Source organism: Peromyscus maniculatus, chromosome 10 (assembly GCF_049852395.1).
Source record: "Peromyscus maniculatus bairdii isolate BWxNUB_F1_BW_parent chromosome 10, HU_Pman_BW_mat_3.1, whole genome shotgun sequence".
Classification (NCBI taxonomy): domain Eukaryota; kingdom Metazoa; phylum Chordata; class Mammalia; order Rodentia; family Cricetidae; genus Peromyscus; species Peromyscus maniculatus.
The window spans coordinates 71,216,446-71,287,974 of record NC_134861.1 but is presented as its reverse complement, the minus strand read 5'-3'; the positions used below and the strand labels follow the sequence as shown (position 1 = coordinate 71,287,974).

The following is a 71,529-nucleotide window of genomic DNA, read 5'->3' as shown; positions in this document are numbered from 1 at the left end:
GTGACTGCCCTTGACTGCCAAAGGTCAGGAAACACGTGGACCCTGAAGAGGGCAAAGAAAATACAGAGTTTAAACAGCGCTTCCTGATTCTCTTCAGCCAAGTGGAAGGCAAAAGACTGTGGCAACAAACTTTCTCTGAGCTGGTGTATCAGGAGGATGGCCTGCACTCAGTCACCTCCAGATCTCAAACACATATCTCATGGCCACCAGCTGCCCTGATCAGAGCTCCTCAGGTATAAGAAGGAAGGCCACATCCATGTCTACAGCACCTCCATCTTGCCTGAAGTTGTTAAATGTCGCTGGAAGGGAGCATTGCCTGTCTCTTGGCCCTGCACATATCTTCTTATGGTTTTGTTGTTATTGTTTTATGGGGTCTCACTGTGGATACTTGGCTGGCTTGGAACTTGATATGTAGACAAGGCTGGCCTTGAGCTCACAGAGATCCATCCTCCTGAGTGCTGAGATTAAAGGTACATGCCACCATGCCCAGCAGTTTCTTTTTAAACACTGCCATGAGTTGTAAGACTGCTTCAGTTTATAAATTGAAGATTCTGAGGCTGTGAATGATATTTTAGCATCAAAAGTCAAAATATTCATCCATCTCTTGCTTGAGAGAAACTTGATCTCCTGTGAGGCAATGGCTAAATAAGTACTCATATTTACTATTGAAAATAATTGGTACACAATGACCGTTCTACATTTATTTTTTATGGGCCTTTTGATAATAGCCTCATTTTGAGTCTCTGGGACTACCAGTAAAACAGAGACTCCAAAACCCCCAAATGTAAAAACTGCACATATAGATACATCCAAACTGTACTATGTTTTTAGGTTATCAATGTAATATGTTCTTCAAATTTTCCACCAGCATGGAAAATAACACAATGAGAAATGAAAGTCAGCTGCCAATCTCACAGACTCGAGCATCATTAACACTTTCTCATGTTGCCCCTTGGAAATGGCTTGTGCCTGAGCTACATAACATTGGTGCTGATGTCCTTTCTGCCTTAACTGGGATCACCCGAGACCTTATTGCTCACTGGTTTACCTTTTCCTGTATTTAACTCCTGCCTATTGGCAGGAGTAAGGCTGTGTTCAGTTAAAATTTTCAGTTACCTGGCCTTGCAATGTCTGCCGTAGGCACCTTTGCAGAAGCCTATTTGTGCATTCCCGTTTTTACATCATTATATTTTAGTGCCCATTTTTCAACTCCAGCCAAAGTTTCAGAAAGGGGAACTGAAGGCTGAGAAAAGGGGACTTTTCTCTAACCTTAACTGCAGGTGGTAAACTTGAAACTCGGTTATGGAAAGAGGAAGAAACAGAAGAGATACACTCTTAGGAATTGTGGGCAAGGACTATTTTCTTCCTGGCTCTGGTAGAGCTGCAAGTTAGCCTTTATCTTAATGAGCAATTAAGAGGAAAGTTCATTTGCCACAAGATCAGTTTTTCTTCTTCAAATCTCACCAATGTTGAGGGGTTCCTGTTTCCACAACTTTTGGGTTTTGTTCTTTTTGAAGTGAGTCTATGGTACTTTCTGCTTTTCCTGTAAATCGGGGATGCAGCTTTGCATATTTACTTTCTAAGCACTTTCTCTGGTTTCCTAATGTTACGCACCTCTCCAGGGCAGGTTTGATACCTGGGAAACTTTGGGTATGAAATGAGTGATTAGTTACTTTAAGAATTAATTTTTCTAGATTCTAATGCTGCACCCCATTTTCTCATTAGCGCCAACAGACGAATAAGGACAGCTTCTTTCCTATGATAGACCGATGCTTGGCATCCCAGATGAATTTTCCAAGCTGTGTTTCCAGAGTCTGGGTGGACCAGAATATTACGTGTTGGTAGGCAGTGGCCGTGAACTTTTGTTTTGTTTCCTTTCATAGGTCAGGTGGCCTTAGCTGGCACATAAGTACAAACAGATGTTGAGAAGGGCAATAAGGTATGCTGTGCCAGTGTCTCAGTCCTGGGAAAAGGAAACACTTCACAAAGAATAGGTGCCACCTGTAGGGAGTTACAGTTTGCCAAGTAAAACCAGTTTGACCAAAAATAGTTAAAAATAATTCCCTGGGGTATGTGGTGATATTTGTTTACCTATGACTTTGAATGAGTGCGTGTGTGTGTGTGTGTGTGTGTGTGTGTGTGTGTGTGTGTGTGTATGTGTGTGTGTGTGTGTACATATGTATGTGCCTGGCTGAGTGTGTGCACCTTGCTTGCCTACGTTCCGTAAACATGAAGCTTTGCGACCCACTCATGAATCTAGTTGCTGAAACAATAATTTTTATTTATTATTTGACTTAGTACAAAGACCACAATTGTTAAGCAAACTCTTAAAAGGCATAGAAGAATTTAAAATATCCTTCTGTCTTCAATTCTCCCAGTGAGATTCACTAAGCTATCTAGAAATGACTGAGTTCTCTGAAGAACTCCAGGATCTTACATAACTCATAACTATAAAACATGACTGACTCAAATCTTCCTCCAATCAGAACTTGGCTACATCTGGAAGATGAGTTATAACAAGTCCATTAGATGGAACTGAATGCAGACTCCATGTCTCCCTGAACACGCTTGGTGTGCCTTAGGTTTCTCGTGCTTAAAATGGGTATGGTAAGGGCACATAGCTCACAGACTTGCTGAGAACAGTCCGTGTTCTAAGACAGTGATGGATGGGCCTATGGGGGTCCCTACTTCACCATCCCCCAACTCTTCACTTCTTCCTTGTTGATTTTCACAAAGTGCACAAAAATCAATGATCTAACTTATTAATGAAACGCCATTGAATTCTGTGAAATCCTCTAATGTGAGGGCTCATTATTTCCTTTAACCCTGGAATTAAAGCCGGATGCTATGAGAAAAGCGCTATATGAAGACCCTACAACTTGGGTTTAGGTACAGGCTTGGTCCTTTCTATCAGTTTGGAAAAGTCACCTCATTTTCTGAGGGGTCTCTCTTTCTTCAACTGTTGTATGGGGGGATGTAGATGAATGAGATGGATCACAGGTACCTTCTGGTCGAAACTCGAGATGATTTGGGTCATGTTACAGACCATCAAACAAACAAACAAACACCCTGCAATGTTTTATTATTTCAAGGTGAACTCAGCTGCCAATTTATTTCTAAGGAGTTAAAATTAATCCTTTTGCAAGTGAAAGAGCTTAGATTGGAACTGAAAATAAGTTTTAAAAATTTCCAAAACAGGCTTAAAATAGGACATTAGGTTATAAAATCCACAATGGCCAGGACAATGCCCTAGTACATATCCTCACATCCTTAGAGGCTGCCAGAGGTCCTGGCATACAGTAAGTGCCAAAACCAGAGTTTATTCTAATAAATAACTCAGAATTTGGAGTCAGTGTAGTTTATGGGGTAAATCCCACTTGATTTGGATCGAACTCGGGGTTTTAATTTTGAGGAAGCTTGACATTCTGAAATTGGGAGCATTATATGACAAGAGAAGTTCTCTTAAGGTTGCAGGAGCAACGTCATAACCACTCCCCACGTACCACCACGTTCTCCACAGTGAAATACAGGTTCCCAGGCTCCACCAGGAACCTACTGAAGATGAAGTCTGCCTTCATTTGTACTCGTTTACAGATGAACTTCAGATTCACAGCAGAAGTGAGTGTGAGAGAAAAGACGTTCCTATAGTCGTGAGCACCCCACATGGCCTCCTCACTGTCGTCACCTCCCACCACACTGGTACATTCATCATGGTCAAACGATGCTACATAAAAACATCATCGCTTCTGAGGGTCTACTCGGACTCTTTCTTGGTAGTGCACATTGCAAGGGTTTTGACACATGTGCAAAAACATGGCTCCCCCAGGGTGGAGTCATGCATACTAGTTTCACTCACCTAAACAAGTCATGTTTTTCAAAACCCTCCAGTGATTCTCATGCACGTTCAAGTCTCACAACCGTTGCACCACATTGCAGGTACTATCAAACCTACCCTGAAGAAAAAGTCAAGATATTAAGATCATCTTAAAACCTACCTCTGAATTGAAGCTATAATCAACTTACCTTTAGTTCTCCTTTTCCTACTTCTCTGATGTTGGGGATCCTTGGCCTTGACCATCCATCCTAGGTGAGTATGCTACTAGCGAGGTCCATCTCTGGCCCTTGGTTTTTGAGACAGGGTATCTCAGGCTGACTTGAGCTTGTAAGATAGGCTTGCTTCACCTTGAACTTTCAATTCTCTGGTCTTTGCCTGTGAATGCTGGGGTTAGGAGTCCTAACTCCCCATTAACACACATTTGCATGCTAATGAGCAGTATGGTTTTCAAAAGGGCTTTTGAACTCTTTTTCTTTTAGATCAATGGAGATATTATTGCACATGGGGACTCATAGAATTTGTAAAGTCTTGGTTTATCAAAGTCCAGCACAATATATGCTTCTTTAACGTATCTAGAAGGCAATTTATATTTACCTGGAAAGAAAATCTGCCACCAAAGCCCATTTATGGAAGAGCCCACCTTCAGACACGGTCAACATTTCCAATTAAACTTTTATAAAATCACCTTATAGTCATTTCCTATACTAATTTATGATTTTTTTTTAAAAAAAAGCTAAGCTCACAATAAAAAACAAAAACAAAAAAAAAAAAAACAGACTTTTAAACTCTGAGTGTCTGAGCATCTGCTTCTGTCCTTGATGAAAATTTGGGACTTCTTCCTCATCCAGCATGCTAACTGTAAAGCATGAGAGATGCTATAGAAAAGAGACTGGTTTGTTTTTAAATGAAAAATTTTAAAGTTGAAAATTTCAAATATTAAGAACAGAGAAAACAATGATAATCCTCACATAGTATTACTTATCCTGAATAATTATCAACTTAGGTCTATGTTATGTCACATACATTTCCATAATTTTTTTTCTCCTTCAAAAATGTTTTTGAAGCAAACGTAAGGGAATGGTATAATTTCACTGTAAACATATGATTCAGAAGACAGAGAAGTCGGGTACTCTCCAACTGATTGTATGAGGCTACCATTACCATGATAACAGAAACAGAAAATTATAGAAAGAAACATTCTCCTTGTGAAAATGCATTTTAAATTCTCAATAAGGGCTGGGATGCAGCTCCGTGGGTAAAGCCCTTACTGTAAAAGCAGGAAGACTTGAGCGCTGACCCCCAGAAGCTGGTGAAGCTGGGTATTACGACATGCATCTGTAACCCCAGTGCTCCCAGAGTGGTGATGTGGGATACTGAGACAATCGAACCCCAGAGGACTATGGACCACAGCCTGGCATACACAGTGATGAGCAGCAAGAAATCCTGTCCCATATGAAGTGAAAGATGAGGACTGATACCTGAGGAAGTTTTTTTTTTTTCTGACCTCCATGTGTTCTATGACATACATGTTTCATGCACACGTGCAAATATTCAGACAGTTGTCCTGGTTGTTTTTGGTCAGTTTGACACAAGCAAGGTTATCTGGGAATAAGAACCTCAATTGATGACATGCCTCCATCCGATTGCCTCAGGGCACTTTTGTGATTAATGACTGATGTGGGAGTGCCCAGCCCACCACGTGCAGTGCCACCCCGGGGCACGTGGTCCTGGGCAGTATGGGAAAAACAGGCTGAATAAGCTGTGGAGAGCAAGCCAGAAAGAAGGATTCCTCCATGGCCTCTGCTTCAGTTCCTGCCTACTGCTTCCTAACCAGAGTTCCTGGCCTGGCTTCCTCTGATGATGGATTGTAACCTATAAGCCAAATAAACCCTTTCCTCCTCAAGCTACTTACGGTCCTGGTGTTTATCACAGTCACAGAAAGAAAGCAAACTACGACATCCTATATACACAGAAACACAGATTTTTAAAAAAAAATACGCTTAGTAAAATGTTGGCAAATCAAATATATCCCTATGTAGAAAACAGAGCATATCACATCTAAGTGTGACTTAGAACAGGAATGTGAGGTTAGGTCATTAAAATATTAACAAATGTAATATGATATAACAGTAAAAAGACAAGTGTTTATGGTTATTTTAATATGTGCTGAATTCTAAATTTGGAAAAATTTAGAATTTACAGCTTCTGATACATTAGGACTAGGAGTGAACTTCCTCGGTCTAACAAAAAGCATCTATGAAAAACCTCTAACTGCATACTTTATGAAGAGAGGTTGTGTGCCTCTTTTCAAGGGTATATATTCCTATCACTGGTATTCAACATTATGTTAGAGAAGTAGCTTATGCACGTGTTGGAACACAGTCCAAGAGTGGAGTCATGTGCAGGGAGTTCGGAGTGCTTGTGAGAAAACTCTAAGAAAACAAGTGTCCTTTGTCCTCAGTTTCTTCAGAACACAGAATTATTCTTGGATTACGCTTCTGTGCCCCTCCCAGGTGTAGTGGACAGGAGTAGATTACTCATCACAACTGGCTGTTCTTGTTTGTTTATATGCCTCTATGGAAAAGCATGTTCTCATCACCTATGGCTTGTCCTTGTGAATGCACACTTTACTCATGTGACTCTTCTTAACTCTCAGAGTATAAATTGTTGGATGCTCTGAATAAAGTTGGCTATTGCATGAGACTTTAGCCCGCCTTATTTTTTGGCTCCATTCTCCCAGGTCCCACTACCTCTTGAGTGGTAAACATGCAACAAATCAAGAGCTAAAAGACACGTAGATTGGAACGGCATAAAACTTTTCCTTATTTCTGACAACATGATTATCTATATAGAAAGATCTCAAGAAATCCACAAAAATACCCAAGTAGAATCGGTATATGAGTTTATCAAAAGTACAGATGACAAGGACATAAAGCTTCATTATATGTCTTGAAGTATGAATCTTAAAGAGTCTTATTAATAAAAACAAACCTGGAGCCGGGTATTGGGGTGAACGCTGGAAGATCAGAGAAGCAGAACAAGCCACATCTATCTCACCTTGCCAATTCCTCAGCTGATTTTGTTTCCTCAGACTGGATGCCTTAGTCTTCATCCAGAATGAATCTCAGCTGAACTGTTGCTCAAAAGCCTAAAAGCTTAACCAGGCCCAAATCTTCTAGTTCCTGGTTTTCACACCTTATATACCTTTCTGCTTTCTGACATTACTTCCTGGGATTAAAGGCTCACTTCCTGGGATTAAAGACGTGAGTCACCATGCCTGTCTGTTTCCAGTGTGGCTTTAAACTCAGAGATCCGCATGGATCTCTGCCTCCCAAGTGATAGGATTAAAGCTGTGTGCACCACTATTTTCTGGCCTCTATATCTAGTGGCTGTTCTGTCCTCTGACCCCAGATAAGTTAATTAGGGTACACAATATTTTGGGGTAACAAAAACCACCACAATGTCTGAATCATAATAAAGAACAATTGGAAAGTGAAGCTTACCAAATTAGAACTTTTTCTTGTTTTGGTTTTTCAAGACAGGGTTTCTCTGTAGCCTTGGAGCCTGTCCTAGAACTCACTCTGCAGACTAGACTAGCTTCGAACTCACTGAGATCCACCTGTCTCTGCCTCTCGAGTCCTGGGGTGAAAGGTATATGCTACCACCGCCCTGCCAAAATAGAACTCTTTATAATGGCATCAAACACCTCAGAATAAATCTCTCAGAGCAGGGTCAACATTTGGATGTGGAAAACAATGAGATGCTAATGAGAAAATGTGCAGTCGGCTGCAAGATGGCCCCTCCCCTGCTGTTAGTACTCTCCTAATCTGAAGGAGGCTGGCCTGAGAAGAAACAGGGGGATATCGTGGACAAGACATAGTATAACTTGACATTCGAGGCCACAAGTGACATTGTAGCTTCTCCCTTGGTATGTTGGGTCACTTGCTCTAGGGAAGCCAACTCTCATGTCATGAGGCCATGAGTAACTCAGCGGACACTCCCAGCATCCAGTGAGGTTCCAGGAGTCCTGCTGTCCTCCATGTGAGTGAGTCACACTAGAAATGCATTCAGCTGGACTTGTGCAGTCACATGACTGCGTCACTTGCTGACAACAGCCTAATCCATAAGTGAACCCCCAAACCAGAGCCACCCAAGGAAGCTGCTCTACACTACTGTTTCACAGAAATGCCAAGAAATGCCAAATACTTGCTGTTGAAGCCACTGCACTTGGGAGCAATTTGTTAATCCGTAATAGAGAGCTAACAGGGGCCTTGGAGTCTACAAGTGAGACATTTTCATAGCAAGTAGTTTTGCTTGTTGGTGTGGCCTTCCAATGGGGTGTTCAGCAGAAGCTAAGACTTTGAGAAGTGAGTTAAGGAAGTCATAAAGAATATTGAAGAGATTGTTAGTGAAAGAGTTACAACATCGGCTAGGCTGCCAATGAGGGTTTAAGTTCTGGAAAACATTGGACAATGGAGGCAGAGGGTGCAGCAGGAACACCTGAGTTTTCCTCAGAGGATCATTCAATTAAATGACAGAACTAAGAAACTCCAAGCCATTGTACTGCATCAGCTTCAGTAGAAGTCCGAGACAGAGAAATATTTATCTCAAGGAGATTGGCAGACATGGATGTTGACTAACCGTGTGAAATCTCAAGAGGAATTATAGAATGACAGGGTTTTAAATAGAAATATGTAGGCAGGAATATCACCAACTCTGACAGATACCCAGTTAGTGTTCAGATTTCCCAATCGTTCCCTGCGTTTTATTTCCACTTAAGGCTTGGCCTTGTGAATGCAGGAAAATGTGGACTGAAATTCTGGTTCTTCTGCCTTTTAGCATGGCTCCCTGTCAAAGATGCTTGGAGTTTCTGGGCCCCACAGTGCTCTTCTGAGGAGAAAGTGAGAAATATGTAAGAAATGATTTTTTTACAGAAAGAGCATCATGTTCTAGCTTTAGAAATTCATTAGTTTGGGCCAGGTGAGCTGACGCATGCCTTTAATCCTAGCACTTGGGAACAGCAACGGAAGGATCTTTGGCAAGCCTGGTCTTTATAAAGCATCCTAAGCCAGTCAAGATAACATTGAAAGACACCATCTTAGAGAGAGAGAGAGAGAGAGAGAGAGAGAGAGAGAGAGAGAGAGAGAGAGAGAGAGAGAGAGAGAGAGAGAAAGAGAAAAGAAAGAGAAAGAGAGAGAGAACAAAAGGGGGTGGAGAGTTGATTTAGACAATTTGGGACTTCTTTGTGGTCATGGTTGTGCTTTGTCGACACCATTTAATCTATGGTAGGGCAGGGAACGTGTAACAGAACTACGTCTGTATCCTTTGATGCTGTGTCTCGCCTAGTCTTTTAACACTGCAACATGACATCAATCATCCATCAAGTTCTTTTTGAGAACAAGGTAAATTTCTAGTTGCAGTGAAAATTGAAAAAGAAAACAAACAAAAGAAAACCTCATAATGTTGATTTTTTAAAAATTGGTTACATGTGGACACGTGATCTAAGAGTGGTGGGTTGGCAAAACACACCTGCAGAGGACAGGCAAGCTTGTCACCTCATACTCCCTCACCCCCTTGTACAAATGACAGGCTCATAAAGTCACCTCCAGAGAGAACCGGACGGCCTCTCCTGCTTTTTTTACAGTTCAAAATTTATCAGCACAAGTTTAATACATTATATTCTAAGTTATCAATAAATATACTTTAAAATATAAAATAGTATAGATAATTAAACAAAATCTTTTCCACTTTCTCATCTGCTATCCTGATTTTTAGGGGGTAATTATGTTTCATGTTTGACTGTTAAGATTTTCTTTCTATTCTTATATGTATTGAACATATTAAGTGATTCTTAAAGAAACTTTCAGTCATCTATATTTTTCTCACTGAAGAATACCCACTGTTAGATTGGGGTGGGTAAATATTTAGTGTGTACGCTATATGCAAACAGACATACACACTTTTAATCTTTTCAAATGCAAGCTCATGAAGAATTTTACAGATGGTTATAGTTTGGAGTCCTTATTTTAGATCCTGAAGAATCTTAACTACCTGTGAGTGCTCCCTCCACACATTGCCCCCGCTTTATTTTTTGACTTTTGAGGTTAAGAGCCAGGAAGGGTGAAACATGAACATATTACACTGTGTTCAGTGGTGTCTGTGGATCAGAGAAACCAATTTCCATGATTTATCTTTCTTGAGACTCAGTTTTAGTGTCTTCCTCCCACGCAGTCTCTCAAGCAGTTCTTTCTGTCATAACAGAATTTAATAAGAAACATAGCAGGAAAAAAAAATCAAAAAAGCCGGAGAGCCACTTTCCTAACTACGGAGTCTTATCTTCCGTGTGAAGGGAAGCTGTAATTTTCTATCAAGAATGTATTCGTGTTTCCAGACTGTTGATTTCCAACTCGTACTTCCTTAGCATTTTTTTTTTTTAGTGGTAACTGGGAACGTTCTGTACTGTCAAATGCTGAGGAGGAATGTGAAGAATTTGAAGATGCTTTCAGACCCGATTGGAAGAGATTTTCTCAGGAGATCTACCCCGAATCACGGCAGACATATTCAAATTCACTCAGGACTCACAACACATAAATTTTGAGGGGGGTGAACACTATTGAAAAGAATCAATCATTTTGTCTGATTTGAAGAACAAATGACTTTGTTCTTAAGAGTTACACTTGAAAAACGTCTCACGTATTTTTGATGCTTGCTAGAATGTTCTCCGAGCTTTGAGCACCAATGAATAAAACAATCCTGCAAAGCTTGGGTTCCCACACCCACGTTTTAGAAGGATTACTTTTGTTCTTGGGAACAAGAATTTTATGTGATTTCATAGAATCATATTAGAAAACAAAGAAATAAACTAACCTCTTCAGTCAGCTCTCTTCCTGGAGATTTTAATTTGAATGTAGAAAGGTATCCAGAAGAGGTGTTTGTAAAAAGCTCTCAGGCCTAAGAAATCATGACACGTAGCCAGGATAGGGAAGTCTTGGATTAACATTCATAAATAAATCATCTAATAAATCATAAATAACTGGATACACTTAAAATGAAACAAAACAACAGATATCTAATGCATTAATCAGTAACAGTGTATCTAGTGCCTGAGTACTACTTTTAAAGCCTAAATTTCTGGTATTTGCGTAGCTAAATCATCATTATCTTGCTGTTAAAAAGTAAGTGAGGGCTGGGTGTGGTGACTCAAGCCTTTAATCCCAGCACTCAGGAGGCAGAGCCAGGCAGATCTCAGCCTGGTCTACAGAGTGAGTTCCAGGACATCCAGAACTACATCGTGAGACCTTGTCTCAAAACAAGAACAGAAAGTAAGTGAGGGGATGGTAGGCAGAGCTCTGTAGGTAAAGTTGCTTCCTCGGCAAGCCTGGTGAGCTGAGTTCAATCCCCAAAGGCCGTATAGAAGAAAACTGAGCTGGAGAAGACTGAAGGAGAAACCGAAGGTGGGAAGATCCAAAGAGCTCTGCTTTGGACATCCTGAGTTTCAGCAGCCGGAGAGATATACCCAAGGATGTCCAGAAAGGGTCGGAGACTACAACCTGGAGCTGTGGGAAGACTCATAGAGTTGGCCAGCTCCGTTTGCCAAGTTGTCTCCATAATGAAGATAAACACATAGGAATGCGATCCCTGAGAAGGTCGTGGAAGAGCCGAAGGTGGGTGGGCAAGATGGATCTGGTGACTCCTGTTCTTACAGTGGAGGTATAGCGTCAAAGCCAGCAAGGGCCACTGGCTGGGTGGACGCATGTTATAGGGCCTCAACTAAGATGCAATTCCAAGGCAGATAGACCACCAGATGAATGCTGAGGACACGTTGGGCAGTGTGGAGACCGTGACTGTATTTGAGGAGAGAGGCTGAAGGAAGACTTCTTCTCCATCAAGAACCTCTCTAAGGCAGTAGGATGCTTCAGGAAGCAAGTCAGTTTACTTAGGAGGAGGAAATGTAGCGGTGAAGGTAGCTTATGTGCCAGAGTCCAGTTTTCCCGTCCACCACTTCTGATGCAGCCCTTTCCTACTAGGCTTGTGCACGCTTCATCTGGAGCTTCTGTTTATATTATGTAGTCAGACGTGTGAAATGACTCCCTGGGGCCTCTCATCTGCCTAGGCCCAGCCTGACCTACTTTTGGCTGATTATCAAATACATCCCAAGTTGTGTTTTCCCCTTGGAGACTTTCTCTCTGTGAGGCATTCCTCGATGAGTCGTTGGGCTTATCGTGGGCATGAAGCCAGTGATACGTTAGAAATGAGTGTATAAGTGAATGAATAGAAAGAGAACTTTCATGTGTGCCTCAAGGGACTGTCCGCCAACATTCTGGAAACTCTGGAGACTACATTTATATACAAGGAACATAAAACTTTCTGCTGCCATTGAGGAGCGGCTGCTGCTGGAGCAGCAGCCTTACTGGAAAACATTGTCTTTATTTTGCAAAAACATGAACACCATTGCAAACTAATAGAATGTCTTAGTTGCTTTACGCGTCCCTTCATGACCTTTGCATGACATTTTTACACATCCCTGCATGAACTTATGGGAGGAAAGGTTTTATTATGGCTTACAGTGCCCAGGAGATTCTGTCCTTCATAGCAAGGAAGGTACAGCGGCAGGAGCATGCTGCTGGCTGTATGCTTTGCGTCAGGAAGCAAAGAATAGGAAGTCAGGCAGAGCCATGGAGCTCTAAGGCTCACAGCTAGTGATCCACTTTCTTTAGTGAGGATCCACCTCCTAAAGGCTCTACAGTGTTACTGAAGAGTGTCACCAGCCGAGGACCAAGTGTTCAAACACATGAGTCTAAGGAGGGACATTTCACAATAAAATCACAACATGCACTTGACTTATGAGTGTGTATAACCTTCTTATAAGAGATGTGGGCAAGATGCATCTGGCAAGTCCTGTCCTTGCAGTGGACAGGAGATGGAGGATGCTGAGTACAGTCTGGGCAGAGATTTATACCTGGTTACTGCTTTAGAATACAAAATGTATCTCTGTGTACGTTTAGTCCTTTGAAGACCTGAGAAGCTTTAGGAAGGAAGATGGGTAATACTGGGAAATGGTTGCAATCTGCAAATGGCAGAGACAGGAGATTCAAATCGTATTTCTTATATAGTCCATACAAATATTATAATGCTGGTTTTCCTCGCTTAAAATAAAAAGACCTTTCAATCTCTGCTCATTACTAATTACAAAGACTCTGTAGATTGGTTGACATTGAATAGCTTCACATCCATCAGCGGGTTGCTGTCGTTAAAGACAATTGTGATGGGCACCAGAGACATGTGATTTTGAGTGGGAGGAGACAGAGGAGAAACAAAGGGCATCATAAAAAAATGGACATAAAAGTGGACATAAAAAAATACAGTCTTGCCGGGCAGTGGTGGCGCACGCCTTTAATCCCAGCACTCGGGAGGCAGAGGCAGGCGGATCTCTGTGAGTTCGAGGCCAGCCTGGTCTACCAAATGAGTTCCAGGAAAGGCGCAAAGCTACACAAAGAAACCCTGTCTCGAAAAACCAAAAAAAAAAAAAAAAATACAGTCTCAGTGTCACTAATACATCAAGGGGCTTGGGGCATTAGGGATACGGGATGAACCTGACCTAATTTCTGCTACCAAGAAAGAAAATTTGCCTAAACCTACAGCTGCATCATCATATATCACACAAGTGCTGGGTGTGTAGAAAAGGGAAAGTCATTCACTGGTTCTGTGACTAATAAAACAGTCTATATCAAATTGTCTAAGATAAAGTGTAAATTCAGCACATGATTGGTTATACCTGTTATATATAACTATCTTCTAAATGTGAATGTAAAGGTGAATATATGAAGTATGTTTTGTTTTACATGGCTAGAGCATATAACTTTAAACCCACAATATCTTCATTTTTTCTTTTATACATTTACTTATTTTTCAAAAATATTTTCAAGATTTATTTTATTTTGTGTGTATGAGTGTCTTTCCTACATGCATGTCTGGTGCCCACAGAGATCAGAAATAGACCTTAGGTCTCCTGGAACTGAGTCATGAACCACATAATGGATGCTGGGAACTGAATCTGGGTCCTCTCAAGAGCAACAAGTGCTCTTAGCTGCTGAGACATCTTACCAGCCACCTCTGCCATTTTCTTATTTTATTTGTGTGTCCATACATACATGCCCCAGCACATAGGTAGAGGTCAGGAACAATTTGTAGGACTAAGTTCTCTCCTTTTACCACGTGGGTCCTTGGGATCAAACTAAGGTTGTCCGGCTTAATGGCAAGTCTCTTTATTTGTTGAGCCACTTTGCTGGCCCAAATTCCATAGTATCTCTGTCTAATTTGACATTCATAATGTTTCCTAACATACAAAAGTAAATTTCATTAATAGTCATCATGATGCCCTTTACCGTTTTTACTGTATATTAATAGTCATCCCTTTAAATTTAATTACTTCCTTGGCTGATTGATTTTCTGGGAGAGTTCTGGGAAGATAGCTGGAGAGATGGCTGGAGCGCCAGGAGCAATGGCTGCTCTTCCAGAGAGCCTAGGGAGTTCCTGGCACTCACAGGGTGACTCACAGTCATCTGTAACTCCAGTTCCAGGGAATCTGATGACCTTTTCTGACCTCTGTGAGCACCAAGAGCACACTTGGCCCACAGACATACATGCAAGCAAGTGATTGATCCTTACATAGAAGTAAAGTCAATGAAGGGTAAAAGGAGGAGGAGGAGGAAGAGGAAGGAAAGGGAGGAAAGAAAGAGATAAAGAGAGAGAGAGAGAGAGAGAGAGAGAGAGAGAGAGAGAGAGAGAGAGAAAGGAAGGAAGGAAGGAAGGAAGGAAGGAAGGAAGGAAGGAAGGAAGAAAGGAAGGAAGAAAAAAGGAAGGAAAGAAAAAAAGTAAGAAAAAACATTACTTGGGCCTCACATTTCAACTGGGTATTAAAAGATGTCCAGGAGGACAAAAGATTTTTTCATTTTTTTTTTTAAAAATAGAAAAGAAATGCACAAAACAAAATTTGTTAGTGATCACTCTTCCATTAGTGGAGAAGACTGGTGATCTGAAATTTAAGTAAAAGAGGCAGAGCTAACATGAGTCTGTTTCCTTGGGTGGAGGCAGCCTGATGACTCTTTTCTTCCTTGGTCCAGCATTTCAGCATCCCTCCCCTAAATCATTCTCAGCTCACCATCTTTCTAGGAAAATAGATCATTTAAGGGGAATGTAACCGGGCGTTGGTAGTGCACACCTTTAATGCCAGCACTCGGGAGGCAGAGGCAGGCGGATCTCTGTGATTTCGAGGCCAGCCTGGTCTACAAAGCGAGTTCCAGGAAAGGCACAAAGCTACACAGAGAAACCCTGTCTCGAAAAACCATTTAGAAAAGGAGGGGGGATGTAGTGGTTTGGACATGGATGTCCCCCATAGGCTCAGCTATTCAAATGGCTTAGTCTGCAGTGGGTGGAGGGAGGTTAGGAGGTGCAGCCTTGCTGGAGGAAGTGTGTTACCAGAGGCAGGGCTCTGAGATTATAAAACCTCACCTACTATGTGATCGTAAGTTTTCTGTGGTCCTGTCCAGCTCTGTGGTCCACACAAATCTCTCTCACATATGGTCCTGCAGCCAGAAGTTTTCGCCGGTCCTGCCCAGCCCTGTGGTCAGGACGAATCTCTCCTGGCTGCGCTTGGACCCAAATAAACACACAGAGGCTTATATTATTTTCAAACTATATGGCCTATGGCAGGCTTCTTGCTAGCTAGCTCTTATAGCTTAACCCATTTCTAGTGATCTATGTTTTGCACATGTTCCATGGCTTTTTCGGTCTGCTGGCATCTTGTTCCTTGGGCAGCAGGCTGCCATCCATCCCACCTCTTCTTTCTTCTTCCTGTCTCTCTCCTTGGATTTGCCACCTGCCTCTAAGCTGCCTTGCCATAGGCCAAAATGGCTCATTTATCAACCAATGGGAACAACATATATTCACAACATACAGAAAGATCCCCCAGCATTTCTTCCCCATTCTCTCTCGGCTTCCTGCTTGTGTTTGACAGGATGAGCTCTCAGATTCCTGATCCTGCTGCCATGCCTGCCCACCATGATAGACTCTTAATCCTCTGGAACAGTAAGCTCAAATAAAGTCTTTTCTATAGGTTTCCTTGGTCATGGTGCATTATCACAGCAACAGAAAAGCTTACAGGGAAGCCAGAGGTGCTGATTCAATTCACGGAGCTTTATCCTTGGGTGAGATCAGTCATCTGTAAGAAACTGTACGCTTAAAGGTCTTGGATGTTTAACATCTATTTTAAAAATCATATTCAGCAACTTAGAATGGTGAAGTATTGCAAAGCTACTTAAACCTTCTAAATTCCTTTCCTCATTCTGCAAGATTACTTAGTACATTTTCTGTCTGGTTTTTTGAGCAGTAAACATGATAAATGAAGGAAAATGCCTGCCATACAAAGAGTGTTCCTAAATGTATTTGTTTGGTTCTTACTTTTAAACGCATAGTGTCTTGACTTTCATTGTTGCTAACAGTGAGAAAATATGCTTGATGGAGCTGGAGAGATGGCTCAGTTGTTAAGAACACGTCTTCTTACAGAAGCCCTGGGTTCAGTTTCCAGCACCCACATGGTGGCTAACAACCGTAACTCTAGTTCTAGGGGATCTGACACCCTCTTCTGACCTCTGAAAACACCAGGCACACATGTGGTGTACAGACATACACGAAGGCAAAATACTCACACACATAAAAATAAATAAATCTAAAACAATTATTTGAAAAAAGAAAAAAGACACCAGATGTTAGAAAACTGGTGTGACACTTTTTTTTTCTTTTGCGCAGCTTTAAGAAGGGAGGGGGACATACTCTTACATCAAGAATAATTTCTTCTCTTTCCCCACCAAGACTGTCAATAGTGTTTGCTATCCTCACGGGTTGTCTTAAGAATGAGCCAAGAATGAAGTTCAGTTTTCAGAACTATGTCTGCCCAAATGCTGGCTGCTTTTATGTTTTCTGGCATCCTTCTCTGGTGCTATGTAGATATTCAGTTGTTTAAGTTCCTGTATCTTTTATATGCTTTATTAAAGAAACATTTATTTTATTATTTGTATATATGTGTGTGGGTCTGTGAGCATGTATGTGTTTTCCCATGGAAACCATGGAAACAGAATCCCTGGAGCTGTAATTACACATGGGCTGTGAGATGCCTGGGACAGGTGCTGGGAACCAAACGCAGGTCTCAAGAAGAGCAGCAAGCATCCTTAATGCTGAGCCATCTCTCCACCTCTACTTTGAAATTTTTAATTTATCTTTTTTTCTTTTTGAGGAAGTTCCAAGTTACTGTAGGAAAGTGTCTGGTGGTAAACACATGGGTGCATATGTCCCTAGGACCAAGTTTTTTCCTTTACAGGTAGCAAGTGATGAAGAGCCATTTTATCTGTTTCACAAAAAGGATAGAATGTCCTTAAAAATTTATTACACTGTAAGATATTATGAGTAGGATTGAACTCTGATGAAACTTGCAAGGCAAATCTGAATTCCAGGTAACTGAGCCTTCTTTTCCTTGAACATAAAATATATGCTTTAACTTAAAATGTAAGCCCCACTTGTAGTAAAATAAACTTGGGAATAGAAAGAAACCTGATAATGAGAAGAAAACATTGCTCAAGAGCTTGACAAGAACACCAGTTGCAGGTATGGATGGGTTATAAACTGAGCCAACATCTGACAAGGTAGTCATATGCTCTGTTAAGTCCTAGCACACAAAAACATGGGAAAGCAATTACATGAAGTAAACATAAGGAGGTGTCATGCAAATGTGTAATTGACTAATGGCAACGTTTGAAACCACAGCAGCCACAAGAACAGAATAGCTTGTCACATTTTAGTTGTGAAAGGGATTTTTTTTTTTTTGGAAAAATATGTAAGAAGCAAATTTCTTCTCTCCCACCTGTCTTTGTAGAAAGCACTTCCTAAATGTTGGAATTTATATAGTGTGATCATTCTGAGTACTGCTTATGACATTTCCTACTGTGTATCTATGTCTGTATCCAAATAGGGAGTGTTATTGAACAATTGTGTGTGTGTGTGTGTGTGTGTGTGTGTGTGTGTGTGTGTGTGTGTGTGCATGCCCACACATAATGCGTGGAGATCCAGTATTAATGGGGGTGGTTCATCCTGCTGGAGGTGAACTTTGAGTATCATTTCTCAAGAGTTCCTGCTTTGAGACACTGTCCCTCACTGGTCTGAGGGTCTCTAGCTGATTCATTTAGGTTTCGGGGAGGGGGGCTCATGGCTCCTTGTATCTCTGCCTCTCGGCACTGGGATAACAAGTCTACAACCACACCTGACTTTTTAAACTTGAGTCTGGAAGCTCAGACTCAGGGTTTTTATCCTTGCATAGTAACTTCACAAACTGAACCATTTTGCGATCCTCCCCTCTGTGGTTTTTTTTTCCCCTTTTCTTTCTTTCTTTCCTTTTAAAACAGGACTTGTCCTTTTTTGCTTCCTTCTAACAAATGCAAAACATTTCTCAGTGTGTGTGTGAAGGAATACGGTAGACTGATTTCACTCAGATACTGTCAAATCTGGGCCCCTAGCCATCAAAGCTGCATGATCCCTTCTAAGATTCTAAAGGGGCTATTACCATGGACCTGCAGGGTCTGGTTTGTATTAGAGGAGACACTCTCTTCTTACGCAAAACATGCAAGAGGAAGTGTCCAGAATTGTAGATAAGGCTTCTAGAGAAGTCTTGCTTGGGGGACCAGGATGGAGAAAACCCACCTTGTCTGAGCCAGGATCCATCTTTGCTGCCTTTACTGAAATCGGACACAGCCAGAAGTTTTCTCAAGTTCGGGTTAGTTTCTTTGCTTTACTCTCCAGGAAGAGAAGTGTCCTTAAGTGTTCTACCTTGTTCTCAAATAAATACCTCTTGGATAAAAGTTCACCTATGCAGTAGGACACCACTAAGAAGAACGAACCAGGACCTTCAGAATGTTCTCCATGGGTACACTGTAAAGTAAAAAAAGTGAAGGCTCCCAACAGACTTCATTTGGAGCTTCCATTTGTGAGAAGAGAATGGAATACACACCGACCTAAATGTGCATAGGATTGCATGCCTCCACCCAAAGAAGATGCTCCGCACGGAGCATCTCCGTGTTTTTCTAGCATAATTTCACCGTATAGATTCACTATTTTTACTGTGAACTTGGGTGGGGGGACCCTCCTGGGCTTGACACCTGCTTCTAGCATGATCCTTCTGGTAATGCACATTTGTGAGGAGAAAGCAGTACGGTTTCTCCCCTCTTTAAGTAAGAAAAGCATCATGTTACATTAATTGTGCATTAACGTACATTAATGTAGTTTGTACTAGATACAGGAATAATAATCTTATCTCTTTATCCTGCTGAAGGACTGCCTTTAACCTGTCATTATAAAAGCTTTTGGTTAGAGTCGGGAGTAAAAGATGAGGGAATGGAAAGAAAATTAGGAGCGAAAGTGGTCATGAAGGAACCGCAGTTTCTCTATGATCGCTGCTTGAAGTCTACATAGATGGAGAAAGTGGGAATTCTGTTCACCCAGGGACTGCTTCCTCTTCGCTCCGGCAGTGACACTCCGGTAGAGAAATGGCCCTTTCTCTTCCGCTAAAGGGCATCTTGGTTGAAAGGCCAGCTCTAAAAAAGACCTGGCCAAAGTCATTCTAGGGGACCGTGGTCACGGAAACCGGGTGGACCAAAGTACTCTAGGAGTCGCAGAAGGACCGCTCAGTGTTCATCACCCTGCGGCTGCCAGGGAGCCCTGGTCACCGCCAGCTCCCTGGATCTCGAGCTGTAGGGTTTTTGGACAGAGCCAGGCAGGAGTCCCCAACCGAAATGTCTTCTAGAGCTAGGCAGGTAACTTCAGATTTGAAGTTGCCGGGTGGAGGAGAAAATAGTAGGGACATCGGCAACCTGAATAAGCGCCTGTCTAATTAAGCCGTTCAGACCCGAGTTTTAAAACTATGGCTCAGCTGGCCAAAGCACCATAAAACAAATCTCCCAAGTTCTGGCCAACTCACTGCAAGTTGGTGCCCCAAATACATCTAGGTCCAATGTCTGATCTGCCGCAGATTCTTGGTCCCTAGGGACGCTCCGCTGCAGCAGCTAATTGAGTTCCGCACTTGGAGGCGCCTAATGAGGGCGCAGTGGGCTTTGTCCTTCTGGGGACAGCAAGTGTCTCAGAGCCCGTTACTGGCTACATTTTACTTCCACCAGAAACCGAAGAGCGTCCAGATTTTCTCTCGGGTGCGACTTGCCGCCAGGCACAGTTCCGGGCTAGTGGGGGAGTGGGCGTGGGAAACCGGGAAATCCAAACCTGGTATCCAGTGAGGGGCGTGGCCGGACGCGGGGAGTCCCCGCCCCTCCCAGCAATGACCCCGCCCCCGTGCTCTAGTGTTTAGCCAGCGCTCGCGCTCCGCACTGAGTCCTCTGGACCCCAAGAGAGTAGTAGTAGGCTGTGTTTCCTTAGATCGCGCCGGACGCTACCTGGCACCACAGAAAGCTCAGATTGCGTCCCGCAGCCGGGATAACCTGGCTTGCCGGTGTCCGCAGATTCCGCTGCAGTTGCTGCCGGAGCCAGGGCGCCCTTGCCGGGCGCTCTCCCCGGTCCTGCGCTGCGGGGCGCGCATCGCCTCTGCGACTTCTTTGCGGGCCAGGGACCGAGAAAGAGTCTGTGCCTGAGAACTGAGCGCTGTGCCCAGCGCGAGGTGCAGGATGGAGAGCAAGGCGCTGCTAGCTGTCGCTCTGTGGCTCTGCGTGGAGACCCGGGCGGCCTCTGTGGGTAAGGAAGGAGCCCACTCTCTGAAAGTAAGGCGACGAAGTAGGGTGCGGGCGGAGAGAGGGGATGCGAGAGAAGAGGACCTAACTCGGAGAGAACTAGGGACCTGCCCTTTGGTGTTCTTTCATTATCAACGGGGAAACCGGCTCAAAGACCAGCCCTAAGGGACTCAGCCAGTCGGTGGTCTCCAGCGCTCTAGCCCCGAACTCTAATCTCTCCCAGGCTTAGGTTGGAGCTTGTTGTGCTTCGGGCGCTGGGGAGGCGGGAGTGGGAAGGCGCTCGGAGCCGGGGCAGGAGATGCCCCCACAGGCAAGAACAGGCAGTGAAAACGCCTGGAAGCAAGCGCCAGCCGGGCGCCCTGCGTGGCATCCTGCACTCCGTGGAGCAGGGAACCCGCCCCCTGCTCCGCTCCGCTTTAGCTTCAGCACTTGAGCACACCGACTATGTGAAGTGAGGTCTCTTCATAGGGCGACACTTTCCTCCTCCAACTTTCTTTGATGCAGAATGCTACTTTCCTCGAAGGAAGAATAGGCTGTTCTCTCTTCTTTGACAGCTTCTCCGGTGTCTTAAAGTAACTATCCACTTAATACTCCAAAGCGTTTGGTCCTGGGGTAAACTCATAGTCAAAAGCTGAGTTTCGGAAATTTCTTGGGTTTGGCATTTAGTTATAGGGCCCCTTTTCGTGTCACTTAAAAAATGCTCTCTGCTTCAAGGTTAGTAGCACACACGCTCTTGGGCTCTTGGTGCAACAAATTCCCTTCCCCTCCCTCCCCTCTCTTTCCCTTCGCTTCCCTCCTCTTCTCTTCCCTCCCCTTCTCTCCTATGTCCACTCTTCCTCCTCTATTTCTCATTTCCTTTTTGTAGCCGCAGTTTGCAGATTTCCCAGTCTCCACCCATTGGAGAATGAAGGGTCAGGGGAAAAAAAAAGGCAATTCTGTAAAAACATTCCTTGCATCAGAGGAGAATTGCATGCCTTAAAAACACTGGCACTCACATACAGTATACCAAGATCATCTGTCCACAGTTATTGAATTTTCTTCATAATGACTTGGTTCATCAGGCCAGCTCCGTCATGGGTGCTCATTTGTCCCTGACAACCCGGGCACTCTTCCCCCTTTCTGGGAAGAGAAAAACGGCCTGGAACATGTGCTTGCCCTGTGTCCCACAAAGAAGGGAGTTGCTTTGAAGCCTGGGGTGTTCCTCATACAGCAGTTTAACAGTAGCCTGCCTCCCCGAATAAAATGGAGGTTGCCCTTTTGGAGTGTGTGACTTGCTTAATTGGATTGGACTGTAATTGGTGCCGTCGAAGTCTAGAGACAGAGCTGCTGTTGTTTTTCCTTCTCGTCGTCGAGCGGGAAGGATAACAGTGCACAAATTAATTAATGTTGGTTCTGGGATTTGAACATAAAAGGGCTTTTATTGTGTAGTAGCATATGTACCTCTTACAGTCAGAATGAGCTGTCTAAGGGAGAGGACCCAAACTTGCCAATGAAAATGAATGAGGTTTAATGGGTGGGGGGGGGGGAGTGCTAGTCATTGATGTAACTCTCCAGTTATTATTGATAACCTTGCTGACTAGATTTGATTGTGGATAGATCCCTAGGATAGCGCGGTGTTGTATTTGGCTTCTTATGAATGGGATGGCTTGTCTTTTAAAGATGAGCACAGCTAATGTGCCTGCAGTCTACGATAACCTCTGGCTGTATTTCATTATAGAGACAGTCAAGAGGCTCTCCGTGACTGTGGCATGTAGATCAGTGGTAGAGCACCCAGGCTTCACTTCCCAGCACTGAAGAATAAAAGTCATTTACTGCCGAGGTGGAGTGGACACAGCTTATTGAATGGCTAGTTATGTACTTCCACATTTTCCCTCACACATCTGCCCAACCAATGGCTTCTTTTTCATTTGGCTCATTAAATGAGTCGTTTCCAGTATAGTTCTCAGGCTAGTGTTTCTCTTTATTATAAATCTATTTATCAAACAAATTATTTATATTTTCCGCTTCTCAAACAAAGCAGCGTTCCATCATTGGGAGACTTATTTAAGGGCATTTTAACTGCTTGACTATGTTAAGGGCAATGACTTCTTTCATATGGAAAAGTGTTATACGGATTGATTGAACATGACTACCCAGTTCTGCAAGCTGTCTCAGGGTGCCCCACAGAGCACCCGTGATATAGTCACTTTAAATGCATATTTGCAGATCTAGGACTCGCCAAACACTGTATAAAGTTCAGAACCACTGCCCAAACACAAGTCATTCACAGTGTCAACTAGCTGCTGAGATTTATTAATGTCATTTAATTTTCAATGTTTTCAAATATCTCATCAGTCAATCAATCTATAGTTATATCAGCAACATATGTGCATCTGATTAGCTTGGGTGTACTTGGGGTGGTGTGGCTGTAGACTGTTCTGCACATCTGCATGGGTGTGTGAGAACCTGTGCTGTTGGTTAATTGCCTGTCTCCAGTTGTTCACACAGGGGCCTCAGAGTCATGGCACTGGATATTTGCCCTAGTTATTTGCTTATACTCTCTTTATCAACACGGCCTCGTATTTGCTCATGTTCACTTATTTGCCCAACAATGTCGTTGCCAGCTGAGGCCTTAAGAGTCATCTGTTGTTAGTCAGTGTGAATTAGAAAGCCTGGATGGCTGCCTGGTATTAACTAGTTATTTTTTTTCTTTAGACAGTCTCACTATGTGGCCCAGGCTAGCCTCAAACTTCTGGTCCTCTTGTTCTATCCATCTGAATGCTGGGTTTCCAGGTGGGCACCACCACGCTAGGCGAGCCAGTTACTTTTCAAGCTGAGAGCTGGAAGATTTTGATGTCCCTTAGCCTGGCGGGCAACTTTTGTTTTTCTCATGCTTTTAACGCACCTGGTGACACTTTACATTTAGGTGACTGAAAGAAAACTAGTTATCTTGCTGTGAAATGACCTGTAGAGACATGACTCTCTCATGATGTTTTTTTTTTTTCTACATTTTAATCCTTTAGGTAACATGCATCTTGTGTCTGGAGCTTTGTGTTGAGATGAACTCAGAGTTTTGATGAATGAGTTGAGACCCCCCCCATTGCAGTTCATTAGAGTTACACTATTTTTAGTTTGGTTCAGAGAAAAAAGTATATTAATAAGTATGTATGCATGAACTTGAGAAATGTTCCTCTTTCTCGATTCCTTTTTGTCCATTTAAATGTGCTGTCTTTAGGAGCCACGACCTCAGCGTTTGCAGTTCAGTTACCAAAGGAAATCTGCTCCACAGCATGATAAGACAATGGGACAAGGTCACAGTGGCTCCTGTCCCTTCCAGGGGTATGGTGATGAGCTGTATAGAGATCTCTCTGGGGAGCTTTGACTAATCAGCGATGTAGCTAGATGTGTGCATCCTATGCTTTACAAGAAATGTCAGCGGGTCCTTTCCCAAGGGCCTGAGATCATCAGATGGCCGTTCACCGGGTTTCAATGTCCCATATCCTTTTGTAAGACCTTGAAGTTGGCAATGCAGGAAAACAGGAACTCCACCCTAGTGCCGTGAATTGCAGGACTGTTGTGTGGGTTTGTGACCATCTGCCCATTCTTCCTGTTATGACAGAGCTTGTGAACTTTTTACTGGGAATGGGGCAAAGTGAATTCCACTTTTATACAATGAATTGCTGAAGAGGCCTTTTAAAACTTGGAGTGTGCATTGTTTATGGAAGGTGTTTCCTATTGGGTCCAACTCTTATCTAATTTGTTTCTAGGTTTGCCGGGTGATTCCCCCCACCCACCCAAGCTCAGCACACAAAAAGACATACTTACAATTCTGGCAAATACAACCCTTCAGATTACTTGCAGGTAAGGATTCATTTTAGATTCAGATTTCCTGTGTGGAAGGACTCATTGTTTACTGAGGTCACAACAATTTCCATTACTACAGAATTATAATAGTATTGTTGTAATTGTTTAATATGTCATGAGGCTTCTAAGAACTCACGTAATAATGAAACAATGAGAAAGGTCGTTTCAAACTTTTGTACTGTTTTGCTGGGCCTTTTCAACACGTACAAGCATTTTACACTAATACAACACACACACACACACACACACACACACACACACATGCATACACACAAGCATGCACACACATGCCTGCATGCCGAAAACTGGCATGTGATAGACATTCCTGACTATTGATAAATCAGTAAAGTTAAGGACATATCCTTATGAAATGGAGTTGAAGTCTGAACCCTGTACATGTCAGTCAGAATGGCTTTTGGACATCTTTTTAGCCCTTTATAAGAACTGTATTCTACAAATGGAATTCTGTCTGTAGTAGCAATTTAGTCGCTAGTCAATAATATTCCTGACCATATGTCCTGTTCAAAACATGAGCTTCAGACTCTGGCTTGATGTTCAGGGCCACTTTTCCATTTGCCAGCAAGAAGCCATATTGTTGATGCTGGATGAGCAGGCCAACAAAGTTCTTTGACAAGAAGTGGCCTTTGAATTTTGCTTTTCAACCAAGAGGCAAGAAAGGAAACCTAGAGGAGGTGTAGGTGGATGTGGTGATCATTCATGAAAGACCCGGAGGTCTCTGCAGACCAGTGTGGTTTGGGAAATGATGGTGATAGATCCAGGCAATGGTACCATCTAAGACGTGTGCTTGGCACCACAAAAAGTCCTGGCAGCTTGTGGCCATTGCCTCATTTTTGAAGACTACCAAGTGGTCCACAGATAACTCAAGTCTGTTTTAGATTGGTGCATGTGGCCTAGGCCTCCCTCTTATCTGAGGTCTGTGAAAGTCACCAATCCCCAGTCTTTTGGGGGAAAACAGTAACAGAAAGCCATAGCAGGAGCTGTTTATCTTCGACAAGTCATGGCGTTCCCAGAGACTTTCCTCTACCTTTTCTGAGACACAAAGCTCACTTAAGATCTGCAAAGGTTCCTCCCTCCCTTTGGACATGGCAGAAACATTTCCTGTGTTCTAAGCAAGCCCTGGAGTAAACAGGTAGTCAACTCTGCAATGTCCTGAGATTTTCAAGCTCTTTGAATGAAGGCTCGGTGGGTCACATTGTTTTATTCATATGAACTATCTTCCATTTCCCTTGTGGAGAAATGAAGCAATAAATGTGTTTCCTATTTAACATGACCCTTATGCGGTACCATGAGTCTCTTCTCTCTGAGACCTCTCTTCTTACTGCCCCCCCATACCTACATGATGACTCTGGCTTCCTTGCTGTTCCCCCCGACACTCCAGATGTGCATTGGTCCCTACCCTTCACATTTACTGTTCTTGCTTGAAATGCTGTTTCTCCTGATGTGCATAGGGCCATCTTGGCCAGGTTCCTCCCTTCTCTTGGCTTTCATATTTTTTTTTCACACAATACTAAATCACCACTTTTTATACAATGACTTGGACTTTCTCGTTGTCTATCTCCCCCGATTAAAGTGAGGTTTCATAAAGGTGCTGATTTATATCTTCTTGGTGCACACTGGGCAAGTGCTCTAGAACTGAGAATTATATTCTTGGTCCCTTAAAGTGTTGGTTTTTATCCTTAATAATGTTCAGCAATCACATATGCTTAAAAAATATTGACTGAAAGAGTGAGTGTGTGAACTAACAGAAGACACACGACCCTGTGGGTGATTTTTGAAATAGAGCATGCGATCTTCGGTTGCATGTCCATGCAGACTGTCTTGAGTCTATCTACTTTAAAGTGTCTGTCGAGCCTTTTATATGCATGTGAGAACCAAACCTTCCATTCTCTTAGTCATGGCCTCATGCCATGGAGTGTCACATGAATACCTTCCTGGAATACTTTTTTCAGGGGACAGAGGGACCTGGATTGGCTTTGGCCCAACAACCAGCGTGGTTCCGAGGACAGGGTGTTGGTGACTGAGTGCAGCAGCGACATCATCTTCTGCAAGACACTCACAATTCCAAAAGTGGTCGCAAATGATACCGGAGCCTACAAGTGCGTCTACCGGGACATCGACATGGCCTCCTCCGTTTATGTCTATGTCCAAGGTAAGCAGTGGGCTGCAATGTACTTCCCACGTCCACTTACTGAGTCTAGAACACAACAGACACCAGAAAAGTTGGACCCCACAGAAGGCTTGTTGGAAAGGCTGTTTGCAGAAAGGAATATAAAAACTTCGCTCCCAGGCTTCCTTTGAGAAAGGACTCACTGACGGTCTGGGCTTTGGTCTGAGCTGCATTTCTCTTCTCCAGTTAGGTCAGTCCTGGTCCCTTTTCTATGATGCTCTAAGATTTTCTGTGACCCGCCATGAGATATAACGGACTCATAAAATGCCTTTGCTGTTTGAGACTCTGGGGTCTTAGAAATGGAGGGAGATTGGAGGTGAATTATAGAGAGGTTTCTGTGGTGAGATAAGTTATCTAAGGACGGAGGAGGTTTTTGCAGGAATGCCTAGCCAAGGACTCTGGAGGATGTCTCTTTTCCCCTCCCCCATAAGATCTTGCCTTTCCAGACTCACACTTTATTACAAAAAAAAATTCACATACCCACGGGCAAAGCCCAGCCCCACCTCTAGAGAATGCCTCGAGGGATGACTGCATTTCTAGTCTTTGCTTGTGTGCTCTGACAGGGCTGGAAGTTTGGAATCAACTCCAGGGAGATGCAGCCTAGAGACAGATGAAAAATCATTTCGTAGTTAGGGTGTGTATTTTATTTTGAAAGGATGGGTAGCTGTGTGGGTTTCCTTTGTATACTTCACCTTGAAGGGCTAATGATTTAGGACTGATCTACAAAGACCTTTCATTTTATGTCACAGGATTAACTTAGCGTTTGTCTCACTTCAAAGGGTTAGTTTAACTCCATAAGCAAATGTGTAACTTAGCATCTTTATAAGAAAAGCTACAGCACAATGTGTATTCAATGTTTAGAGCATGAATTATGATCTTTTATATTTTAAAAATTGCACACCACCTTTTCTTGTGAAAAACCTGTCTTCACTTATGAGATGCACTTCTCAGAAATATAAAGGTGGCATTATGTATAAAGATTTATTTGTTTTTTTATTTTTTGTGAATGAGAGTTTTGCATGTGTGTATGTGTACTGTGTGCATGCCTGCTGTCTATGGAGGTCAGAAGAGGGCATAGGACGCCCCCCCTCCCCCCGAACTGGAGTTACAGATAGCTGTGAGCCACCATGGGTGCTAGGAACTGAATGCAAATCCTCTGCAGGAGCAGCCAATGCTCCTAACTGCTGGGCCATCTCTCCAAGTCTGGGTTGCATTATATCTGACATGGGCATACTGTGCTGTGTTTCTTTCAGAGAAGGATGGATTTTTAAAGGTGTTTTATTTATTTATCTATATGCAACCACATGTCAGAGGACTTGAGACAGATGAAAATGACTTCTTTTCTAGAAGCCACTATTACCAGACAGGAAGGCTATTCACCAGGGCAGCACACTTGCAGATCTGCCCTTCCATTTTAGTAGGAACAGTCTACGGAAGACCACATCCAAATGACCCGTGGTGCTCTGGGGCTACTCAGTGGTTGGGTCATCTTTCTGCCCAGGGTAGAAGGCAAAGTCTAAGATGGAGTTCTGCACCCTCCTCCTCACTCTGCAGAGCTGAGGGAGACAAGGCTCGGACCTTGGGGAATGTCTGGCTCCTTTTGATCTGGCAGTCTTAGGAGATGTGGCTGTCTCAGAAGATTGCAAGGATTTCCTGCTCTCAGCCTGTCTGGAAAAACTACAAGATGAGCCTCTCCCACAATATCTTGTTACTTCCTTCTCCCCGAGTCAGGAAACCTGGAGACATGTGAAATGTCATGTCATGAGTTACCGTAAATATTTTATTTTGAGAGGATGCGTGGTTGTTTAGTGTTCTTTTGTTTATTTCCCCTTTAGGGCTACTGAAATAGAACTGATTTGCCAAATAACTTTAGTCTTAAGTCAAGAGGTTAATTTAGCTTCTCCAGGCTTGCTCTGAATGAAGCAAGTCATGTAGTATTCCCTTAACACGTGCACAGAGGGTAGACAGCAGCAACAAGCGGTGGTCTTTGGCGTGGTTTGCCAGTCTTCTCTGTGTCTTTGGATACACCATGCAATTCTGCTCCTGCTTCAACTTAGCACTCTACGTTGAGCTCTCCAGGAGTTATGAAGTTTAACAACAGGAAAGAAAGCACTGACTATATTATTCCCTATGGACAGGTCCTTAATGTCCCCCTCTGGTCCCCACCTCACTTCCTCTGTCCTCTGACCCATCTAGCGGTGGATGGAACCAGGAAGCTGGCCTTGGCCTCCTAAGAGAATGGCTGTGGCATGTGGGGGCCGAAGCTAGCTAGCTGCATTTCTCTGCTCTCCAGCTGGGGAGGAAATCAGATTTTTGCCGTTGAAAGGAATTAGCTACTCTTCTTCCCTTTGGTTTCATTAACTCTTTCTTCACCTCTGAAAAGGCTTGATCAGATTGTGGGGAGGGGGTTAGGAGCTGAGATGTTATCTCTGATATTTCCAGTGGTGACTTCAGACCATGTCCCCTGTCTCTGGAACTGGAGTGAATTCTCAGCCATGTATTAATACTGTCTGAAGGATATCAAAATCACTCTGGCTCAAGCTTTCTCCATTGTGGTTTTCCAAAAATTCATTGGCAGAGATATTAATAAGTTCTAAATCTTGAACTAAATGTAGGGATTATTAAACATTGTTGCATAAGGACATTTATCTTCAGTGCTCATAGTCTTAAGGTGTTATAGAAATCATTCTTTGAATCACTCAATCATATGTTATTTTCTCTTAGTTTAAAGACTCTAATTTCATTTCAGGTCAGTTATATTATTTGCCTACTGAAAGAAATGAATTTTTAGCATCATAAAACTCATAGTTTGAGTGTATGGATTTAAATTGAAATGTTTATTTTATAAAAAAAACTATAATAATCTTTTAAAGCATAGAATTTCTAAAATAGATTTTACTTGTTAATGTTCCATGTGGAAGAAGTTAAGCTCATTTTTTGGGTTTTCATTCGGATCTCCTCACCCGTACTCCCTGCTCTCTCTTCTCTCTCTCTCTCTCTCTCTCTCTCTCTCTCTCTCTCTCTCTCTCTCTCTCTCTCTCTCTCTCTCTGTTTCTCTCCCCTTCTTGAACCATATTTTTGGAGCCAGATCTCTGCCTGCAGACTAACCTGTAGGCATCTTTGTTCATACAAGTTGTCAATGACAATCATTCACTCCTTCAGTTAGGGTTCGTGGACCCAAGAATACCAACTCCCCTGCTGATGACTCACAGGGAGAATTCCCTTTTCTTCCAGATTACAGGTCACCATTCATCGCCTCTGTCAGTGATCAGCATGGTGTAGTGCACATCACCGAGAACAAAAACAAAACTGTGGTGATCCCGTGCCGAGGGCTGATTTCCAATCTCAACGTGTCGCTCTGTGCAGTGAGTTGCCTCTTCTTCAGCCGCCTCCTAAGGCATTTCCGTGGTTGCCAGGCTCTTTGCAGATGCACTTCCTGATTCCAATAGCATGTCAATACTGCACTGCAAAGACCCAATGGGGAGGGTCAACAGCACAATAAATGAAACCAACTTACAGTTCTTGAAAGTAAGATGCATCCTTCAGGGGTCATCAAGTTAGGACGGCACTGGGTAAATATCTGTTGTTTCTTTGTTGCTGTGCAGAGATATCCAGAAAAGAGATTTGTTCCGGATGGGAACAGAATCTCCTGGGACAGTGAGAAAGGCTTTACTATCCCCAGTTACATGATCAGCTATGCCGGCATGGTTTTCTGTGAGGCAAAGATCAACGATGAAACCTATCAGTCTATCATGTACATAGTCGTGGTTGTAGGTAAGTGGGTATTTCCTTTCTGTGCTGTGCATCTAATAAGGCGTGGCTTTCTATGTGAAGATCCTGGAGAGGAAGGTGGAGGGTGGAGGGCAAGGGATGTGGAAAAAGATATTAGTTCAGGATATGGTGCTGGTCAACTCTTTACAAATGCTCTTCTCTACCAGACAGACATTAAAACTGGGGCAGGGGGATGGTGTTTCTCCTTTCTTGCCAAGACCAAGAATGAAAAAGTGCCACCATAGGACCTCGTTTTATGAAAAGTGCAATATTCAGAGCATTGCTGGGCACCAGTTCTTTTAATTGTATCTGTTTTATGGAAAGTTCAGCAATTTACTCAAGTGGGCCCCATTGGCCCAGACTTTATTATTCACCAGGTTACAACATTTTGGAAAATGCTGAAGATAGTAATTTGTGAATCACTATAAACCTTTTTCTTAAAAGCCATCAAGAAGCAGTGAGTCCCCCAAAGAGAAGTGATGTCACACACTTTGCATCGCTTTAAAAGATGTATGCCAAGTCCTAGATGTCTTTTCCATCTTACTTTCTGCTTTTATCATTTCCTCGATCCAGGATTTAGGATTTACGATGTGGTTCTGAGTCCCCCTCACAGAATCGAGCTATCTGCGGGAGAGAAGCTTGTCTTAAACTGTACAGCGAGAACTGAGCTCAACGTGGGGCTTGATTTCACCTGGCAGTTCCCTTCTTTGAAGGTAACACAAACAACTCAAAGCCAGACCTCTGAATACTTTGATTACGAACTCCAGTGAAGTTTCTTTAAGAGATATAGGGTCCCATCTGGTCAGATAAATTATAAAGGCTTTAAAACACATGCTCATGCACAAACATACACACGCATGCCCCCCCCCCCTCTCTCTCTCTCTCTCACACACACACACACACACACACACACACACCAGTGCACTCACACTTTAATATAGGAGTATGGCAGAATACATAGCATGCTAGGAATCCCAACCCACCCTGCTGTGGTTGGGCTGTGCCTATTGGTCTCCACTGGGTTATTAATCTTTTGACATTACATTATTTCTCTGTTCTCTAAGTCCCTTGATCTGTTTTTTCCTTTAAGAGGTGACCTGAGTTACATTTCTCTTTAAACAGTTGTATTTGTTTCTACACTCCACCCACATCTTATTCTCATTAGGTAAAGAAGGCTTCAAACTCCTACCTCAGTTCCACAGATTTCAACTTCCACTCCTCTCCTGAATCCCAATGCACATGTTGTTGATGTGGTGTCCAAAGCCTCAATGATTAATAGTAGTGCTCACCAAGGGACAGGACTTGATTCAGCCGGTCTTTAGGAGCTATTAGATAGTGTTCTGCTGGGCTCTGAACATTGACTAAACTCTTTTTGTTTTTCAGCATCATCATAAGAAGATCGTAAACTCGAAACCCCTTCCTGGGGCTGGGACCAAGAAATTTTTGAGCACCTTGACAATAGAAAGTGTGAGCCGAAGTGACCACGGGCTATATATCTGCTCAGCATCCAGTGGCCTGATGACCAAGAGAAACAGCACATTTGTCCAAGTTTATAGTAAGCAACCATTTTCTTGCTAATACACTGTACCTGGGAGAGTGAGATGACTTATATCAATTTAGGTTACCTTGTTCATTCACAAGATACTTTTGAGTTCTTATTAATGACGACACAAGACCTGGAGGTCAACAGCATAGCTTTGGAGTCAGGGACTTGGGTTCAAAACCTCAACTTTGAAATGACACACAGTAAGTGCTCAGTAGGCATTACTTGTTATAGCTGAGATTATAATCATTACTGTAAGTAGAGTGTTAGTATACATGACACTATATTGTTCAAGATTTCAGTTTACTGTAAGGAAGGCTAAGGGGATTACTTGGATAAGCATGCACTTCTCAAATTGGGGGAACCCAGGTTCAGTTGCTTTCTCTGTGGCTTTAGGTCACAAATCACCCACATTTTTGGTTCTGCCTTCTCATTTCCATAATACCTAAAATTATCAGTTTAGATAATTTATAGATACTAGAGCTATAGACTGCACTTTTACAAGACTGCTTTGAAGCTTACATGTAATAGTTTATTTTGTGACGTCAGGGTCTTGCACATGCTAGGCAAGTGATATACCAATAGGATACTTTAAGGAAGTGAAGGAAGAAAAGGGGAGAACACTTAGTTAGAAGGTTGATTGTTCAAATCCAGGTGAGAGATGGTGGAGGCTTGGACTAGGGTATCTGTGGAGGAAGTAGAAGTGATGAGATCCTGGATCCTTTCTGACAGCATAGCCAGCAAGATCTGCTGATGGATTCACTCACTGTAATAATGACTTAAGTGGCTTAAGCTTTAACACAAACCATAGAACAGTGGTATTACTAAGTGAAGGGGGCTGTGTGGGATGGGATTTGGAGAACAGTGTTGAGTGCATTGCTTTGGAGATGCCCATTAAACGTTCAGGTGGAGATGTTTGATATATAAAATTGGAGCCCAGAGAAGTCAGGGCAGGGGTTGAAAGTTGGAATATGTAGCAGATGCTTTAAATGTGAAACTAGATAGAAAAGGGAGCAGGTAAAGACAGGAGGTCTGAGGAGTGAATGTTGGGAGAATCAACACATAGACCCTGGGTAGAGGGTGTCACGGGAGCAGAGGATAAGGTGTGCCCACTGGGATTGAGAGAAGGCTGTGTGGAAGAATGCATGCTCAAGGCTCAAGAGAGAACACTAGCGAGGAGAAAATCCTGACAAAGGCTGGAGAGGAACTGGAATGTGGCTGCTATAGACAGTGTGGGAACTTTCAGAATGGCAGTATATATGTGTACCCTAACATCTAACCTTTCACTTGATTAAAAATCCAAACCAAAACGGCATTTACAATAAGTTGGCATTTATGAGAACCTTTGCTTTTCTTTTCTTGTAGCAAAGCCTTTCATTGCTTTTGATAGCGGTATGGAATCTTTGGTGGAAGCCACAGTGGGCAGCCAAGTCCGAATCCCCGTCAAGCACCTCAGTTACCCGGCTCCCGATATCAAATGGTAACTACTGGAAATAAAAAGCGAAGTGTTGATCTGCATGAAATAAAATCCGTCTGCTGCACTGATGCCTGGGATTATCTTCCACAGGTACAGAAACGGAAGACCCATTGAGTCCAATTACACAATGATAGTGGGTGATGAACTCACAATCATGGAAGTGAGTGAACGAGACGCCGGGAACTACACGATCGTCCTCACCAATCCCATTTCGATGGAGAAACAGAGCCACGTGGTTTCCCTGGTCGTGAATGGTGAGTCCATTCAGTGCCTCCTCTGCCCAAAATTGACTAGGAAGGGAGAGAATGAATCTTCCTACATCTCCCGGCCATCATCCCTTTGTCTCCTGTTACATCATCCACATGATTAACTGGGCCAATGCATACAATATGGGAAGTGACTCAGGGAAGTGGGTTTGAAATGAGATGTGGTATGGCCTGCTCTGGCCATGCCTCCTTGATAAGTCATGGAAATGTGCTGTTGGGGGGTCACATGCAAGGTGAAAGTTGATGGCACCCCCTAGACAAATGCCTCAGAGGTCACCCTAAGCTTTGTCAGCTCCCATTGCTCCTGTCCACAAAACTGCACATTGAGCAAAAATTTGGGCGACTCTCCTTGTGTTTTGTGTGATGTTTTAGTCTGACGCTTTAGCGTCTTTACTCTACATACATGGCAGAACTCCACACAGGAGACTCATGGAGGCTAGCATCCTTGGCTGATTCGCGGTCCAGTCAGAGGACATATTTTGAGTCTGCCCAGGAAAGACTATAAGCTTTAGATTTAAGGATGATGTAGACTTTACTTTCCTAAGGTGAACGTTACAGTTAAGTATTTGGGGTTGAGGGGAGAAAGATGCCGTGGTCAGGTGAGTGTAGAAGGCTCCATGCTGGCTACCGACTTGTTTTCTTCTTTCAATACTTCTTAGAATCTTCACTATGCTAATGAATATTGCCTTCTCCAACGGGAGAGACAGAGTCCAGAGGATTTAACTAGCTCGTTTGATGAGAGCACTTTTCCTCCCCCAGTAAATGCACTCATATTTTGCTCCAAACACAGTTGGAGAAATGCTCCTAGTGTAATTCTTGGTGCCTCCCCCCCCCCCCAGCTGGCACCACACATTCAAACATCAAGAGGTTGTCTCACAACAGTAATGTTCTTCCTGTGCCTCTCGATCCTCCTCTGTGTGTCTGCCGAGCATGGCTTCATTTCTTTTTCCTTGAGGGAGTGCTTTAAAGATAACAGGTTCTGGGATGGTTGCTTGGGAGCAGCATGGGCAAAAGGGATTCAAGAGAGGGGAGGCTAAGCACAAAAGGTGCTAAGTACAACGGGAAGGAAATAATCAGACCGCAAAGACAGAGACAGACAGTGAGAAACTCTTCATCGCTCTGCTTCACGGAGTCACCACATGCGGTCACCTTAGCATTTCCCTCGCTGTGTGCAATAAGCACAGACGTAAAGTTTGGGCTTCTGTTCAGATGCCAGAATGTCTACCTTTGTCCTGGATTTTGCCACCTGTTAACGGATGCCCTTGGGCAAGCCTCTTCATATTTGCCTCATTTCTTCTCCTGCGTAGAGTGAGAGCCATAGCCATGGTTGTGAGGACTGAAAGGCAGTCAGTGGGAAGCACCTCAACCAGACCTGGTGCACCAGAAATGTATTTGCTGGGTTATTCCAACTCTTTTCTCTGTGTTGCCTCACCCCATTCTTGCCAGGCTGGAGGACATGAAGAATTATATCTTTAATGTAGAGTAAGCGAGTGAGGCATGGGCATGGGGAGCTTGCCTAAAGTCACTTAGCTTATCGGGTTTTAGCTTTATGATAGCGTAAGAATTCAGGCTGTCTGTCTCCGAGTCTAGGTGTTCCTTTGGAAAAGCAAGCCAAGGTGAAATCATCTGAGGACAGAAGGCAGATCTGGTTGTTGAACTCCTCTCCTTGTTCCTCATCGCAATCAGGCGATTCACAGGTTGTCTTTTCTGTGTCCAGTCCCACCCCAGATCGGTGAGAAAGCCTTGATCTCTCCCATGGATTCCTACCAGTATGGTACCATGCAGACGCTGACGTGCACAGTCTATGCCAACCCTCCCCTGCACCACATTCGCTGGTACTGGCAGCTAGAAGAAGCATGCTCCTACAAGCCCAGGTGAGCAGGGCCATGTGCTCTGTTTTGCATGCCATCTTGCATTCCTGCTGGCCAATCTGTGCCATGATTCCATCTAAACCAGCAAGGCTATCTTATCTCCAAGGATGTTACCCTTTCAACAGTACTTGGGCTCTCCTTCCACTGTCCTCTGTGTCTGGAGTTTGACCAGATACCTTGGCTTGGGGCATCCCACTGTGTGAGCCAGCTTTCTTCTCAGTTAGCCCCGATGTCTGCCTCTCCAAATGAACACTGTTTGCTTAGTCTGCTAATTGCCAGGCTTTGGATCATCTTCTGTCTGTAAGCTGGAGAGTACCACATGGCTCCTCCTTATCTGTGGGAAGGTCCATCTCTCACAGGAAGTGCTGATGGGATGGGAGGCAGCGATAAACCTAGCCCAGGCCTCAAGAGCCTTAGGCCCAGCTTATCAAGGTCTACCACAAGTACAGACATCCTTAGGGAAAACAACAGCCACCACCTTCAACCTACCATCCCAAGCATTCCACTTCCTGTTGTTGTTTTTGAAATAGCAAACACAAGTTTCTTCCTCAGCTGCTGGCTCTTTCCTAAACAAAAGCCACAGTCCCAGAGAGATGACTTTAAGAAGCCCAATGGCTTCCAAGTTTACTTACCTTCCTTTGAACTGAATCAACTTGAATTGTCTTGTTGATTCAGTTTATGAATGGAGACTTGTTCCCTGAATAGCTGCTTCCCTCCTGTATCCTCAGTCAAGCACCTTGGACCTTTCCACTGTTGTTAGCATCTATTTTTAATTGGCGCCAAGTCCTATGAAGCGTTAGCCTGTATCAAAAGTTATCACTGAGAACATGATAACCAAGGTCTGACCCTTTCCGGTACTATTGATTCGAACGAAAGAAAAGTCAAATCATGACAGGCTTTGCTTTCTCCCTCCTACAGCCAAGCAAACCCATACACTTGTAAAGAATGGAGAAACGTGGAGGATTTCCAGGGGGGAAATAAGATTGAAGTCACCAAAAACCAGTATGCCTTAATTGAAGGAAAAAACAAAGTGAGTTTGAACTTCTTGATTTTGAATATATCTCTTTCGAGTTCTCACTCTGAATAGAAGAAGATGGTACAATAACATGCAAAGGTATATTGGAGGTTATTAATGAAATAGCCTGTGTGACACCATTCACAATAGCCAAGTTAGAGAATCGAATCAATCAGCCTAGGTAGATAAAGAAAGAGTTTTGCGCGCACACACACATATACACAAAGAGAGAGAGCTTCATCTTTATTTTATTTATTTTTTTTTTTTGGTTTTTCGAGACAGGGTTTCTCTGTGTAGCTTTGCGCCTTTCCTGGAGCTCACTTGGTAGCCCAGGCTGGCCTCGAACTCACAGAGATCCGCCTGGCTCTGCCTCCCAAGTGCTGGGATTAAAGGCATGCGCCACCAACGCCCGGCTTTAGCTTCATCTTTAAAGAAGAAATTTATGAAGAAATTTAAAGAAGAAATTCATTTGCAGAAATATGGGGATCATCATGTTAAGCAAAATAAGCCAGACTTAGAAATAACAAATATGTTTCCTCTCATATAAATCAAGATAAAAAAAAAAGACACAAAGGTAGAGAGGACTATCTGGGGAGAGAGATCATTTAGACTGAGGAAGGTGAACAGATAGGGTAATTGGGAGAGAACATAATCTAAGTATATTATGCACATGTACAAAAATGTCATCATGAGGCCTGTGTTTTGTACAATTAATACCTACTAACTAAAAAAAAAAAAAAAAAAAAAGAAGAAACAAACACAGTACCCATAGCTTACTAGCAGTGTATTGAAGAGAAACAAAACACGCAATGCCATCCAGTGTCCACATCCGCTAATAGGTAATTCTGATTCTGCACACATGAAAAATGAAAAGTGTGCATAATACCCATTAAAGTGAATCCTTGAGGATTTCCAAAGCTCATTTGCATCCTGTGGACAACTGCCTAGTTAGAGCTGCTTACCTTGGAAGTTGGGCAGTGTGGAGTGTAAATGGCAAAGGCAGGTCTTGGCAGCTGTGGGGGCTGATGGATTCAGTCTCGGGTGTGTGTGTGTGTGTGTGTGTGTGTGTGTGTGTGTGTGTGTGTGTGTGTGTGTGCATACTCAGCCTATAATGCTCACAGCTTGGGACTTGTGTGTTCACAGACTGTCAGTACTCTGGTCATCCAAGCAGCCAATGTGTCCGCATTGTACAAATGTGAAGCCGTCAACAAAGCGGGACAAGGGGAGAGGGTGATCTCCTTCCATGTGATCAGTAAGTAAACACTTGAGGGGTGAGCATCCCCCAGAAAGTGGGTGCTAAGCTGTGAGCTTCTCTGTCGTCCTTGGGGTTTGCGTGAGTAGCATGGTGTAGAGTTAGGACTTGAAGGTAACAGAAGTTAAAACTGCTCAGGTAGCCTCTGGGCTTGCATGAGAGTTCATGCGCCGGCTGCTGTCATCGGCCTGAGAATGCTTTCACATGCTCTAAGGCTCCGGCTCCGTGCTGTGTGTGACTTGTCTTGCTCACCAGTTAGTGTGATTCATGACTCACTGGGGTTCGTGATGGTATCTGTGGCTTTGTTATAGAACAGCAGTGAGGCTGAGGCTTCTGGAAGGGAGTGGAATGGCATGAGAGCACAGGACTCTGCCTTCCAACGCTCCTGATTTTGTCTATGCAGCCTAGTTTTGTGGGTAAACGTGAGCTGATTGTACTTACTGGCTCAAATATTTCAGTCTGAGACAATTGTAATAAATGCAGTTTTACTGCCATGTATTAATAAGAAGGCATTGTTAAATGATGATTAAATGCCTTGCTTTGGGATTTTATTTTATTTTTCAACTTAGAAACCATATCCAGAACTCAAAGTGGAGTGCAGTAAATACTTGGGGAAAATTAATTTGCATTTCCAAATAATAAATTTTGGGAAATGAGTTGTCTTATCTGGCTCTGTCCTTGCAGCAATGGCTGGGAACGACAAGACCTGTTTTTTATTTCCTCATAGCAGCGAGAAGACAGTGGTGTCGTGCACTGACTTAAGTCACCATCCTCTAACTGTGGCTTTACATTTCAGAGGGTCCCGAAATCACTGTGCAGCCTGCTACCCAGCCAACCGAGCAGGAGAGTGTGTCTCTACTGTGCACTGCAGATAGAACTACATTCGAGAACCTCACGTGGTACAAGCTTGGCTCCCAAGCAACATCGGTCCCCGTGGGCGAACCACTCACGCCAGTTTGCAAGAACTTGGATGCTCTTTGGAAAATGAATGCCACCATGTTTTCCAATAGCACAAGTGACATCTTGGTTGTAGCATTCCAGAATGCATCCCTGCAGGACCAAGGAGACTATGTATGCTCTGCTCAAGACAGGAAGACCAAGAAAAGACATTGCCTAGTCAAGCAGCTCATCATCCTAGGTATGGAGGCATTCCTGGACAATGGGCTGCAATGCTTTAAATGCAGTGTATTCGGGTGTTGTGTTCATAGTACCGACCTCTGGGAGCTTTTGTAGTAGGCTGGAACACTCCTAGAAGCAGAACAAAGCTAATAGTGGTGAGGGGATGCATTGGAATTAGAAGACGGTTTGGCTGGTTCTAGCCTTTTATGATGAAGTTATTACCAATATCTGGCATTCTTTGATTAAATCTTTGAGCATTCAATGATTAAAATCAGAATGTTTGTGTAATACTGTGAGCAAAGAGAGCGCCAGAAGCTCATAGTGCAGAACTAGAAGGATGGGATGAGACCATAGGCAAACACTGTGGTCGTACCATTGTGAGGTCTCTAATTCATAAGGACAAAAATTGGCCTCTGCTTGCTTACTGTTGTGCATTAGCCACAGAACACAGTGGCATACACTAGGTGCTCAGTGTGTTATCTGTTTCACAAACAGTGTGATGAGGGAGTGAGTTTAACATCTAGAAGATTCCATGGGGAGGGCGCTACACTCATTGCCTGTACTTCTGTGGTTTCCCATGTGATCTAGGGTAGCTGACGTTCAGTGAGATAAGTTTGTGATTAGCAAGCCTTTCACATTCCCTGTGGGGATGATCTCTGTGCCTTGTCTAACCTTGGGCTTTGCACAAAACCTGGGCCATCTCTGCTCTGTCTCTGAGGGAGCTGGTGAATTTAGGGGGTTTATCTTTCTTCCTTTTCCTTTTGTCTTCTTTCTTTGCTGTACCTTTCAAGGTTCTTGTGATGTGTATCTTCTGTTTCATAGGGCAAGGAGGAGACACTTCCCAGGTTAGCTTATCTACACCAAAATTTTATATGAATATCATTATTCTTAGTGATTTGGCGTATTTCAGGAAGTCCCTCCAAATAGACACCAGTGTAAGATTTCTGTTATGAAGACTTGGGGACAGAAGGAAAGATGTTTTTGAGTTAAGTCATTCCCAAGACCCTCGAAATCACAGCACACATAGGACCAGTTATATCTCATGAACATTAGTAGCTGGTCCAGTTGTGGAAGGGTGTAGAAAGAGATGTGAAGGAGGCTCCTGTCTTAGCCATGACCAGGGAGCGCAAGATCAGAGTCAGAGGGTGTGCTTCCGAAAGGATGCCCATGTTGTTCCCGGAAATCTGTTCTTAGAAATAGACGAGAGCCCAGTACACGTGTTCAGACTCCGATGTAATGCGCAGCAGAGATGACCACGTTTTGTTAAGTGTTGAAGTGGATTCTTTCAACGTAATTCTTTTTGGTGCTCATTTGGGTTGGACAAGATCTTTCCATGGCAGTCGGATGACTTGCAGGAGGCGGGTAAAGCTTGTGTTTTGCTGTACATGTAAATGAATTCCCATGGGTCCGTGCCTTTTCATGGGATAGTATTGTTTAGTTTGTTTGTGTTTTAGTAGAAACCACATTGGACTTTCAGGCTCACCACATTCTGTTATTAACACAACCATTTACTTAGTTATAGGGACTGGGGTGAGATACTTAAACCCCTGAACTGCAATCACCTCACCTAAAACTAAGGCTAATGGCCTGGCCCTCATCATATATGGCTGCTGGTAAATATTAGGAATAATATAAAGTTATCTCATGAACATAAGTCACACCCTGTGTACTTGTGCTGAAGTTTTGCCCTTCCCCAGCGAAAACACAATGGAATTGTACACTTAGTGGCTACCACTTTGATGAGAAGGAGTTGCCCTTGGGGAAAGCCTTGTGTGATTGGAGGAGAAAAAAATTCTATAACCTGAAAAGAACAATCCTCAAACATTCCCGAATCCGTCAGAACTGCCCTTCCTTATTTATTTCACTCCACTCACCGCCCCCCCCCCCCCCCCCCCCCGGCAATGCTCTCGTCAATGTGCAGTCTCAGCTTGCTTTATCAGTGGGCCACGGATTCCTGAGTTTAGACGGTTTAATCGTCACAGGACACTAAAGCTGTTCTCTGTTGGAATCTTGGGCTCTATGGTTTTCTTTTTGTGTGCACAGAGCGCATGGCACCCATGATCACAGGAAATCTGGAGAATCAGACGACAACGATTGGCGAAACCATCGAGGTCGCTTGCCCAGCGTCTGGAAACCCCACTCCACACATTACATGGTTCAAAGACAACGAGACACTTGTGGAAGACTCGGGTGAGTGAGACCTGTCTGTTTCTCTAGTGGTGGAATTTTTTCAAGGATGCTATATAAGACTGCTGTCGTTTCTTGGTTTGTTTCAAAGTAGACAGAAAGCAGTATTTATGGGACGGGGAGACAGCTCAGTCAGTGAAACGTTTGCCACACAAGCGTGAGGACCTCCATGCACATCCCTAGAACTCATGTAGAAAACTAGACTCAGCATCCTTCTGTAATACCAGTGCTAAGGGGCAGGGGGTGGGGGTGGGGTGGGGTGGGGGGTGGGAGACAAATGCATTCTGGAGTTCACTTGCCAGCCAGTTTAGCTGAATCACTGAGCTCCAGATTCAGGGTGAGACCTTGTCTCAACAGAATAAGGTAGAAGATAATAAAGACGACACCCAACATTGACCTCTATGCACATGCACGCCCCGCCCCCCCATGAACACACAAAGTGGTATTTGGGCACAGGATTTTTCTGGCTCATTTCAGAGCCAGAAGCAGCATATTTGGAGCCCTGTTGATTTCACATGGAGATCACCTGGGAGATAGTCAGTAGTCCATCCTAGGTGCCTCTTTAGAGTTGGATAATAGATCGAGATGGAGGGCAGCAATTATTCGAAATATTTGCTTGGCTAAAGCACAGATCGCATCATCAGAAATAAAGCAAGAATTTTTTTTCCCTCTTTTAGGCATTGTACTGAAAGACGGGAACCGGAACTTAACCATCCGAAGGGTGAGGAAGGAGGATGAAGGCCTCTACACCTGTCAGGCCTGCAACGTCCTTGGCTGTGCCAGAGCAGAGACACTTTTCATAATAGAAGGTAGTGTGACGTCACAGACTTGTCAGACGGCTTGGGGGATTCGTTTGGGTTCCTCATAGCCTCAAATGCTTTGAGCAGGATGGCATGTGGGGTGACTGTGCTCTTCCTGGAGGTTAAATATCTCATATCTAAAATATTTGGGAATAGATATAGTCCAGGTTTTAGAATATTTTCACCAGTTTAATAGATATTTTGGGGAGGGACTTACATCTAAGCATAAAGCTCATTTAGGCGTATATGGGTAGAGCCTTATACACATAGCCTGAAGGTAACTTTAGATAATATTTTCAGTGCACCTTTGACTGTGGCTTGTCACGTGACGTAAGGGGTAGGTGCTCAAAAAGTTTCCAATCTTGGTCCTCTGGGAGTTTGGAGTTAGGGATTCTCCACCTGTTCTTCAGAATCTGTCTTCAAACCAGCAAAGCAAAATTAGGGGTGTGCTTCAGCCTGTGCCCTATTTCCTAGCCACAGGGTTCTCACTGTGAGGAAACTGTTAGCCAGGAACCATGACTGGCCGCCGGTCCCTGGTTCTCACTCGGTTTGAGTGGCCAAGTTAACTTGCAGGAATGACGCTCCCATGTCTACTTGGAAAAAAACTTAGAGTTGGTGTTGACATCGCTACTCAGTCAGTGACAAGAGTTCAGAATGTTCACCAGAGCCGAGACAGGATTCACTCGTGAACAATAGATGATTGCTTTTGTGACATGGAAAATTGAGGGTTATTATTGAAAAATGAAAGGAAACCTCTTTCCCTCTACTGTGTGTGTGTGTGTGTGTGTGTGTGTGTGTGTGTGTGTGTGTGTGTGTGTGATTGATGTGAAATCTGCCTTTTTTTCAGTCAGCAATCTGTGACAGAATATTCCAACTTATGAAGAGTGTGCCTGAGTCTTTTTTTTTTTTGTAACACACTGAGAGAACAATGCAACTCTATTGTGTGATTGAAGGTGTGATATGCCAGAGGATGGTTGAGGTGTAGTAGAGAGGTAGATTTGGCATATTTCTAACATGTTAAAGTCTAGGTGTTGGTCCTTTAATCTGTCAAACTCACATTGGCGAATATTGCTACTAGCATGATCTCAAATCTGTAAGATTGCTGGGATTACACACACTGTGAAGATGCCGAGGGGCATGGTAGTTCTGTCTCTTCCAGAGGCACTCATGTTAGTGCTGATCTCAGGGAGGATGTGCCAGTTAGTTCTCTCTGGGACTCTGTCTCCATCCATTAGCCTTCTGTGTTAGGTTACCCCACCTACGTGGGCACAGTGGTGTGGGTATTGCGGAGACTCACCTGAAGACAAGAGCAGGACGTTCAGCTCTCAGGTGTTAATATGAGCATAGTTAGATAGAGAGACCTTTGACCTTTCTTCTGTCTCATGGGAATAGACTTTTAAATCTTTACACACAGAGAATTACTTTCCGGGGAACAGCAAGGAAACCAAATCCACTTACAGATGCACTCAGAGCTTGTCTCCCAATGGGTAACTCTAATTAATTGCTTGTCTTCTGGCTTCTGGGCCATCCCTCCTCCCCAGCTCGGGGCTTGTTTCATGTCACACTGCACAATGTGAGTGGAGAGACAGAGACCCCAAGTGACAATTACATCCTAATCACCTCCCTCCTGATCAGTCGGTGCTGAGATCTCTGATGGTAACTCCGCACTTGGAACACCTCCCGGGAGGAGGCTACAGCTTTCCTTGCTTAGCTTTGCCTTTCCCTTCTCCTTTTACATGCCGGTGTCCTTACACCAGTTCGTTCTCTCTCTCTCTCTCTCTCTCTCTCTCTCTCTCTCTCTCTCTCTCTCTCTCTCTCTCTCTCTCTCCCTCCCTCCCTCCCTCCCTCCCTCCCTCCCTCTCTCTCTCTCCTTCCCTCCCTCCCTCCCTCCCTCCCCCCCTCTCCTCCCTCCCCGCCTCTCTCTCCCCTCCCTCTCTCTGTCCCCTTCACTCCCTTTCTCCTCCCTTCTTGTCCTTTAAGCCTCTGCCATGTAGGCATGGATGAACGATTGGTCAGCTCAGTTTGGACCGACCCAGCTTAACCCTCAAACAACCCCCCAACTTCCTGTGTCTCTAGTAGCTTAAATCTTTCAAATCTTATTTCTTCAATCTGAAAACTGAAAACTTACTGAGAAAGTGAAGGAGGGTGACGTATTTAAAGCAACAAGTTCGTAGCACGTGTGTGGTCACAAGTGGCTGCCTGGGCAAAGGACTTGCCTTTTCTCCTTGTGTCGTTTCCTAAACAATCGCTTTTCCCACACCACGCAAGTGAAGACGTTGACTATCAGCACAAAACTAGACTGTATTACTCACAAACAGAAATACCTTTTTTTTCCCCCTGAAAGAGGTCTCTTGCCAAACACATCCTATGTGCATCTCTTCTGACACTTACACACCTCTGGTTCATCATTTGACAGTTTTATTGCTGGATGATTTTGTGAGCCGTATGCCTCTCTTGTTCCTTAAGAGTGCCGTGAACTCCATCAGACTTAAGGAGTCTGTGGCTGTTTTGTCTCTCAGAGTCTTGAAAGTGAATGAGCCTGAGCGTTTGCCCTCCATGTCACACATTTATCACCTCCTACCAAAGGCTACGGGTTTCCAGTGGTTAATCACTCCAATGTGTCTTCCAGGTGCCCAGGAAAAGACCAACTTGGAAGTCATCATTCTCGTAGGCACGGCCGTGATTGCCATGTTCTTCTGGCTGCTTCTTGTCATCGTTCTACGGACCGTTAAGCGGGTAACAACATAATGTCTCCCTGTCCCTTGCATGTGGGTTTTTGTGATTAATGGAACCTGACTGGGCTTCTTTCAGCCGCTTCTCCCCATTGTTATTGGCTCAATGGGCACATTTTTACTTCACTACAATAACATTCTTGTCCATTTTCTTTGGCTGAACTGTGGGCATTAATTGATGGAAGGGTAAAGGGTTTGGATTGTCCACTGTAATTAAGATTTAGAAACCTTATTCTGAACTCATTTTGGAAACTAAAGAGGCACCAAAAGCAGGATTATAATAGGACTTCTCTCAAACATCATGAGTTTTATTGGAAAATGAGATACCATGAATGGGTCCCCTATTAAAGAGCAACAAGTATACAAAACAGCAACCCAACAACAGGATCTGTGTGTGACTGGAAGGACTTATGCTTTCCAGGCCAATGAAGGGGAACTGAAGACGGGATACTTGTCCATTGTCATGGATCCAGACGAACTGCCCTTGGATGAGCGCTGTGAGCGCTTGCCTTATGATGCTAGCAAATGGGAATTCCCCAGGGACCGGCTGAAACTAGGTGAGTTGTCAACTGCTATTAACTTGGTATTGGTTTTGCCAGCCCACCTAACTCGCCTTGAAGACAATGACATGTCTGGTCTCTTCAGATGATGCATTCTGATTCATAAATATTAACTCTATCTCTTGACTTTGGGTAGTCATCCATATAGCCTTCTAGTAGTAAGGAGCCTGTATAACCATCCAAAGCAGGGCATTTTGGGGAGGGAAGGGCAAAGCCGAAACAAGGAAGTAAAGCAGGCTGTGGGTCTAATGGACTACATCATCACCTGAACCAATTAGAATCTTCACTTAGCCCTCTAGTAGTGGGATGTGACAACCCAAGTCTTTTGTAATTGCCATTATCATTGGTTCCAGGGAAGCCTCTTGGCCGTGGCGCCTTTGGCCAAGTGATTGAGGCAGATGCCTTTGGAATCGACAAGACAGCGACTTGCAAAACGGTGGCTGTCAAGATGCTGAAAGGTAAAAAGCAAAATGATGTTGTGATGTGGCTCCCTCTGTTTTGCCCATCACTAAGTGTGGTATAAGGCTTGCATCGGTGGCTTTGTGCCTAGGTGGGCTAGAAAGTCCCTGGCTTACAGTGCCTCTGCACAAACTGGAGACAGTTTCCTCCTATGAGCCTCATGCAAGGGCACATGACCAGTGAGCAAAGATCGACTTGCACAATTCTGTTTAGTGGTCCCGGTTATGTGGGGGAAACTATCGGATTCTATTAAAATTGTTCCTCAATGTATTATGAGGTCAGCTGATTATAAACCCTTTAGAAATGGAGAAAGAAGTTTGCTGTAGCAGAATGCAAAACCGCCATGTTCTCTAGAATTAGAACATGCCAAAGAACTTAGTGTATGAAGGTGTTTTGCAAAGTAAGGGTGGCTATGCAAATGGAAGAAGATGTGGGTATTCTTTTAGACATCAGCATCTTTCATAGTAATGGAGCGACAGCCTGGACATTCTGATGAGGGGAGGTGACGTAGGTGAAGCTTCTGCTCCATTTGTGGCAGCTTCTGTGGAGGGAGATGCTGCTGCTCCCCCTTGGCCAGTAGGTCTTGTGCCTTTCAAAGCCCCTTCCTCCATTTGCATTTTCTGTCTAGAAGCTTTGTGTGTGTGTGTGTGTGTGTGTGTGTGTGTGTGTGTGTGTGTGTGTGTGTGTAGAGAGATAGTCAGAGACAGAGAGACAGAGAGAATATATGCATTGTCAGAGGACAACTTGCAAGAGTCAGTTCCCTCCTCCCACCAGGTGGGTTCCAGGGTTTCAACTCTAGTCGTTAGAGTCGGTGGCAAGTGCCCTTACCCACCCAGGCAATTCACTGGTCCCTAGATCTGAGAATATTTAATGTATGGGACGGCTTCCCTATGGGGAGACATTGAAATGATCAGGCCCTAAGCAGCCCACTGAACCTGAAACTGAACATTCCAGTTTTGTGCAGAAAGAGAATCTGGATGTGGTTCTGTCCCAGATACATTCCCAACGTTACAAGAAACGTCACCTTAGATTCCTTTCAACGACAGTCATTCAGGGTTTGCTTAAAGCAAAGCTTTGCTCTCTAATTAGAAAGCAGAGTTTGCATTTGACTTTTCGAAACACACAGTTGCTCTGTTAGCGGTAGCCATGCTCCACTGGGCGAGCAAGCCGCACAGTTAAGCGCATCCCTCATCCCGTAGCAACGGCCACACTTACTGGTTTCTGTCTTTCTTCTGAATTTGCAGAAGGAGCAACGCACAGTGAGCACCGAGCCCTCATGTCTGAACTCAAGATCCTCATCCACATTGGCCACCATCTCAACGTGGTCAACCTTCTGGGCGCCTGCACCAAGCCAGGAGGTGAGGAACTACTGTGGCCCTGCCAGCCTGAGTCTGACTCACAGTTCTCTGCTGGTGTTTGAAGGAAGCAATACTTTGGAGAATCTGAAATGTACTATACTTCATAGAAAGTTAGTGGGCACTATAATCAAAGGATTCTGCAGCATCCTTTGAATTAAAGAATGGTCTCATCATGGGGATGCAATTTGCTTCTGGTATAGTAAGTGTTAGATGGGAAAAAGGAACATCCCCCCAGACCTTGAAAGCAAAGAACTCAGAGTCATCTCCCTTTCCTCCCACCCCGAAGTCATCTCAGCTGATTGCTGAGGTTTCGATTATTCGTGCAGAATTATCTTCTTGAAAAGGAAAAGTTACAATAGGAGGGACTGGTGTCAGCTGATTTCTGCCACCCTGCTCCAATGAAAGGTTATATGTAGTCTTCCTCTAGGACAGTTTTGGCCTTATCAGTATGCTAAGCACATAGGGAGAAGTGTTTGTGAAATGCATTTTCCTTTTCCCAACACGCTGTGTTGTTTGCAGGACCTCTCATGGTGATTGTGGAATTCTGCAAGTTCGGAAACCTATCAACTTACTTACGGGGCAAGAGAAGTGAATTTGTTCCCTATAAGGTATGTCATTTTCTACAGGAGCCTTGGTCAGGAAAGCAGAGGAAATCTCAAAGTGCTACATGGGTGTCTTTAGTTGAAATTCTTTGCATGCTGCCTGGGTTGTCTCAGCACCCACTTTTATCTTCTGGGGGTTGCATGCTTCTCATATTTTATTTTTAGGACTTTAATCTCCTGACCCATTATGATGGTGCTAGATTTGATTAAGGAGAGGGTAGGGCAGAGAGAGCATTGGCTCTGGATTATAGTCTGTCACCTCACCCATATTTGGCTCTATGGAGGGTACATCCCTTGGTAAAGAGGACACTAATGACAGTGTGTCTGAGTATTCCTGGAAACGAAGCACTTACCACTTGACTCTGGAGAGAAGGAACTTGGTGTTATAGAAGGAAAGCTGTTAAAACTTGCCCCACGTTTCAACTCAGAGACTATAGTCCTAGAACTGTCTTCCTTCTTTGATTTAATAATTTCAACTATCTGTGGCCTTGCAACACATTAGAGACCTATTTTATATTTGTGGAATTTGCACATCCCCTCTTTTCCAGAGCAAAGGGGCGCGGTTCCGCCATGGGAAAGACTATGTCGGGGAGCTCTCCGTGGATCTGAAACGGCGCTTGGACAGCATCACCAGCAGCCAGAGCTCTGCCAGCTCGGGATTTGTTGAGGAGAAATCCCTCAGTGACGTAGAGGAAGAAGAAGGTACCTGCCCTTGCTGCCCCGACTCCCACCCATGCTTAGTGCACACTCTTGTAGAAAGAGATGATGGCAGGATATTCGGCCATGGAGGGGAAAGTTTCATGTTTGAAAGAAATCTAAATTCCTAGGTAGCATTCAGTCAAGCTTAACTGAAGCATGAAATCAGTAAGTATACAGTAAACTCCCCTGGGAGGCAAAGCAGGGTTATTCTGAGAAGTCTAGGTGATTCAGTGGGCTAAACTGTGGCTAACAATCAAATCTACACTCTGACCTGATACTGGATCAGACTTTATTCGCAGTAGAACTTCAGTGCTATGTTCAGAAAGGGAGAAGAAGCTTTTTGGTGCTTGGCTAGCCTTCACTGCAATCAGGGGCTCAGACCCAGTAGGTAACATGCTTCAGCAGCACACAGAGGCCCCTTCGGTGATCTCCACCCAACCTTCTCCAAGATGGGTTAGGACACTATCCATCATTTTCACCACGTTCCAGCTGGCTTCTCACATCTCCTTTCTGGCCACTCTTTAGACGTGTCTCATTTGGTGGTGATCCCAAGGGTATTTTAGTCCTGTGTATGGGTGAAGCTGGACCTCAGCCTCACCTCCAACGCTTCAGTCAGCTCCAGAGCACACTGCATGTCTGCTTTAATCAGAAGGAGCAGGCACAGCTGTGTGCTCAAAGAGACGGGGGATGCCTGAGGCCGGGTGCCCTTGGGAGTGTGAGTTTAGACAAGCCCAAGCCTGCTTCTGTTTCCTCTGCTGTAAGCTGACTGACAGAACTTAGTCTACCTTCTTTCTCTTGGAATCTATATAGGCAGCTGACGGCTAGGGGTGGGCTAGAGGGGCGTGGGGAAGTTGGTCTAGACCTGTAGTCATGAGGTCTGCAATGAAGTGGGTTGTGCACCCTCTTGCTCCCAAATGGTAGCCAGTGAGCTGGAAATGCAAGGGATGGGGGGGGGGGCTTGGAATTGCAGGCCCGGGCTTTGCCTCTCTCTCTGTCTTTGGAGAGTGAAGAGGGCGTCACTGTTCCTCAACAGCTCTCTAGCCCTCGACATAAGAAGTCATTGAGGAAGAAGTCCTAGCCTTCTTAATCCTAACAAGGCTATTATGGCAATTGAGTTTGTGTTTACTCTGGTCTGGTGTCCAGGAAAGAGACTGTAGCCATATCTTATCTGATCTAAGTTAGGGGAGCATTTCCAAATGCCCAGGCGTGCCTCCGTGTTTATGTGGCTCAGTGGCACTGTAATAAATACTACCAACTTATGTAAATTCACCTTTCTTCCCTGGCTGGTGTCACTCACTCCTATTCTTGAAGGAATGTCTCCTTGACAGGCCAGACTTCATGCGCATACTGCATGTCCTAAGTTTGAATGTGAGAGAAATAAATCTCTTTCTGGTATTTTTAGTTATCTGTTGTGGACTGTAGTGTGAACTTTGGTCTTTGTCCCAGGAGACAAAAAGCCAGAGAGAAAAGATGTGATGACCCTCAATATTGTTGTTTTATTTTTAGAGTTCTTAATAGGAGCTATTGTTTTTCCCTCTGAGTGCATGGGAAAAAAACAACAACAGCTTGAGATAGCAGACTTAAAAAGATCCCTTTTCTCTCCTCGCTGCCTGCACCGACTTCATACCTATTCTCCATTCTGGGATTGATGCCTCAATTTGACTAAAATGAAGAAAACTTTCTTTTCTCCAAGGAGTGTGGTGAAGGCTAATAATTTGAGGTTTAGCCAATGGGCAGGTTCTCTGCTTCTGTCTCCTAAAATTGACTCTCACGTCTTAACGAGATCACTCTGGCTGACTTAGAAGCAAGGCTCCTGACTGGTGGGAATACTCAGCCACGCCCTCTTGCCTCTTCTCACAGCTTCTGAAGACCTGTACAAGGACTTTCTGACCTTGGAGCATCTCATCTGCTACAGTTTCCAAGTGGCTAAGGGCATGGAGTTCTTGGCATCAAGGAAGGTATGGCGGGTCAAGGGGAAGTAAGCTTTCTATTCAGATCACAGGCTTAGAAATGAGACATCGCTTGTTTGGTTTGGAAAGTCACACACCACTTTTAGGATTCTTAAAAGTGTTCCCCCGGGGAGGCTCTTTTTCTGTTAATAAAAGGTAGCAAGAGGTTTCATGAAAATAATTCACAGAGTTAATACTCATTGACCAACTCCTAAGTGCTAGGTTTTGTTTTTGTTTTTAATCTTTTTCTTGGGTGGGGGAGGGGGTTCAAGACAGGGTTTCTCTGTGTAGCCCTGGCCGTCCCTCGACCTCACTTTGTAGACCAGGCTGGCTTTGAACTCACAGATATATCTGCCTCCCAAGTGCTGGGATGAAAGGCATGCACCACCACCACCCAGCTGACTAGGTAGACTTCTAAGGGCCGCTGCAGTGCATCAACCTAGACATCCCGGCATCTTCCTGGTGTTCACAACACTGGTGGTCAATGGGACAACCAATCAACACGCAACATAGAAGGAAGGTTAAGACAGAACAGAGGTTGTGGGATGAAGTAAAGCAGGAAGGACTTGCAGAATATACGGAAAATATACCGTGTTTGTGTGTACACATGCTAACATGTGTGCACTTCAATGTTATAGAAGCTAAATGAGGAAGCCCTTACTAAGGATGTGACATTTGGGCCTTGAAGAAGTAGGGAGTAGGGTCTTGTAGGTATCTTGGTGTAGAGGGGTCTATTTTTAATTTATTTTACATTCATCACCATCCATCAAAAAGTTATTTGTTATTTGTATAATGAGAAGCCAGGAAGGCCAGGCTTCAGATGAGGACGATTAAAACGGCTAAAATTAGAAAGTAGGCCAAACAAAGGCCGAGGTGGGACGTGACAAGTGACAAACAGTGCAAAGGTTGTAAACACAGCCGAGGTGGGAGGAGGGGCCGGTGGAAGTCACTGGTGACCTTGGGCAGGGGAAGATGTGTGGTCTCACGATCGGTAGGAAAGGTTCACGTTCTCTTCAGGAAAAGCTCTCCGTTGGTGAAGTGCGGTTGCTGCAGGGTCCTGAGGGAACAAAAGGCTTCCATATTTCTTTGTTTGCTTTATCATTGTAAGGTCCCTTGCCCCCTTCCCCACTGAAGTTTAAAGTTTCTCAACGGCTTCCAGAACCTCGGGATCTTAGATAGTTCTGCTGAATACTTCTTGTACTCTATTACCCAACCAGAAGGGAGAGAACCAGGGTCCTATGGGATCGTCCCAAAGGGAAGGGCCTTGAGTCTTTTGCAAAGGTTGTTATTTTTGTATAGGCCAGAGCTCACTCTTGAGCCAAGTAATTCCTTTTGGCAACTAGAAGGGGGAATTGATATAGTGGTTGGGGAGTGGGGAGCCAGAATTCTTTCTTTTCTCTTGTAACCACCAGGTGATCTTTGTGCATACCACCTGGTCATCCAGCTGGAAAAGGAAGCTCTTTGGTTGAGAGCAAGTAGGGGTACAGTCTGTTTTGTGGCCTTTCCAGTTTTGCTGGATCATGCCAGGCAATGCAATCCTGAATATTCTGGTGCAAGGGAGACCTCTCTACTGACCTGGGGTGCCAGGTGGTGATTCCCAGCTCCCATGGTCACTCTTGTGCTGATCCAGGTCTTCTTATGCTGATCCAGGTCTCCCAGTAAGCCTTTCATTCGTGTCTAAAGCTCTCTGAGGCTGTTACGCCCTCTCAGATGGTGCTTAGGCGCTTGGCTGAAGGCTATGATCATAGAGTGAGATAGCTGTTGAATAGTTGAAAGTCAGAGCAAGTTAGAGGACAGAAAGGAGAAACCACTGGAAGAGCTGAAGATCCCAAGGCTTAAAGCCGAGCTCCAGTGCACTACAGAATGTAGTCCACTCGTGCCGGCCAGCCTTGCCTGGGTGGACCTTTACTACAATATCAAATACTCTGAAGCAGGATGAGTACCACTGCTTACTGCCTCCAGATCCAGGCCAGCTTCAGTACCAAATAGAGTAGGAAGCCAACCAAACCAATGAGAACCCTTGCTTCTGCTGTCGACACGCCCATTCAAAACAAATCTATTCTGGGAATAACCCAGTTTAAGCCACAGAGGATGCCAAGCAAAAGGATGTGTGGATGTGATCAGAGGCACATTTTTTAAACTATGTCCATCATCAGACTGTAATTTAATCATCTAACTCCAAAGGACAGGACTGTTTATGGAATAAGCAGATGTGTCTCAATGAAACACACAAGCCCTTTTCCTGACCTGTTGGGATAAAACACTACCCCGGTCCTTGCTAGTCACTTGGTTCTCTGATGTTGGATTTTTTTTTTTAAGCATGAGGTCACAACAGATGTAAAAGAGATTAGCTGTGTAGAGACTTATCACACATACTGTTCTTTTCACAGTGTATCCACAGGGACCTGGCAGCAAGAAATATTCTTCTATCAGAGAAGAACGTGGTTAAGATCTGTGATTTTGGCTTGGCCCGGGATATTTATAAAGACCCGGATTATGTCAGAAAAGGAGATGTAAGTATCTAAAGATGAACTGTGTGGATTCAAACTTTGTGGACTTGTGTTTAGAAGTGAAGAAAGTATTTTCTTCAGAATCTGCCAATTTGGGTTCTGATGCTTTGCTATCCCCCACTTAGGCCCGACTCCCTTTGAAATGGATGGCCCCCGAAACCATTTTTGACAGAGTATACACAATTCAGAGCGACGTGTGGTCTTTCGGCGTTTTGCTCTGGGAAATATTTTCCTTAGGTAAGTCACTTCTCTCTGACCCTCTTCTGGGTGGGGGTTCAGGGGCAAAGAAGACAAGAATAGTTGGTGAGTCCTGGAAGTCATTTCCTCTTCTGTATTTTACCTCCTGTCAAACAGAATTTCTTAGAGGATTTAGATGGTAAAATTAAGAAGAAAAAAAAGAAAAAGGCTCTGTAGATGATAAGGATGTGTAAGAACCAGGCTTAAGGGCTTTTTATGACGAATTCAAATCGCACAATGCTCCTTCCCTGACTTATTCTAGGTGCATCCCCGTATCCTGGGGTGAAGATTGATGAAGACTTTTGTAGGAGACTGAAAGAAGGAACTAGAATGAGAGCTCCTGACTATACCACCCCAGAAATGTAAGACTCTGAAAAGCATCCTTCTTTTCTCACAAACTCTCCCCACTAAGAAAGCGAGAAGGCCTTCTATTGTGAGCGTCTGCGTCATGGCCTCGTTTGTGCTCAGCTTTCTTAGACACCTCCTTTGGTTACCTCAAGCACTGTCATCCCATTATCGGATTATCTCCACCAGAGAGTTTTTACTAACCGTTGATAGAGATGTGTGGTAAACAAGACGCTTTTACAGATAGTTGGATGCCCGCCTGCCTGAGTGCAGACTTCTGTGTCTCCTCTAGTTCTACATCTTCAGTTAGCATCTCAGCTCTTGATAGGCTCCTTACAAATGCTTCCCATTCAAGGATTATCTTGACCATCAGCTCTCAGAAGAATGGCACAGTTAATGAGACCTTTGTCTTGCTTGTCTAGGTACCAGACCATGCTGGATTGCTGGCATGAGGACCCCAATCAGAGACCCTCCTTTTCAGAGTTGGTGGAACATTTGGGAAATCTCCTACAAGCGAATGCTCAGCAGGTTTGTAGCCCTCTACTCAAGAAGCTTCTACAAGGAGCCCTCAGGGCGTGGGTCTGTGATCTAACAGTCTTCTCCTTGCACATTCGTGTGGCACCACGTCATCCTCTCGGCCACTGAAAGAGGAGCCTCTGTCTTCCAGTTCTGAGCAGTAATGCTTCCTAAAAGCTGTAATTGCTCTTTAGACCAATAGCTTGAGAATAGACAACTCCAGTCTGTTCATTAGTTGCAGGAACCCATTCTCTCCCTCTACCATGCGGGTCCAGGGGATCGAACTCAAGTCGTAAGGCTTGGCTGAAGATGCCTCTACCCAATGAGTCATCTTGCTGGTCCCTACCTACTTATTTTAGTGTTATGTCTTCAAATGTTCTTCTAAATTAAAAAAAAAAATCTACCGACTGTGATGGTGCATGCCTGTAACCCCAGAATTCTTAAGGCTGAGACAAGGGAATCATAAGTTTGAGGCCAGTTTGGGCAGCATAACACGACTACCTCCAAAAACAAAAAACAAAATGAAACAATAAAACAAATCTGATTAACTGACTGATGAAATGGAAAGAATTTCGAGTAATTTTTAGTAAATTCTGCAAGCAAGGCCCAAACAAAACAAACGTGCAAATTATGCAAAACTCTGACTTGGGCCCCCAACCTGGTGAAATGTCAAGCTGTCATGACATTTCCACAACAGAGTTCTGCCCCCCCCCTTTTATTTTTGGTAGAGTGTTTGCTGCTGCTCGGTGGCCCTTATTCCAGTGGGAGCCAGTTGCTTTCTGTTTCCTTCTGAGCACTTGGGGGTCGCATCCATTTCCACCAATAAACCTTCCAGAAGCTCAAATGTATTAGCTCGTCTTGTTTGCCCTTCCTCTTGAGAAACAGCATCAGAATGCCTGCGCTCCGGTCTTGGCTCCTTTCCTCTTCACTTGCTTCTGATTCCCCATTGCCGTGGAATGTAGAGGCTGGACTGGAGGCAGGATGCTTTGAAGGTCCAGCTCCTGGGGAGGGCTTTGTGGAGAACTGATGTCTGGGCTCTGGGCTCTCACATCTCATCCACAGCCATCGCCTGCTTTGTCTTCATGGCAACCATGGCCTCTTGTCCCTTTACTAATCCGGTTTTCCCTTTAGTCCCTTTATTAACCTTCTTCCACACATCCCTTTCAAGTGCCCTTTTGTTTCTGGCGACCCTTTTCCAATATAGTCTGGACGTCTTGTGTTCAGATATGAAAGCGGCCCCCACAGCCAGGCGCCCCCCTTGCCCTTTGTTTCTCCTGAAAAGGCCCTTGAAGGCTAGCAGCCATAACAATAGCACGCTGTGTTTATTGTTTCAGGATGGCAAAGACTACATTGTTCTCCCAATGTCAGAGACCCTGAGCATGGAAGAGGATTCTGGACTCTCCCTGCCCACCTCACCTGTTTCCTGTATGGAGGAAGAGGAAGTGTGCGACCCCAAATTCCATTATGACAACACAGCAGGAATCAGGTATATGGCCAGCATCCCCTGGGGGGGCGGGGCGTCAAGGCCAGCTCAGGAGGCGGGAGTGGGGGAAGACATTGGGTTAGGCTGTCACTTACCACTTCTAGCTAACTGGAGTTCTGACATTCACAAGGGCAGTGTCCCCCAAACAAGGTCTGCAGAGTTGAGCCACCTCCCATCTGTGGCCCATATTGCTGGCACAGGTCTGCCTTGAAGAATTCTAAGCCTTGTGGGAGCAAATAACTAAAATGCCACAGTTGGTTAATCTCCAGGAGAAAAAAAGAGAGAGAGAGAGAGAGAGCCATGGTACGGAGACATCTGTATTAAAATCGTCCCCGTGTACACTTTTATTAAGGTGCATTAAATGGCTTAGGGAAGACTCAGGAAGGAAGAGTTCTGTGCAAATAGGAAACATCCTGAGGGCTGTCTGGTGAGGCTCCAGCACGCACAGGCTGTGTCCTGAATGGGGCCGTATCCTACAGAAATGTGTCCCCCAGTGAGTTGCAGCCTCGTGTATCCTTAACAGGGCGCCTGAGTTTATTTAAAACAAACGCCATGCAGCCCAGCCTTGGTCTGTGTAGGTTCGGCAGGAAGCTGTCTATGTTCTCAGTCAATACCTGTGCGTGGGGAAAATGCTGACGGGGTGTCCCACGATACGATATTAGCATTGCCTTTCCTAAGTTGCCCAAGACAACTGTACTTTGCTTTGGGTATTGTCCTTCCGCAAGCAGACCCCCTGAGAGCGTGGGTGCTGCCTGCCTTCCTGCGTGTGCTCAAGCTGCAGGAGGAACCGGCCGCTGTCTCCTGTGAGAGACATCGGCCCAGTTGCCATGCTGCAAGAAGGTTAAGGAGGCCTAGGAAGGAGGGAGGGAGAGAGAGGAGTCGGGGCAGAGAGAGAGAGTTAGATATCAACCAGCAAGCTACCATTCCTTTTATAACAGGAGCAGTCAGTGTTTCCTGAAGAATTTCTCTGTATGTGGTCACATTTCTGTCTACGAGAGAACTCTAGATTTAGGCAAGATGGAAACCATCATCTAGGTTGGATGCTGGGCACAGGTCTTAGCTCTACTACCTGAGCTAGTGCAAAGTATTGTGATTAAAGATGTAGACATGAGAGCTTGGTAAAACCAGATGCAGTGCCTGGCTCTGCCTTTTAATTGCTGTGCAACAAGTCCTGTATCAACCCTCCCCGCCCCCCAACCCAGATTCTCTTTGAAGGAAGGCAAGGCCACGGGTGCTGTTTGTGAATGGCCGCTTGGAGGATTGCACGCTATAATGTACTTCTAAGTGCCTGGCACTTGAAGGCACTTCATAAAGGACAGCTGTTAAGAGAGCTCTTTCCTGTCCTACCCCTGAGATGAGTCCACCTCCTCTGATTCCAGACTTAGGGCCATTGTCCCTCCTTCCAAGGAGAGGTTCTCAGAGAGGAAGAGTCAGGAAGTGTAAGTCCCATGTGTGCGAAGTCCTAGTCCTTTCTGGCTTGACCACTGTTCCCGCCATGCTGTGTAGACTTCTCCTCAGTCAGGGAGCCATGCGATGACTCACTGTCCCCCTCAGGTCCTGTGACAAAGCAGAGGAGAATTCAGAGCTGGACCATTTGGCTTGCTGGGTGGGTTCTTGGAATGTGGTGCTAAGCAGGAGATGAAGTCGTGTTTTGGGAGACAGAGGTGCCAGTGTGAGGCTGGGTCTTCAAAAGGACTGACTAGCATTGATTCCCCAGGAGTGTAGACGAATGTGACACCGTGCTTTTAGCCCAGCCAGGCTTGGCTCAGATTTTCAGCCTCTAAGTTCTAAAGGAGCCTTCCCAGACTAGGTTCTCTTTTAGCTACCCATACACTGAAAAATAAAAAATTGGAAGCTTTCATTTGCAACTCCTCCCTTATCCTTCTTTTTATAAACAACACCACCCTCTCTCACCTTCCAGTGCTCTAAATAAAGGCGATGCAGATTAGAGGTGTGAGCACACCGCTGGGTAGTGCGGGACTCCCCTGCGCGTCAGTGTCTCTGGGGAAAATACACGGAAGCTGAGCCACCTCCCAGGCCATGTTCTATCTATTTTCTTGCTTCCAAGCAAGTAGAGACGCTGAGTCTTTCTCGCTTTGCTTCCTCCTTGTACTTTTCAACTCCATTGCATTATAAATAGAGCTGGCCAGGGACATCACTGTGGGAGACAGCCTCTTGATTTGCCGCCCCTTGAAACTATTTTTAAAATACTTGTCCAACAGTTATGTCGAGAAGAGGCAGAGGAATGGGGGGGCAGGGAGGGCCGCTTATGTCTAGACTTCGCTTTGTTTTTAATTGTTCCCCGTGGATCCTCTCTGGCCTCAAGTGTGCATGCTTCCCGAGAGAAAACCCGTATTCACTGGGCTCGTCTCTCTTGGAGGGCAGTGTGTGGACCGTCTGTGGTTTGCTTTGTCGTTTTCTCCGGGAGTTTCACCTTCCACATCAGGCAGTTTATCAGAGATTTCTTTGCAGTTCTCTTCCAGAGCCAGGCTTCGGTACACACTGTTTTCCTCACTTTGATTAATTGCCAGTGGTAATTAAATACCCGTGGTGGATTGATGCCTGGGAGAGCCAGTTGGCTAGCTTTTCCTGGATTTGGCCATCATATTAGACTACCTGAAATGGGACTATTCTTTCTCTACCTTTCATCTACTCCACACTCCATACTGACTTCACCCACCCGCTCACCAGGGGGTCGGTGCACACGTGGGAACCAGAACAATGCTATGAACACAGTAGGTGCTTAATAAAGAGGTAGGCAACCTGTCTTTGAGCCTCTTCTTTCTTTTCCATCCTGATACTCCAAGGGAGTCACGTGGGATGGAGTGAGGAACAAGAACCCCACGTGAGTTTTCGAGCCTTCAAACTTGAGTGTGAGTCCTGGTTCTACCCTTTCTCTGCCATTTTCTCACTGAGGCTTTGCTTCTTCATCTCCGAGTGTGAGATAATGAGATCTGTTTGGGCGACTGTGGGGAGCAGATGTAAGGAGATTTTGGAAAATCCTTTGTCATTTGTGAAGAACCATATTGTTTTTTAAATCATCTGGCTGGGAGTTCAAGGATCTGAATCTTCTAAGATAGCTATGTGCTATCCACACCTCCTCCCTCAGCTCGGCTCCCCCCTCAGATATCTATGGAATCCAGGCACTGCTTCAAACCTCACACGCATGCCCTTTCTTTAATCAGATTCCCTACTTTCCTGCTAGATAAGTGTGAAGTCTCCTAACTGGCTTTACCGTGTCTGGTTTTATCCTCCTTAATCACAGCCAACTTTCTCAAAAGCGTATCTGGTCATGCCAATCCCATGCTTAAAAATTTTTCAGTGGCCCTCACAACTGCACTCTAAGATTCTAGTTGTGTGATTTTGGACAAGTAGATTTGGAGGAGGTTACCGTGAAGACACCATGAGGCGATGTCTGAAGAGCATTCAGCTCAATGCCTGACCTGTGGTAGATGCCCAAAGGTCGTCCTGAGTGAATAGTCCTGATCCCAGCCGTCTTTGACAGCCACTACTTTCAAGGACCGGAGTCAGCAGGAAATGGGCTTTGCTTGTTCCCTGAATTGCATGTCCTCTTTCCTGTGGAGTCTCCTGAGGGAGGGTGTCACTGGGAACCTCATTCTCTCCTCTGTGTGGGGAGGAAACGACCTCTTGGGGAAGAGAAGAGGCACTCGGCTTCCATTTCTCAACTCTGACCCAGCAACGCACTGTGCCAACCGGCTGCTTGTCATGGGACAAGAGTGAAGAATATGTTTATTGTCTCTACGGACCTTTCCTGTAAAAAGGACGTCTCTTACCTGCCTTTGGGCTGTAAGAGGTTTGGATAGGATTTTTTGGACTCCCCCAGTGGCAAGTGGCAAGGGAGAGCAACCCCCAGGGAGAAGCGATGTGCTGTCTGTCAAGGCTCGTTCTTTGAAGGACTTTGGAATCCAAAAGGGGAAAACAAATGCTGGTTGATAAAAGAGTTTTGTGCTTCCTCAGGACAGCAAATCTGACATTTGCCCTGCTGTTCGCCTTCCCAACATCCTTTAAGCTAGAAAGAATAGCTGTTACCCACACATGTTAAAAATGGAGCAACAGAGTCGTGACTCTCTCTTCTATAGTCCGAGTTAGACTCAAAACTGAGCAGGGTCTTGAGACTCTGAAGCATGGGCTGGGTAAGACTCAGCCTACTTCGCTCTGTGCCCTAGATCTGTGTCTCCTGGAGAAGGAGGAAGTTGACTTGAGATCACTGCCCAGCACAGTATCCTTTAGAGAGATCAAAGGTGTTTCCTTTGCCCAGACTGCCATGTCAACACTGTGTAGAGCACCTTTCTTTGGAGATGGCTAGAAAAAATGGAGAGCACGCAGCAATACATCCAGAGTTCCCTGGAGGAATCCCGTTCAGTCAGGGCCCATCAGAAAGCAGCTGCTGTTGAGTCAACCAGCGCTGGCCTGAGGTCAGCACTGAGCCTCAGAAGCATGGTCCAAAGGCACAGGGTCTCCTTTAATCTTCTCAGTTATATTATACTTTTAAATGGACTTTCACAGGAAATTAAACCTTCCGTGTGTGCTAGCAAAGGAAGATTTTGTTTTTCTTTTTTCCAAAGGCTGTTTTGAAGGTTGCTATTAAACTTGTGGTCGAAAGATAATGAACTTAGGTATCGCTTGAGGTATCCACAGCCAAATATACCACCACTCAAACACAAATAAATATTTGCTCTCTTGCAGCCAGTATCTACAGACCAGTAAGCGAAAGAGCCGGCCAGTGAGTGTGAAAACATTTGAAGATATCCCACTGGAAGAACCAGAAGTAAAAGTAATCCCAGATGTAAGTACATCTTTTATAAATAGTCATAGAAATAATACTCAGGGTGAAATACTAGCTAGATAAATATTAGCCTAAGTGTTTGAGTCTTGGAACCTCCTTAAAGCTTTCCTTGAGGGTATGTGCCATGGGGTCATTTTGGAGATGGATCTTTGGTTTTGCCATAAAAGGGCACCTGGACCAAAGTTCAAGATAGTCTAACTGTATGCCCAACATCACTCAAGAGCAAATGGTGTCACTGTGCAGAGAGAAGGAGACTCCAGCATCCTCAGCTGCTGCAGATCTTTGTCTCTCACTGGCCTAAATCTACTTCCTGGAAGCATTTGCTCCTTTGTGGCTTGCACAGTCTCTGGCTGCCATATGCTTACCTTCCTTGGTGGGACAGTGAATCATGTTGTCTGCTAGATGGATTGAGAAAGGAGCTTCATGGAGCTGGTCCTACACTGTGTCACTGTGTCATCATCTCATTGTCTCCTATAAAGGACAGCCAGACAGACAGTGGGATGGTCCTTGCATCGGAAGAGCTGAAAACCCTGGAAGACAGGAACAAATTATCTCCATCTTTTGGGTAAGACTCAGCCAGATAAGGAAGACCTTTTTCAATAGGAATTTTTGAAAGGACCTAATAAAGACATTGAGTGTAGATGAGGTTTCCCCTTTTGGTGCCTTTGAAGGTTGATTGACATTAATATTCCAAAATTAGTAATTTGATAAATAACTAAAGTAAACCAAACAACAAAACTGATAGGCCTGGGAAAAAAATCTGAAGTGAGGTAGAGGGTTTGGCCAATTTCTAATGACCAGATATATGAAGGCTCTGGAGCTTCTGAGCATGTGGCTATGGATTGTCGTATTGACTGTGATCCGTGGTTTATGTGGCCCCGGCCACACAGTGATGACGTCAGCAGGTACCATGACCCTGAAGAGTTAAGAGTTTGCAGGCTGAAGGATGGTCAAGCCTGTCCTCAACTGGCTTTATCTGTCATTAAGAAAGGTGATATGTAAGTAGGCACATAGTCACTTATTTAGTATATTTGAATATTATTGTTTGAATCATTTCCCATTCAACGGTCGGAAAAGTATTAAATTTGATCTTGAGTCATTCGTCTCTCATGGCTCAACAGGAATGCATTGTTGCTTTGAATACATGTACCTGATTTGAACATAAGAATTTATGAAAATCTATAGTTAAAAGAATAAGGGGATAATGGTAGTTATTTACTTGCCAATAGGTTCATTCTAGGTAGGAATACGAAAGGTTTGATCTACATATAAGGGACAGCTGTGTGAGAGGGAATCCCCATGGGTTTTTGAGCAGTGCTTTTACAGCAGTCACAATGGCGATAGTATATTTTGCTATTTCCTTTAGCGCCCAGTGAGAAATCATGAGCGCCAATCATACGCCTCTGTCGTTGACTCACACCACACTTATCTAGAACAACTAAGTGGCCACATCATGCCATTGTTTGAAACATGAATTGGTTTTGGTGTGGGGAGGCAGGAGTGGATTGGAAGGGGAAAAATGTATTTCTAGTTCTTTGAACCTACTTTAAACCATATCTTAACACAGAATAAATAAACTCTTTTTTTTGTGTGTGGTTTTTATTATGAATAATGAGGGTAAAGGCCCTTGAAAGGGCAAACCCAAGCTCTTCGGTCCACACAGCCTACATTTGTTAGTTTTGACATGATTACTATGTCACTGAAAACATTCTCCAGTTGCTGCTGAGGGACTGAATCCCCAATTTGTCCAAAGAATGTGGTTTTGATGAGTAAAAAGCAGTTTTTGACATGTCTGGCTTGACTGCACACACTCGGCCAGTTTTTTTGCTCTCTGAATTTATTAACATCTTTCATAAGCCATGTAGTCCCCTAAATGACCGAACAGGAAAAACACAAATGAACTCTTAGACCATCCCAATTTCCTTTAATATCATGAAAGAGACCCTTTGGCTCCAATCATTGTATACAAACTTGTCAATCATCAAGGCCGTAAAACCAGTCCATTGGTTGGGGGGCTCTGCATACCTCAGCAGAACTGCCTTTTATCTCTTCTCAGGCTTGAAAGACTTGGACCTGAATAAGAGGACTTATCTGCAACTACTAACTCATGCTAGTACCTGAAAGTAGACCTTGTCTGAGTAAACCTGATAGACTGATTAGGGCAGGGAGAGATAGGGGCTGGTGTCTCTGGAGGAGATTCCACCTCCTTGGAACTGGGGACTGGGTGAGTGTGAAAAGCCAACAGGCTGTCTCCTCCTTTTCAACTCATCTGGCTGCCATTTCTTCCACAGTGGGATGATGCCCAGCAAAAGCAGGGAGTCCGTGGCCTCGGAGGGCTCCAACCAGACCAGCGGCTACCAGTCTGGGTACCACTCCGACGACACAGACACCACTGTGTACAGCGGCGAGGAGGCAGAACTCTTAAAGCTGGTGGAGGCTGCAGTGCACGCTGACTCGGGGACCACGTTGTGCTCACCTCATGTTTAAAAGGAGGTGCTCCCACCCCACTCCCCAACTCCTGGGGATCACGTGAGAGGTGCTGCTTAGATTTTCAAGTGTTGTTCTTTCCACCGCCCGGAAGTAGCCACATTTGATTTTCATTTCAGAAGAAGGACCTCAGACTGCAAGGAGCTAGTCCTCAGGGTATCTCCCGAGAAGATGACCCATGACCCAAGAATGTGTTGACTGTACTTTTCTTTTTCCATTCATTTTAAAATCGTCTATAATGTGCCCTGCTGAGGGTCTCACTACCGGTTAAAACAAAAGACATTCAAACAGTGGCTCTATCCTCCAAGAAGTAGCCACACCAGAGCATTGGACACCTCTGCGAAACTGGGTGAAATGGGCAATGTCAGTCCTGTGTGTGTTGAAGATGGGAGAGATAACTAAGGGCTGAGTCTACCTAAAAGGCTTTGTTGAGGATGTGGGCCGTGAGCCAAGTGTGAAGTGTGGGATGTGGACCGGTAGGAAGGAAGGCGCAGGCTTGCTTGGAGAGCGGCTGGAGCCTGCAGATGCATTGTGCTGGCTCCGGTGGAGGTGGGCATGTGGCCTGTCAGGAAATGCAAAGGCGGCCGGCAGGGTTTCTGGTTTTAGAAAGTTGCGTGCTCTTTGCAGCGGGGGCTTGTAGGCAGTTCCCTGTCCTGTTTCCTACTCCTAATGAGAGTTCCTTCCGGACTCTGACGTGTCTCCTGGCCCAGCCCCAGGAAGGAAACGGTGCAGCTTGCCCCTCATCTCCCAGGCTGTGCCTTAATTCGGAACACCCAAAGAGAGGACGCTCGGTAGAGGCTTCCCTTCCATGTTGAAGTGCACAGCGCACCTCAGGGTTTCTGCTGGATGGATCCCCACAGGTCTGCCCAGGTGGCAGTGTCTGAGGCAGCGGGTTCTGTGGCAAGCTGTGGTGGTAAGGGCTCGGACAGGATGTATCTATCCATTTGTTCTCCCTCCAACCCCATTCCACGCTCACCCCCAGTCCGCAGTATTTTAGCTTCGTGGCCTCTTTATGGCAGACACTCTGAATTGGTTTGTTCACTCTCCAGATAAATAATCATTAGTCAGATTTCAAAACTACCTTATAGCCAAGGTTATGATAACATCTACTGTGTCACTTAGAATTTTAACATACAAAGCTGTGTCTACTGGTTTGTGCCCTTGTGCTTATATTTCTTTCAAAAAAGAAAACTGTACTTTTCATTTGGTACCATAGTATGAGAAGCTGGGAACAATGACTGTAAAACATGCTATGGCACATATATTTATAGTCTGTTATGTAGAACAAATGTAATATATTGAAACTTTATATTATATATAATGAACTTTGTACTATTCACATTTTGTATCAGTATTATGTAGCATGACAAGGGTTATAATGCTTTTAGCAGCTAATGTTGTTTTATTAAAAACATTGAAAAACTCGAAGGAATCCTTTCACAGGGGATGTGCAGCTAAACCGATCATTTTTCTCATCTCAGAGGAGGAGGAGGAGTCAGATATAATGTGAGTGTGTTCCACTTTTCCTTGTTCTCTCTTCTTACAAAGAATATTTTCATCAAATGTTTATAATGCTTTATAAACCAATAAATGTATTCTGAGTAAAAAGACACAGCGGTATCATATTATTACAGCTATTCCGTGGTCTCTTTCCACTCTGCCTTCTTTTTTTTTTTTTTTTTTTTTTTTTTGGTTTTTCGAGACAGGGTTTCTCTGTGTAGCTTTGCGCCTTTCCTGGAGCTCACTTGGTAGCCCAGGCTGGCCTCGAACTCACAGAGATCCGCCTGGCTCTGCCTCCCGAGTGCTGGGATTAAAGGCGTGCGCCACCAACGCCCGGCTTCCACTCTGCCTTCTTTACAATCATAATTAACACAGAAACACATCCTCGCCACATCCCGAGCACTGGTGACATTGTTAACACATGGACTGAGACTTGTCATTCTATGGCCTCCTGGTGAACCTCAGAACTCACGGGTGAGAGATCCCGAGACAAGTGGCCAGAGCTGGAGGCAGGATTAGAGGCCCGGGCTGGACTTCACTGTCTAGCTAAGGTAAGAGTGTGAAATCCATTGTTGACGTGTTTGAAGGACTGCTTTTGCCCGAATTCAGAGAGCGAAGCAAATCCCTGGCACCTGTATCTGTCTCTACCTTCACTAATGCTGAATGCTCTTGCTTGCTTGTGTTTTGAGGAGACAGGGTCTTTAGCCCAGGCTAGCCTCCAACTCCCTGTACAGCCAAGGATGGCTTAGTGCTTCTGATTCTACTCCCTCCACCTCCGCAGTGCTGGGATTCCAGGCGTGCACCACCGTATCTGGATTTTCTTAATGTGTTTTTGTAAACATAAGATTTTGAAATATTTATCTAATGAAATATGGCTTTTTTAAAATGACTTTTAGGTTGTTTGTTTTTTTTTAATCTAAAACTCCCTTCCTCAAATCTAAAGTAACACCAACATTTAAGCGTCTTTTTTTTTCCCTTTTTGATTACATTTTCATTTACCGGACATTCTTTTTCATACATGGAATGAAGCAAGGTCTAAGTTTTAGGGTTTTTTTGCAAGCAAATTGTCAAACATGGCAGTTCCATTTATGAAATATAAGTCGTCCCCGCTGCAGCTGGAGAAATATCTCGACTGCATTACTTGTCAGCCCCCACCATCTTATTGAGACCTTCTCCCCAGATTATGATGAAGAGACTGGCTGTGCATGTGTGTGTTCCTAACAGCCAGGACGTGGGCTGGGATCAGAGAACCAGGGCCCTGCAGGGAGTCGTCCCCCCACCCCACCCCTTCCCTAAATCCAGCCTCTTCCAGTAAATGAATGGAAAGAGAGCCTAGGCCCACGGGGGCTGAAAGACCACAGAGAAAAACAGAGCTTTCTTCACTTTAGGGGTAAAAAGGTTTCGTTTCTCACTGGTGGCTCCTGGCATCGTTTCTGATGTCAGGAGTTTGGATTCAAGTGAAGCGGCATTCTGTGAAGAATGCTCTCTTGCCCTGTGCAGGATGATTAGAGGCGAGGTGTGGCCTGTGCCTCCTCTCTGTCTTCCACGTGTTGTTTCTCAGATGCTCATCTCCCTCTCTCCTCTCTTGCCCCTGCACTAAAGAAACAGTAGTAGCGTTGTAGAGTGCTTATGCTTGGTCTTAGGTCCAAACATTTAATTGGAGGCATTTGGGATGTTGCAGCAAGGCTTTGCTCGTACCTGCTGTGGCTTTTGCCTTGCCTCCTTCACGTCCTTCAATGTCCTCTGTGTGCTCACCTTCTGTTCCTCTGCCCACTGGCTCCCTTCTTGCCCACAGACCACCTGCAGCTACGTTTCTACTCCACAGCATCACGGGAGAAGGGAGAGCTGTGGGGAGGTTTGAGTTTTGACCCCTGGGTGGGCTTCTCCATCCAATGTGCATTCTTTGGTCCTTTGTAGCGAAAGGAGCGAAGAAACGTAAAAGCCATAGCCTACCACCTCAAAGTAGCTAACTTAACCCGACTTTCCCATCTCTCACAGCATCTTCCTTCTACCCCCGAGTCGGACATGTATCCTCTGGTGGTAAAATGTTGGCAAACATAGAAAATCTTTGGAAAGACAAGGCACTTTTTCCTACATAGCTGTCTACACTTAGGGAGTAATGGGCATGTCTGCGTTCTTGGATAGGCAGTGAACCCAGCTCAAACGGGCTTAGATTCCACTTTTATAAAATCATATTTTGAGATGGGGGGGATAGCCAACTTGGTGGCTAAGAGTGCTTGCTGATCTTTCAAAGGACTCAACACTGATAACATAGCATCCATGCTTAATAACTTCAGCTCCTAGATAGAGACATGATGGCTTCTGGCTTCTGAGGATACCTGAACCGACACACATGGTATACACCTACACACACACACACACACACACACACACACACACACACACACACTAAAACTGCACTTTTAAATGAATATCCTCCATGTAACGGAGGTAGACATAAGCAAAAATCTGTAGAATTTTTTTTTTTTTTTTTTTTGAGAGCAGCTTGAAGTCCAATTCTGGGAAAAGTTGAAGAATCTTCCAAATGATAAAGAAATTAACAAAGTGAAATAAGATGGTTTACTCTGTTTTTGAAAGTGGTGGAATCTGGGAGGAGCAGCGGGAGCGCTTTCCCAAGCAGGTTGGCCCGAAGTTCTGGAGCTGACGTGGTAGACACACCGTTACCAACCCAGGAGAAGCCTGACTCGGAGATAAGGGTATGGAGTTGGGAGAAAGTGTTCACGCCAGAACTACTGATAACACAAAGGCTGCAGCAAACTGTCCCCAACATCAAGTAAATGTCCTTAGAAGACACTGAGTTATTTCTGAGATTATCCTCTACAGTATGGAACTTTTAACTTCTCGGTACCTCAAAAACATCGAACTTAGCAGTTTCACTGTTTTTTGTCTTTGAAGTTTAAATATAAAGCAATACAGAGACAATATGCATCTTAATGTTTTATTCCAACTTATTTTTTATAAAAAGTACTTTATAACACTGGCTGGGTGAACTTGATGGTGACAGTGTCCTCTTACATATATTATTTGTGTGATTTCTCAGATTCTAGACACCCTGCCAAGGAAAAAGGGTAGAGAAGAAGAAAACTGGCCTCTTCTCTACTTTTCCTCCAATGTTACTGTCTTTTCCCTTTTTCTAGTAGCTGATATGTCAGAGCACCTCCCACCTCTCTTGTGTTACTACAGCTGAACTCCACAGACATCATGGTTTACCAGAGGCATTTACTTTGTTCATGGTGCAGGGGCTGGAAAGCCGAATACCAAACTGCTCCCTTCTGGGGATGGCCTTGTTGCTGCGTGATAAGGTCATGGAGCTGTATCACAGGCAAGGGAAAGCAAACAGGCTAGCCCACTCATTTCGTCCACCTCCTGCTAATCCATTAATGCCATCTGGGAGCCCAAGTCTCATGATCTCACCTAATCCCAATTGCTTTTGAAGGTCTCACCTCCAATTATCATCACTATGTAAATTTGGGGGACTGGGTGTTATCTATTCATTGTTTTTAACACATGAACTTTAAGAGTTGTTGACCATAGTAGGGGAATAGATTCAGGAAGGTGGGCAGGATTTTTCAGTTGAAGATTCCCTTACAATGTTGAATCTGGGGCTGTGTGCAGTTCACAGACCATGAAACACAGACTCATAGCTCAGGAGTCCTCTGAACTGGTACAGCCAGCAGAGGTATGGTGGGATCCTGGTGCCTTGAGTGGGAGCTCTTTATAAGCTAAAATATCTTATCCTGATAAAGAGGATTGGAGACATTCCATATACCGTGGAGAAACTCTAACTGGAAATGAAAACCCAAGTATAAGGCTAGATCAAAGGGAAGCCAAGACAAGGCTAGACCAAAGAAATGCAGTAATAACCCATAGCATTCCCAGGTTAACAAGGACACTGGTCGATAGTATCCTGTAGCACATATTGATGAAAAACAAGGCCCCTCATCAAAGCAAAAGGGGCTCCCAACTCAACCCTTAACATTGAACTCTAAATGAGTAGTCTTTTGTTGGCTTGCTCATTTCCGACTCTATCCACTCAAGGCTTACAGTGCACCGGATAGTCTTTGTGAGCGTTTACTAACTCATTAAAGTAACAGCCTCCTGTATCAGTTATCTACACGCTGCTGTGACAAAACTCCCGGGAAGAAGTAAGTTAAGGGAGGAAGTGTGTTTGGGTCAGGGTTCGATGACGCAGCCATCATGAAGGGGAAGTCATGGAAGTGGGAACATGAGGCAGCTGGTCACATGGCTCTGCAGTCAGGAAGCAGAGAGGGATGAACGCTGATGCTCAGCTCATTTTCTCCTTCTTATTCAGTCTGGGACCTCATGGGTGGGGCTGCTCACACTCAAGATGGGTCCCTCTCTAGTTAGACCTTTCCCAGAGGTTGGTCTCCTAGGTGATTCTAAATTCCATCAAGTTGGGAAGACTAGTCACCACAGTACCCTAACATCACAGTACAGTTCAGGAGGATAGGCCAGGGCAGGATACAGAGAGGGACCAGAATGAATGGTTTCCCCAGTGTTTACCAAGGACTGACTGTGCAGACAGACACTCTACAGGTAGAGGGACCCACTGTACAGACAGACACTCTACAGGTAGAGGGACCGACTGTACAGACAGACACTCTGCAGGTAGAGGACCAACTGTGCAGACAGACACTCTGCAGGTAGAGGACCAACTGTGCAGACAGACACTCTGCAGGTAGGGGTCCACGTTGTTTTTTGGGTTGCATGAGTTAAGGGCTGTGCACAGCACCACACGGAGAACTCCAGTTTTATTCTACCACTCTCTGTGTGTCTGTGTGTCTCACCTTCGGCTCCCTTGTTCTTTGTTCTCATTTTAGATTGAGTTCAGGGTTTTCTTAGGGGTTGTGACTTAGTCACTGCAGCTGCCCTTAACTGATTTTAGAGGCAGGAGACACAAGGTAAGACATTTCTCACTGAAGACTGAGAACACTGGGTTTCCTTTCGCCTGGCTCACCTTCTGTTGCAAATTTGCATTACACTTGTAAGGCGGGATGACACTGTACGAATTTCCACACTGGCAGAGTAGCAGTACAGTAGGAATTGTTGATGTTAGGATAAGGACTTTCATATGCTGTTCTGCATTCCCAACCTTTCCAGATGATGAAAACCCAGAACACAGAGAAAACAGATTCCACTGCTGTCAGTCATTTTGCTGGCAATTCAATAGAAAAGGTCTCATACAATAGTTTCTCCTTCGTTGCGTCCAAGTATTATCAGGGAGCATGCAACATTCCCTGCGTGCATCTGTTTCACCAAATGGAGTACATTTCTGTATACATTGCTTTGGAAGCCCTTTAGGCAGTAGGCACCTGGGGTCCATGGTGGACTTGAATTTTCCTTCAGTCCAAGTGTTATAGATCATACATATCTATCCTGTCTGATGTGGTTGGGAAAATTACCTTGAAGGTCTGTGTGTGTGTGTGTGTGTGTGTGTGTGTGTGAGAGAGAGAGAGAGAGAGAGAGAGAGAGAGAGAGAGAGAGAGAGAGAGAGAACAGAGAGAGACAGAGAGAGAGAGACAGAGACAGAGACAGACAGAGACAGAGACAGAGAGAGAAATAAAGAATGCTTTTTTTTGTCTCTTATCACCCAATTCATTAGCAAATGTTAGCACTCTGCCCAGTGTCTGTGCCTGTAGCCTTTTGTACCAGCAAAGAGCTCAGAAGATCAAGATAAAGGCGTTCTGCCAGAATCCAATCCTAAATAAGATCTTACAGAATTTGTTAATAATGCTCACATGAAAAGTTACAGCAAAGCGGCCAATGTGATTACCCAGAAGATGAAGCTGATGACCTTGAATTCCATCCCTGGGGCCACATGTTGGAAGAAGAGACAGAACTCTCACAAACTGACCTCCACACCTATGCATTGGCACACATGTGCGAACATACATGCACACAGAAAATAAACCAATACAAATGTAATAACTACTTAGTATTAACTTTGAGTGGGCATATATGTTAGAGAAAATTTAACCATGATGTAACAGAATTGTTGGATAACTGTGGATTATGGATTTAACTTCCATTATGTTTATTTCATAGACATGTAAGCAGATATGTAGTCACTCAGACTTGAGCAGTTCCAAAGGCAGAGAACTAATGTTGATCCCTGACCACATGCCAAGAATTGAGCCTCATGTATGAGCTCATTGAATCCTGGCAACGAGCCCTTGCCTTGGGTATGTGTATCATCAGGTTACAAATGAAGATTGGCAGTTAAAGATTTAAACCTCAGTAGGCAAAGCCATGCGAGGAATCCAGACTACTGAAGACCTCAGGGACACATGAATTACCAGGATGGGATCTTTGCTCTTGATGGAAAATGGCAAGCTGACTTATCCTATAATGATGAACCAACTATCCATATGAAATATATGTGTTAAGATGACCTGGTACCATGAAGAATCTTGTAAGTATGTGTTGGCTTCAACATCATTGTCTTTAAGTTAGATTTATCTGTAAGATAAATCCACTGGGGTGTGACCAAGCATGAATGCTCAGCTCAGTATTGCAACAAACATCTACCGTCCAAGGAAGGCTGTGTGCTGCTCACTAGATGTGTGGTCTTGAATAAGTTACTTCACCTCTTTGAGCCTAAACTTCTGGGTGAGGTTAGATGGGATCCCCATAAAGCCTGCAGGGCAGCACTAATGGGTGGAAGTTATCTGAAAGGAATGATGCTGTCATTTGCAGGAAAATGAGATCATCAGGTTAAGAAACATAATCTAGACACAGAGGGATAAATCGCATGCTTTACTCTCATATGCAGGATCTAGATTCAAATATACAACCTAAGACACGAGAGTAGAAGGGGCACTGTTTGAGAGGAGGAAAGATATTCTAGAGAAAGGGGAGTGAGCATGTGCTGTGGGATGTCTTTCTGTACGCTGTGACTATGTGTTGCTCTGACTGGTTGATAAATAACGCTGCATTGGCCTATGGCAGGACAGGATGGAGCCAGGTGGGGAAATCCAAGAGAGATAGTGAAAGGAAAAAGAGAATAGAGACACCAGCTGCTGCTTAAGGAGCAGCAAGATGCTAGCAGACCCATAATGCCACGGCCATGTGGCAACTTATAGATTAATAGAAATGGGTTAAGTTATAAGAGCTAGCTAGCAAGAAGCTTGAGCCATAGGTCTGAGCAGCTGTGGGTGGGACCAGGTGGGACACAGGAAAACTTCCAACTACAAACATGAGAAGGCAATGGGAGCTAGAATATGAGCCAAGTTCACAGCATATACAACAGGAACATGTATAACAAACCCATTGTTTTGTATGCCAACTAGGAAAGGTTA

At 44.4% G+C, this 71,529-nt stretch overlaps 1 protein-coding gene across 2 annotated transcripts; it reads left to right on the top strand.

Moving 5' to 3' along the window:
* Positions 1 to 20,258: 20,258 nt before the first annotated feature.
* Positions 20,259 to 64,299, top strand: Kdr (kinase insert domain receptor). 2 transcript variants are annotated; one of them, XM_006979726.3, is made up of 30 exons: positions 20,259 to 20,617; positions 24,360 to 24,453; positions 26,427 to 26,626; positions 29,879 to 30,009; positions 30,250 to 30,418; positions 30,989 to 31,128; positions 31,799 to 31,970; positions 33,324 to 33,438; positions 33,526 to 33,689; positions 35,419 to 35,575; positions 36,491 to 36,602; positions 37,731 to 37,839; positions 38,636 to 38,977; positions 41,002 to 41,148; positions 41,823 to 41,954; positions 44,575 to 44,681; positions 45,099 to 45,234; positions 45,591 to 45,695; positions 46,941 to 47,054; positions 47,574 to 47,662; positions 48,205 to 48,358; positions 50,216 to 50,313; positions 52,695 to 52,817; positions 52,940 to 53,051; positions 53,314 to 53,413; positions 53,819 to 53,924; positions 55,247 to 55,398; positions 60,103 to 60,202; positions 60,682 to 60,767; positions 62,494 to 64,299. In XM_006979726.3, exons 1-30 carry the CDS (start codon positions 20,551 to 20,553, stop codon positions 62,687 to 62,689), a joined length of 4,029 nt encoding a protein of 1,342 aa, XP_006979788.1. In that variant the 5' UTR covers positions 20,259 to 20,550; the 3' UTR covers positions 62,690 to 64,299. The 2 variants fall into 2 exon arrangements, with proteins under 2 accessions (XP_006979788.1, XP_076402568.1); XM_076546453.1 differs by having other exon boundaries at positions 20,412 to 20,617; positions 60,687 to 60,767; positions 62,494 to 62,806.
* The last annotated feature ends 7,230 nt before the right edge of the window (positions 64,300 to 71,529 follow it).

Excerpts from the sequence above, each read along its gene's own strand:
- Kdr (XM_006979726.3), top strand. The coding sequence starts at position 20,551 with ATGGAGAGCAAGGCGCTGCTAGCTGTCGCTCTGTGGCTCTGCGTGGAG. Across the intron at positions 45,235-45,590 it reads CAGGGACCGGCTGAAACTAG|GGAAGCCTCTTGGCCGTGGC; the intron begins GTGAGTTGTCAA and ends CATTGGTTCCAG. Across the intron at positions 53,414-53,818 it reads GACTATACCACCCCAGAAAT|GTACCAGACCATGCTGGATT; the intron begins GTAAGACTCTGA and ends TTGCTTGTCTAG.